The sequence below is a fragment of the Aegilops tauschii genome, chromosome 3, assembly GCF_002575655.3.
Source record: "Aegilops tauschii subsp. strangulata cultivar AL8/78 chromosome 3, Aet v6.0, whole genome shotgun sequence".
NCBI lineage: Eukaryota > Viridiplantae > Streptophyta > Magnoliopsida > Poales > Poaceae > Aegilops > Aegilops tauschii.
The window spans coordinates 520626140-520698228 of record NC_053037.3 but is presented as its reverse complement, the minus strand read 5'-3'; the positions used below and the strand labels follow the sequence as shown (position 1 = coordinate 520698228).

Below are 72089 nucleotides of genomic sequence, written 5' to 3'. Positions count from 1 at the left end.
GAAAAGGGAAAGCTAAAGGGAGTCGTGTCGTGCTGGTGCCGGTTGCCTGATCCCACTGGATGCCGTCTCCGTTGCTCCACTTGGCCTTAAGAAGGGTTCACCCACTCTGGGCCCACGAACCTGCGGCTTGGGTGCCTGATCCTAGGTGGACGCCTGATGACGCGGTCTTGGCCCTGATTGGTTCCTTCTTCCCTTCCCGAATCCACGCTGGCTGCCTTGTCGATGCCCGAGCCGTTGCCGCTTCTCCCTGAATCAGGGACGCTGACGGATCTTGTCGTCGTGCCATGCCCATCAGGTCCACAGATGTAGGTGTTCTTGGCCGTTCTACCATCGTCCTTGGCGAAACCTCCAGCATCGCTTATGGCATGAAGCTTATCACATGTGCAATCCACCCTGTGGGGTCACATACAGTGTCAACGAGATCCTCGAAATTCAGGCTTAATTTTGAGACATCAGTGAAGAAGTCATGTATGTTCTTTTAGATGAACAGGAGACTAAAGCCCCCTCCTCCCCGCGTTACATTATCATTAATGAAACCGGATACCACATCCAAGTTTACAGTAGTTCATGCTCCGAAAACCCAACTCCAAAAACAAAATACCAAGTCCTGCAAATTGATTCCAAAACTTCAATTGCTTGCCACTGAAAGATATGCTTACCTTATGAATCAGGAAAGGAAACATCAAAATCTAAACAAAGAAAGTTGCAGCAACTGTACCCATGTGGCACCACCACAATCTGATGGACCCTTATTTTATGATTATGTAGAAATTGGTGTTATATCATTCACACATGTTATTATCCTTTCTATTTGACATGTACCAAGTGTGACTCTAAACAATAGAACAAGCACTCCCAAATCACTGGAATTTATGATCCTATACACATTGCTGGATTCTATAAGGCCCCTAACCACAAAGGAGATTAAAAAAGACGAAGCGTGCCCCTGATATTGCAAATACATTGTTTACTATCAGTACGACGCACACCTCTCTTTGTCAGAGCCTTGTATACAGATTTATCTGTCATATCATATCTTTAGTAAGGGATGACGGCCAGGTGGTGGGTACTTGTGGCGGCGCCGGTGGCGGCGGATCTTGGGATCCAGCTCCCGAGGACGTTGCAGGACGCGGCGGCCCATGCACGAGAGATGGAGTTTCTTCGAACAGATCTGGGTGAAAACTTGCTTTCGGCTATTGCCAAGGCCGGCGGTGGCGGCGCTCTCTGTGCCGTTCCCTTCTTGAAGACATCGCTGTGGAGAAGTTCAAGGCCACTCTCTGCTACCTCCGGGGGAACCCCTAAATCAGTAGATCGGATGACGACGGAGCTCTAGTCTCGTTTCCCCCTTGGGGACGTCATTCATGGAGGTACACACAGGCTCGAGGGAACAGAGGACGGCTTCTTTGGTGGAGCGGTGCTTCATCTTGCACATTGATGGCGGCGGATCTCGGCGGCTTGGTGCTGTGGAGAATCGGAGTCCGATGCGCGGACATGCACTCGCGCAGGAGGAGGATGCTGTCTGACGTCATGGTGGCGTCGATGGCAGAGAGGCCTGGCAAGGTCGGTGCATTAGTTTCTGCTCTAAAGAGGATTGGTGGAAGATGGCGGAGATGACACAGAGAGTGCGTCGGACCAGTTTGTGCCCCAAACCCGGTATGTGGCTTGGTTGGGGCCTCTGTCTTTAGATGTTAAGCATTTGTGCGATGTCTGTTTGGTATTAGGCTCGGACTATCGGCACCCCTTCATCAGGTGGATAGGAGTAGCGACAGTTGTTGCTAAGATGGTGGCTTCAGACTACCTAATGTACTACTTTATAAGGTTTTTGTGAATAATTTATAAAATGGCTGCATGCATCGTCCAGATGCAGAGGCCGGGGGTCCTCCTCCATTTCTAAAAAAAATCCTTCCAAGTCAATAAGACTTCAGGGTTTGGCAGAAGAAAAGTCCATGCTCGCATGGAGGCATTCTCTGTTTTAAAGGGGCTGCACCCGTTCATCTACTGCAGATGTGGCTTCTGATTTGCCTGGATCAACTGGTGAGTTTTCTGAAGCACCTCATATTGCCAGAATTACATGAAATTAACAAAACAAGTGTTTCCAGACTTTTTTTATTAGCGCTCTTGGTCTTGGAGTCTACTTTGTGGTGTCATCATATCTGGGCAAATTATTTCTTATTTTTTCAAGTAGCGTGTTCAAGTGTTCTTACACAAGCTTTGATCAGGTGACGCCGGAATTTACAAGCTGCAGATTTTGGCCGAGCAGAGCTGCTGTTTGTTTCACTCCATCCTTGCGATGACTGATGATACCAAGTTCCTCCTTTTGGTTTTACTCTTGAGCTGCTCATCGTTGTGTTTTGGTTCTGAAGCTGATATCCAGTGCATGAAGTATGTGCAACAATCAGTGAATGATCCCAACGGTGTACTCAAATCCTCATGGATCTTTAAAAATGCCAAAAAATGCCACCGAAGGTTACATCTGCCTCTTTACTGGTGTGGAATGTTGGCACCCTGACGAGAATATGATTTTCTCTCTGCGTCTCGGCAACCTTGGACTTCAAGCTGCATTTCCTCGTGGTCTACAGTACTGTTCAAGCGTGACCGACCTGGACCTGTCAAATAACAATTTTTCATGACCAATCCCTCAGGACATTTCACGGGAGATGTCGTATTTGACATATCTGGACCTTTCGTACAATAGTTTTTCAGGTCCGATCCTACAGAATATCTCAAACATGACATATCTGAATGTCCTCAACCTCCAGCATAACCAACTCGGCAGTGAAATTCCACCGCAATTCGATTTGCTTGATCGGTTAGTCATATTCAATGTTGCGGACTCATCCTTATTTGCTAGAGAAGAAGTTTGGGGCTTCGAACTTTGTTGGTAACCAAGGGCTTTGTGGTTCACCCTTGGATGATCCCCCCCCCCCCGCCCCCCTCAAGGAGAAGATGGAGACCAGTACGAATCAGGCTGCACAGGCTCAACGACCAGTCCAGCATTGGAGCGGCCATCGGATTCATCGTGGGGTTCGTGGTGGCCTTCTACTTCCCACACTGCTTCGTCTGCTCCGAGAAGTTCCATGCCTACGTCGTTCGGATATGATTCACTTGTTGTTCTGGAAATTCTTCTGCCATAGCTTCGGGAGGCCAACTGAGCACTTCTGACAATAATCTTAGTATGTTCCTTGCAGCAACGGTTGTCTTAATTCACATGATATGTATGCCCGGCAACTAGCCACACTGCCGGTGTTTGTAAATACATACAGTATGTCAAGTTCAACTCTTCTAGAAAGATGCGAGGCATCAACTGGCCGTGATTAGTTATGTACCCTGCCGGCATTTCTAACGGAACACAAACAAGGCAGCTCCGGCTAGCCTATAGTATAACTCTGCGCTTCAGCAGTGTTTTTCTCCCCATTTTCATGCTTTGCCCTTCTTGAACGCATGCATATTGCGTACCGATCGTCTTGTACTGGGAGGATGTCCCCAGGGAGTACCCTGAAAGGACGTGACGGGTCAGATCAAGCTCCTGACGTCAGCCGGCCAGTGGATCCTCGCAGCCCAAGGCGCAGCGTGCGTCGAGAACGCTGCAGCAGTGCACGCGCGGCGGCGGCGGCACCCAGAGCGTCGACGGTTTGTATGCCATGCCCAAGCCCAACGTGTGGCTCCCGAGCGACGTGCGGGGTGTCGTAGCCGCGGCGAGCGCTCGTGTCTCGGTGACTGCTTCTGCGCCGCGTACTCCTACAACGGTAGCTGCTGGCTCTGGCATGGAGGTCTCATCAACCTCCAAAGCACGAGCAGCACTGGCACCATTCTCGTCCGGCTGCGTCCGAGTTTACTAGCCCAGGGCGCACGGCGCACCTCCAGACCGGTTAATGCTAGAACTATATATAAATAATGGACCAAGATCTCAAGACACGCCGACCCCGCGGGGCTGCTCGCCGCGTCCGTGCGCGCTGCAGCTCGTCCGGCCGCGTCGGCTGCACGCCAGACTCTTCGCCGTCCGCGGTAGTACTGCGTCCGCCACGGCGGCCACCGGCCGGAATTCGCGTTCTTCGCTGCCAGAGACTGAAATCGTGCTTCTCCCGGACTGGTAGGTGCTCGTACTGCACTGCCCCGGCGATGCCACAGATAACACTCAGCGGTCGCGACCCGGACGGGATACTTGGGACACGGACCTGTTGGAGCACTTGTCAGCGGTCGCGCAGCGCAGGTCCCCGACGAGATGACCGCCGCCCCTCCGATCTCCTTGGCCAGGATTCAACTGCCGACGGCGACGGATGAATTGGATGGCATCTCCTTCTAGCCTGGCGGCTGGCGGACTGACGCTGCAACTGCCGACGGCGACGGAGACCCGCAGCGGCGCAGCCCTGGACGGACCACGGCCTTCTTTTCATCCAGAAGAGGAACTTGCGGCGGCGAGACGAGAAATTGAGAGTGGAAGGGGAACGGCCGAACGGGCCTTGGCGGCCTGAAACGGGCTAAGTTGGGCCATATTCGAGTTTTTCAGGGACGCCCGAAGGGAATCGTTACTTTAGGACCGTACCGGAAGTCTAACTGACACGCGACGGGTTTATTAGACGGACTCTGTCTATTACATCGCCAACACGGGGATCATGCACGGCTGTCAGCTGTGAAAGATGTCAAAGAGCACAAATAAAAGAGGCCTCTGAGCCCAACCCGTGACCCGGCACTAAAAAGTGCACACGGACGAAAAGAAGGCCTCCGAGCCCATTCGTGACCCAGCACCGATAAGTGCGCACGGACCAAAACAATGCAGCAAAAAGACCCCCTATGAGGGCACAGTCGTAAGAAAAATAACGCAATTGCATCCCCCGGGTTGGCACGTGCTATACATTAGCACTGGGCTTTTTGTACAAATTTCGTTTTATTTTTTACCAGCACAACACTCCTCTCATTACATACACGCATCGAGCACCGAGAGAAAGACGAACACGCTCACCAGCGAAGGTCATGAGCAAGATAGGCTAGCCTCTGACCTGTGTCGTCGTGCCATGCCCATCAGGTCAGAGATGTAGGTGTTCTCACTAATAGAAAAAGGGCCTAATGTTCAGCTCATTAGTTCCGGTTTGTATTTGAGCCGGCACAATGTGACCATTAGTGCCGATTCCAACGGCTAGGCGGGCTGCTCTCATTAGTACCGGCTCGTGCCGAACTTGTAGCACCGGTTCGTGCCACGAACCGGTGCTAAAGAGAGTGGTGGCAGGATGTTGTCAGTCTGGGGCCCCTCCAGCACCTTTAGTACCGGTTCGTGGCACGAACCGGTACTAAAGGTCGCCCTATATAAACCCTTCGTCCATCCGCAATCGAGCTCGCTCTGTTTTTCCCCTTTCCCCTCTCCTCTCTGTTCTTCCCCTCTACCTCGAGCTCATCACACATTTTGCCCAAATTTTGTCAAGATTTGAAGGCCCCCATCCATTCAAGTGATCACAAAGGTAAGCAATTTTGTCCTTTCATCTCTCATTGCTAGATTAACTCTTGCAATGCTTTATATAGTGATTAATTTATGGGTTTTAGTAATTTGGGAGGAATTATATGTGGTACTTTATTTGATTTATATGCAATTTGAGCTCAAAATAACTCTTAGTTTGCATATGTAGGTGTGGTTTACTTAGTGCCTTCCCGTCTCCGTCCTAACCACCGTCGATCGTCCGCACCGTCCTGTCGCCGGCACCACCTTGTGGGGTGAGCCTCTTGTTCTTATCTTTTATATATAAAAAAAATCATGTTTGTGTGATTTAGATATATAGTTACTTGTATAATTATCTTACCCGTACGTTGTTTGTTATTCATAGTGCCATGGTTTTGATATCCATCCCCGTCGGCCCTCGTCCGGGTTATGATTTACCCGTATGTTGTTTGTTATTCATAGTGCCATGGTTTTGACTAATTTTTTTATTGATTTTGTCTTATAGAGCTCATCGAATGTTATTTGACCACAAAACTTTGCAAGCGCCCATAAATATTTGTTGATAATCAGGCTCACTAAGTTTCAGATTTTTTTGAAATATTTTGCTATGTTTTCTTGCGTGGGTGCACCGAGCTAAGGTGTAGAAAAACCACTCTCCGTGTCTTATTATTTGCCTTTCTGAAGGTTGCTTTGGCTGCATCAACTGGTCTTGTTTATTTGAATCCGAGTTTATAAGTTTTCTTACAGATGTTTTGGTCAGGTATGGTGGCGCAGGCGTTGGAATTGACAAGTTGCTGCTTTTGGCCCGGTAGAGCGATGGCTGATGATACCAAGTTCCTCCGTTTGTTTCTCTTCTTGAGCAGCTCATCGTTGTGTTTTGGTTCTGAACAAGATATCCAGTGCCTCAAGTCTGTGCAACAATCAGTGATTGATCCCAACATTGTGCTCAAATCCTCTTGGAACTTTGAAAATGAAACCGACAGTTTCTTATGCCGCTTTACTGGTGTGGATCCAACCCCCTTATCCACCCGACCACGGTGTCGGTGCTAAATCTGCAGCCATTGACCACCCTCCGTGTTCGTTCCTATGCCTGCAATGCCTAGCAGTTCTTTGGCGGCGGCGACCGGATGGGGTCTATGGGTGCAGGCACATCGGCTTTGGCCGGGGTGGGGATTCTCACTCCTCTACGAGGGTCTCGCTCGGGTCCAATCCTCTGGTACCCCAGATGTTGCGGCCGGTATGGCAAATGCGACGACGGCGATGACAACCACCGGGCAATGGTGTTGTGCAAGTTCGAGAGGAGGATCATGAAGAAATCATATGCTTGAAGGTTTCCGTCTATTCTTGTGACAATGGACTTGTGAAAATGTGCCGAAGAGAGGCTCACCCATAGTGGACTATGGGGAGCAATATACTAGTCTTCATCGAGCCAGCTCAATCAAGAAATGTGGTCCAATTTGATAGGACAAGATCATCTTCTTCTAGCTCAAGTGGACTACGTGCAAGTTAAAGGTTTGACCTTAATAGGGTTTCTATTTTACCGGTCTCATGGTGTTAGTTTGGAGGCCGGGTTATAGATTTGATTACCGTACTATCAAGGGGGGCCCTCGAGTGAGTAGCTTGATCATATCGTTCATAGAGAGCTCAAACCATTGCATCGTTGGTATCATCTTTCTAGCTTCTTGTTTGGCTTTTCTCCCTGTGAGTTTTGGAGCTTGTGGTCATCCTCTATTGTGTTTTTGATGTTGGTGTTTTTGACGGTTCTTCACTCATGGAGGTTTGATTACCGTACAACCCAACATAATCCCACGAACACGTCGGAGAAGAGCCGACTAACTCAACCATTGCCATGCCTCCGACTTCCCCGCCTCCACCATCGTTGCCACAGAAGCCTCGACGCCAACACCGACACCTTTCACTAGTCCCACTTGCTGATGCCCAGCTCCAAAGACGAAGCCCTCGAGAGGGGAAACGACGCCATGGCGCCGACAACATCCGATCACACAAGAGTTAGGGTTTTCCCCGGAGCCGGATCCATGCGATAGGGGTGTGGCAGCAAAGCAGCGATGCCTCCAAGAAGGTCTACAACGCCTGCAGCCGCCACCATCGCCGGTCACAGGCCCAAGGCCGAGACAAGGTCTTCATCCAAGCTCCCGACACACCCAATCCGCATCCGTCTCGGCAAGTCCACTGCTACCTCTTGAGCACTGCGTTGGTTTTCCCTTGAAGAGGAAAGGGTGATGCAGCAAAGTAGCGTAAGTATTTCCCTCAGTTTTTGAGAACCAAGGTATCAATCCAGTAGGAGGCCACGCACGAGTCCCTCGCACCTACACAAACAAATAAATCCTCGCAACCAACGCACTAAAGGGGTTGTCAATCCCTTCACGGTCACTTACGAGAGTGAGATCTGATAGATATGATAAGATAATATTTTTGGTATTTTTTATGATAAAGATGCAAAGTAAAGAAAGTAAAATAAAAACGGCGCCTGAAATAGCTTGTTGTCGGGAGATTAATATGATGGAAAATAGACCCGGGGGCCATAGGTTTCACTAGTGGCTTCTCTCAAGAGCATAAGTATTACGGTGGGTGAACAAATTATTGTTGAGCAATTGACAGAATTGAGCATAGTTATGAGGTATGATCATGTATATAGGCATCACGTCCGAGACAAGTAGACCGACTCCTGCCTGCATCTACTACTATTACTCCACACATCGACCGCTATCCAGCATGCATCTAGAGTATTAAGTTCATAATAACAGAGTAACGCTTTAAGCAAGATGACATGATGTAGAGGGATAAACTCATGCAATATGATATAAACCCCATCTTGTTATCCTCGATGGCAACAATACAATACGTGCCTTGCTGCCCCTACTGTCACTAGGAAAGGACACCGCAAGATTGAACCCAAAGCTAAGCACTTCTCCCATTGCAAGAAAGATCAATCTAGTAGGCCAAACCAAACTGATAATTCGAAGAGACTTGCAAAGATAACCAATCATACATAAAAGAATTCAGAGAAGAATCAAATATTGTTCATAGATAAACTTGATCATAAACCCACAATTCATCGGTCTCAACAAACACACTGCAAAAGAAGATTACATCGAATAGATCTCCACGAGAGAGGGGGAGAACATTGTATTGAGATCCAAAAAGGGAGAAGAAGCCATCTAGCTAATAACTATGGACCCGAAGGTCTGAAGTAAACTACTCACACATCATCGGAGAGGCTATGGTGTTGATGTAGAAGCCCTCCGTGATCGATGCCCCCTCCGGCGGAGCTCCGGAACAGGCCCCAAGATGGGATCTCACGAGTACAGAAGGTTGCGGCGGTGGAATTAGGTTTTTGGCTCCGTATCTGGTAGTTTGGGGGTACGTAGGTATATATAGGAGGAAGAAGTACGTCGGTGGAGCAACATGGGGCCCACGAGGGTGGAGGGCGTGCCCTGGGGGGGTAGGCGCGCCCCCTACCTCGTGCCTTCCTGATTGCTTTCTTGACGTAGGGTCCAAGTCCTCTGGATCACGTTCATTCCGAAAATCACGTTCGCGAAGGTTTCATTCCGTTTGGACTCCGTTTGATAATATTTTTCTGCGAAACTCTGAAATAGGCAAAAAACAGCAATTCTGGGCTGGGCCTTCGGTTAATAGGTTAGTCCCAAAAATAATATAAAAGTGTATAATAAAGCCCAATAATGTCCAAAACAGAATATAATATAGCATGGAACACTAAAAAATTATAGATACGTTGGAGACGTATCAAGCATCCCCAAGCTTAATTCCTGCTCGTCCTCGAGCAGGTAAATGATAAAAAACAAATTTTTTGATGTGGAATGCTACTTGGCATAATTTCAATATAATTCTTCTTATTGTGGCATGAATGTTCAGATTTGATATGATTGAAGATAAAAGTTTAATGTTGATATAAAAACAATAATACTTCAAGCATACTAACTAAGCAATTATGTCTTATCAAAATAACATAGCCAAAGCAAGTTATCCCTACAAAATCATATAGTCTGGCTATGCTCCATCTTCCCCACACAAAATATTCATATCATGTACGACCCTCGTTTTAGCCAAGCAATTGGTTCATACTTTTAACGCGCTTCAGCCTTTTCAACTCTTACGCAATACATGAGCGCAAGCCATGGATATAGCACTATGGTGGAATAAGGTATAATGGTAGGGGTTATGTGGGAAGACAAAAAAAGGAGAAAGTCTCACATCAACGAGGCTAATCAACGGGCTATGGAGATGCCCATCAATTGATGTTAATGCGAGGAGTAGGGATTGCCATGCAACGGATGCACTAGAGCTATAAGTGTATGAAAGCTCAAAAAGAAGCTAAGTGGGTGTGCATCCAACTTGCTTGCTCACGAAGACCTCATGCATTTGAGGAAGCCCATCATTGGAATATACAAGCCAAGTTCTATAATGAAATTTCCCACTAGTATATGAAAGTGACAGAATGAGAGACTCTCTATTATGAAGATCACGGTGCTACTTTGAAGCACAAGTGTGGTAAAAGGATAGTAACATTGTCCCTTCTCTCTTTTTCTCTCATTTTTTTTATTTGGGCCTTTTTTTATGGCCTCTTTTTTCTCTTTTTTTATTTAGTCAGGAGTCTCATCCCGACTTGTGGGGGAATCATAGTCTCCATCATCCTTTCCTCACTTGGGACAATGCTCTAATAATGATGATCATCACACTTTTATTTACTTACAACTCAATACTTAGAACAAAATATGACTCTATATGAATGCCTCCGGCGGTGTACCGGGATATGCAATGAATCAAGAGCGACATGTATGAAAGAATTATGAACGGTGGCTTTGCCACAAATACAATGTCAACTACATGATCATGCAAAGCAATATGACAATAATGGAGTGTGTCATGATAAATGAAACGGTGGAAAGTTGCATGGCAATATATCTCGGAGTGGCTATGGAAATGCCATGATAGGTAGGTATGGTGGCTATTTTGAGGAAGATATAAGGAGGTTTATGTGTGATAGAGCGCATCATATCACGGGGTTTGGATGCACCGGCGAAGTTTGCACCAACTCTCAAGGTGAGAAAGGGCAATGCGCGGTACCGAAGAGGCTAGAAAATTGTAGAAAGGTAAGTGTGTGTATAATCCATGGACTCACATTAGTCATAAAGAACTCATATACTTATTGCAAAAATTTATTAGCCCTCGAAGCAAAGTACTACTACGCGTGCTCCTAGGGGAAGGGTTGGTAGGAGTTAACCATCGCGCGATCCCGACCGCCACACAAAGGAAGACAATCAGCAAATACTTCATGCTCCGACTTCGTTACATAACGGTTCACCATACGTGCATGCTACGGGAATCACAAACTCCAACACATGTATTTTTCAATTCACAATTACACAACTAGCACAACTATGATATTACCACATTTATATCTCAAGACAATTATCAAGCATCAAATTTCTCATGATATTATGATTAAAGAAAATTGCCATGCTATTTTAAGACTCTCAAAATAATATAAGTGAAGCATGAGAGACCAATAGTTTCTATAAAACAAATCCACCACCGTGATCTAAAAGATATAAGTGAAGCACTAGAGCAAAACTATATAGCTCAAAAAATATATGTGAAGCACATAGAGTATTCTAATAAATTCCGAATCAAGTGTGACTCTCTCAAAAGGTGTGTACAGCAAGGATGATTGTGGTAAACTAAAAAATAAAGACTCAAATAATACAAGACTCTCCAAGCAAAACACATATCATGTGGTGAATAAAAATATAGTTCCAAGTAAAGTTACCGATGGAAGTAGACGAAAGAGGGGATGCCTTCCGGGGCATCCCCAAACTTTGGCTTTTAGGTGTCCTTAGATTATCTTGGGGTGCCATGGGCATCCCTAAGCTTAGGCTCTTTCCACTCCTTGTTCCATAATCCATCAAATCTTTCACCCAAAACTTGAAAACTTCACAACACAAAACTCAGCAGAAAATCTCGTGAGCTCCGTTAGCGAAAGAAAACAAAAGACCACTTCAAGGTACTGTAATGAACTCATTCTTTATTTATATTGTTGTTAAACCTACTGTATTCCAACTTCTCTATGGTTTATAAACTATTTTACTAGCCATAGATTCATCAAAATAAGCAAGCAACACACGAAAAACAGAATCTGTCAAAAACAGAACAGTCTGTAATAATCTGTAACTAACGCAAACTTCTGGAACTCCAAAAATTCAGCCAAAATAGGAAGACCTAGACAATTTGTTTATTGATCAGAAGCAATTGGAATCAATATTTTATCACGTTCTGGTGATTTTTAACAATTATTTTCGTGAACAGAAAGTTTCTGGAATTTACAGCAAGATCAAATAACTATCATCCAAGAAGATCCTATAGGTTAAACTTGGCACAAACACTAATTAAAACATAAAAAGACATCTAACCAGAGACTAGATCAAATATTTATTCCTAAACAGAAGCAAAAAGCAAAAAACTAAAAATAAAATTGGGTTGCCTCCCAACAAGCGCTATCGTTTAACGCCCCTAGCTAGGCATAAAAGCAAGGATAGATCTAGGTATTGCCATCTTTGGTAGGCAATTCTTCAATGAGACATCTATAATCCTTAGGAGTTTCTTTCTTTTTATTAAATATCAAACTTCTAGGCACATAACCGAAAAATTCATTTGTACCAAATGGTTCCTTAATGATAGCAAAAAGATTGGGATGAATACTTATAGATTTGAGATCCGCAGTTTCCTTACTAGAGGATTCACCCTTATTTTTAGGAACATACATAAGATTGGCAATTTTAGTTGGAGGACTTGGAGTATTCTTTACAGAAGAAAAAACGGTTCCCAAGTTGGTAATGATACCCTCAAGTTTATCGATTCTAGTCGAATCCTGATTTATTCTTTCATTAACTATGGGTTCCTTCTCCTTAATATTTTTCAAAGTGACTCCTACTTTAGATCCATATTGGGTAATTTGGTTGTGGATCTTTTTATCCAAATTTTCAATTAACTCTACGGTAGCAACTTTATTTTCAATAATTTCAAGTCTTTGCATTACATGCTCCAAAGTTAATAAACTTAATATAGTTCCATTAACCAAAAGAGGTGGTGAGCCAAACAAATCTATCATAGCATTATAAGAATCAAAAGTATGGCTACCCAAGAAATTCCCTCCGGTAATGGTATCAAGGATATATCTGTACCAAGGAGTAGTGCCTACATAAAAATTGCGGAGAAGAACGGAAGTAGATTGCTTCCTGGTAGATCTATTTTGAGCATTGCAAATTCTATACCAAGCGTCTTTTAGATTTTCTCCCTCCCTTTGCTTAAAATTAAGAACTTCATTCTCGGGAGACAATGGAGAAGATAAGGGACTAGCCACAATGACAAGCAAGCAATCCAACACATGAGCAAACAAGAAGCGAGCGAAAAAGGCGAACGGAAAAGAGAGGGCGAATAAAACGGCAAGGGTGAAGTGGGGGAGAGGAAAACGAGAGGTAAATGGCAAATAATGTAATGCGGGAGATAAGGGTTTGTGATGGGTACTTGGTATGTTGACTTTTGCGTAGACTCCCCGGCAACGGCGCCAGAAATCCTTCTTGCTACGTCTTGAGCACTGCGTTGGTTTTCCCTTGAAGAGGAAAGGGTGATGCAGCAAAGTAGCGTAAGTATTTCCCTCGGTTTTTGAGAACCAAGGTATCAATCCAGTAGGAGGCCACGCACGAGTCCCTCGCACCTACACAAACAAATAAATCCTCGCAACCAACGCAATAAAGGGGTTGTCAATCCCATCACGGTCACTTACGAGAGTGAGATCTGATAGATATGATAAGATAATAATTTTAGTATTTTTTATGATAAAGATGCAAAGTAAAGAAAGTAAAATAAAAACGGCGCCTGAAATAGCTTGTTGTCGGGAGATTAATATGATGGAAAATAGACCCGGGGGCCATAGGTTTCACTAGTGGCTTCTCTCAAGAGCATAAGTATTACGGTGGGTGAACAAATTACTGTTGAGCAATTGACAGAATTGAGCATAGTTATGAGGTATGATCATGTATATAGGCATCACGTCCGAGACAAGTAGACCGACTCCTGCCTGCATCTACTACTATTACTCCACACATCGACCGCTATCCAGCATGAATCTAGAGTATTAAGTTCATAATAACAGAGTAACGCTTTAAGCAAGATGACATGATGTAGAGGGATAAACTCATGCAATATGATATAAACCCCATCTTATTATCCTCGATGGCAACAATACAATACGTGCCTTGCCGCCCCTACTGTCACTGGGAAAGGACACCGCAAGATTGAACCCAAAGCTAAGCACTTCTCCCATTGCAAGAAAGATCAATCTAGTAGGCCAAACCAAACTGATAATTCGAAGAGACTTGCAAAGATAACCAATCATACATAAAAGAATTCAGAGAAGAATCAAATATTGTTCATAGATAAACTTGATCATAAACCCACAATTCATCGGTCTCAACAAACACACCGCAAAAGAAGATAACATCGAATAGATCTCCATGAGAGAGGGGGAGAACATTGTATTGAGATCCAAAAAGAGAGAAGAAGCCATCTAGCTAATAACTATGGACCCGAAGGTCTGAAGTAAACTACTCACACATCATCGGAGAGGCTATGGTGTTGATGTAGAAGCCCTCCGTGATCGATGCCCCCTCCGGCGGAGCTCCGGAATAGGCCCCAAGATGGGATCTCACGGGTACAGAAGGTTGCGGCGGTGGAATTAGGTTTTTGGCTCCGTATCTGGTAGTTTGGGGGTACGTAGGTATATATAGGAGGAAGAAGTACGTCAGTGGAGCAACATGGGCCCCACGAGGGTGGAGGGCGCGCCCTGGGGGGTAGGCGCGCCCCCTACCTCGTGCCTTCCTGATTGCTTTCTTGACGTAGGGTCCAAGTCCTCTGGATCACGTTCGTTCCGAAAATCGCGTTCGCGAAGGTTTCATTCCGTTTGGACTCCGTTTGATATTCTTTTTCTGCGAAACTCTGAAATAGGCAAAAAACAGAAATTCTGGGCTGGGCCTTCGGTTAATAGGTTAGTCCCAAAAATAATATAAAAGTGTATAATAAAGCCCAATAATGTCCAAAACAGAATATAATATAGCATGGAACAATCAAAAATTATAGATACGTTGGAGACGTATCATCCACCAAGCACTCCACCACCACCACCAACGAACCTACCCGCTGACGAACAGATCATTGATGTCGCCGCCACAGCCAACCGCACCTCGCAGGGACCACCAACGGCCAATCACCAGCACGAACTGCCGGATCCATTGACGACCAAGAGCAGAGACACTGGCCGCAGCACGATCACCACATCCTGTCGAGCACCATGTCGACAAGGAACGGAGGTGCGCCGCCCGAGGCCGCGAACCGCCATGGTTCCCGGTCATAGCTTTACACCAGACGTGGTGCTACCGCGTCCGTCAAAGATCAGATCCAACAGCCCCGCACGACAAGGACGCACTTCAGCAACACACCAGGACTCGACGCGATGCCAGATCGACGCCACGTCCATTGGAGACGTCCTTGCCAGGCCAGCTCCGCGCAACGTCCACACACGCATCCGCATGCGCCCCTTGCGGCCAAGCCGCCGCCCTCGCCTCGCCGCCGCAACCGTAATTTTGGAGTTAATTGCATGTTGGTACCACACTTCCGCACCTACTCACGGATTGGTACCACTACTCAAAAGTTTTGCAATTCAGTACCAACTCAGGCCTAAGTGGTGCATAACGGGCTAAGGAGCGTATAAACGCGTATTGACTGCGTATCCGATAGGCCGGGCCCACATGTCAGGCGACACGCTGGCCGAATCGGCGCATGGACGGGTCGCTGACTCGGACGAGTCTGACCTAACGGGCTAGGTCGAACCGAGACGCCGTTTCGAACCCTAACTCTCATTCCCCTCTTCCTCTCCTCCCCGTGCTCCTCTCTGGCAATGCCGACGGCTGCTACCTCTTGAGCACTGCGTTGGTTTCCCCTTGAAGAGGAAAGGGTGATGCAGCAAAGTAGCTTAAGTATTTCCCTCAGTTTTTGAGAACCAAGGTATCAATCCAGTAAGAGGCCATGCACGAGTCCCTCCCACCTACACAAACAAATAAATCCTCGCAACCAACGCGATAAGGGGTTGTCAATCCCTACACGGTTACTTACAAGAGTGAGATCTGATAGATATGATAAGATAATACTTTTGGTATTTTTATGATAAAGATGTAAAGTAAAGAAAGTAAAATAAAAACGGCGCCAGAAATAGCTTGTTGTCGGGAAATTAATATGATGGAAAATAGACCCGGGGGCCATAGGTATCACTAGTGGCTTCTCTCAAGAGCATAAGTATTTAAGGTGGGTGAACAAATTACTGTTGAGCAATTGACAGAACTGAGCATAGTTATGAGAATATCTAGGTATGATCATGTATATAGGCATCACGTCCAAGACAAGTAGACCGACTCCTGCCTGCATCTACTACTATTACTCCACACATCGACCGCTATCCAGCATGCATCTAGAGTATTAAGTTCATAAGAACAAAGTAACGCTTTAAGCAAGATGACATGATGTAGAGGGAAAAATTCATGCAATATGATATAAACCCCATCTTGTTATCCTCGATGGCAACAATACAATACGTGCCTTGCTGCCCCTACTGTCACTGGGAAAGGACACCGCAAGATTGTACCCAAAGCTAAGCACTTCTCCCATTGCAAGAAAGATCAATCTAGTAGGCCAAACCAAACTCATAATTTGAAGAGACTTGCAAAGATAACCAATCATACATAAAAGAATTCAGAAGATTCAAATATTGTTCATAGATAAACTTGATCATAAACCCACAATTCATCGGTCTCAACAAACACACCGCAAAAGAAGATTACATCGAATAGATCTCCACAAGAGAGGGGGAGAACATTGTATTGAGATCCAAAAAGAGAGAGGAAGCCATCTAGCTAATAACTATGGACCCAAAGGTCTGAGGTAAACTACTCACACATCATCGGAGAGGCTATGGTGTTGATGTAGAAGCCCTCCGTGATCGATGCCCCCTCCGGCGGAGCTCCGAAACAGGCCCCAAGATGGGATCTCACGGGTACAGAAGGTTGCAGCGGTGGAATTAGGTTTTTGGCTCCGTTTCTGGTAGTTTGGGGGTACGTAGGTATATATAGGTGGAAGGAGTACGTCGGTGGAGCAATGTGGGGCCCACGAGGGTGGAGGGCGCGCCCAGGGGGGTAGGCGCGCCCCCTACCTCGTGGCTTCCTGGTAGCTTTCTTGACGTAGGGTCCAAGTCCTCTGGATCATGTTCGTTCCGAAAATCACATTCCCGAAGGTTTCATTCCGTTTGGACTCCGTTTGATATTCTTTTTCCGCGAAACTCTGAAATAGGCAAAAAACAGCAATTCTGGGCTGGGCCTCCGGTTAATAGGTTAGTCCCAAAAATAATATAAAAGTGTATAATAAAGCCCAATAATGTCCAAAACAGAAGATGATATAGCATGGAGCAATCAAAAATTATAGATACGTTGGAGACGTATCAAGCATCCCCAAGCTTAATTCCTGCTCATCCTCGAGTAGGTAAATGATAAAAATAGAATTTTTTATGTGGAATGCTACTTGGCATAATTTCAATGTAATTCTTCTTAATTGTGGTATGAATATTCAGATCCAAAAGATTCAAGATAAAAGTTCAATATTGACATAGAAATAATAATACTTCAAGCATACTAACTAAGCAATTATGTCCTCTCAAAATAACATGGCCAAAGAAAGTTCATCCCTACAAAATCATATAGTTTAGTCATGTTCCATTTTCGTCACACAAGAATGCTCTCATCATGCACAACCCCGATGACAAGCCAAGCAATTGTTTCATACTTTAGTAATCTCAAACTTTTTCAACCTTCACGCAATACATGAGCGTGAGCCATGGATATAGCACTATGGGTGGAATAGAATATGATTATGGGGGTTATGTGGATAAGACAAAAAAGGAGAAAGTCTCACATCAACGAGGCTAATCAATGAGCTATGGAGATGCCCATCGATTGATGTTAATGCAAGGAGTAGGGATTGCCATGCAACGGATGCACTAGAGCTATAAATATATGAAAGCTCAACAAAAGAAACTAAGTGGGTGTGCATCCAACTTTCTTGGTCACGAAGACCTAGGGCACTTGAGGAGGCCCATTGTTGGAATATACAAGCCAAGTTCTATAATGAAAAATTCCCACTAGTATATGAAAGTGACAAAACAAGAGACTCTCTATCATGAAGATTATGGTGCTACTTTGAAGCACAAGTGTGGTAAAAGGATAGTAACATTGCCCCTTATCTCTTTTTCTCTCATTTTTTTGGGCCTTCTCTTTTTTATGGCCTTTCTCTTTTTTTTATTCTTCACCTGGGACAATGCTCTAGAAAATGATGATCATCACACTTCTATTTATTTACAACTCAATGATTACAACTCGATACTAGAACAGAGTATGACTCTATATGAATGCCTCCGGCGGTGTACCGAGATATGCAATGAAACAAGAGTGACATGTATGAAAGAATTATGAATGGTGGCTTTGCCACAAATACTATGTCAACTGCATGATCATGCAAAGAAATATGACAATGATGAACGTGTCATGATAAACGGAACGGTGGAAAGTTGCATGGCAATATATCTCGGAATGGCTATGGAAATGCCATAATAGGTAGGCATGGTGGCTGTTTTGAGGAAGATATAAGGAGGTTTATGTGTGAAAGAGCGTATCATATCACGGGGTTTGGATGCACCGGCGAAGTTTGCACCAAGTCTCAATGTGAGAAAGGGCAATGCACGGTACCGAAGAGGCTAGCAATGATGGAACGGTGAGAGTGCGTATAATCCATGGACTCAACATTAGTCATAAAGAACTCACATACTTATTGCAAAAATCTACAAGTCATCAAAAACCAAGCACTACGCGCATGCTCCTAGGGGGATAGATTGGTAGGAAAAGACCATCGCTCGTCCCCGACCGCCACTCATAAGGAGGACAATCAAAGAACACCTCATGTTTCAAATTTGTTACATAATGTTTACCATACGTGCATGCTACGGGACTTGCAAACTTCAACACAAGTATTTCTCAAATTCACAACTACTCAACTAGCACAACTTTAATATCACTACCTCCATGTCTCAAAACAATCATCAAGCATCAAACTTCTCTTAGTATTCAAAACACTCATAAGAAAGTTTTTACTAATCTTGAATACCTAGCATATTAGGATTATTTATTTTTAAGAAAATTACCATGCTATTTAAGACTCTCAAAATAATCTAAGTGAAGCATGAGAGATCAATAGTTTCTATAAAACAAATCCACCACTGTGCTCTAAAAGATATAAGTGAAGTACTAGAGCAAATACTACATAACTCAAAAGATATAAGTGAAGCACATAAAGTATTCTAATAATTTCCGAATCATGTGTCTCTCTCTCAAAAGGTGTGTACAGCAAATATGATTGTGGTAAACTAAAAAGAAAAGACTCAAATCATACAAGACGCTCCAAGCAAAACACATATCATGTGGTGAATAAAAATATAGCTCCAAGTAAAGTTACCGATGGAAGTAGACGAAAGAGGGGATGCCTTCCGGGGCATCCCCAAGCTTTGGCTTTTTGGTGTCCTTAGATTATCTTCGGGGTGCCATGTTAATCCCCAAGCTTAGGTTCTTTCCACTCCTTGTTCCATAATCCATCAAATCTTTCACCCAAAACTTGAAAACTTCATAACACAAAACTCAGCAGAAAATCTCGTGAGCTCCGTTAGCGAAAGAAAACAAAAGACCACTTCAAGGTACTGTAATGAATTCATTATTTATTTATATTGGTGTTAAACCTACTGCATTCCAACTTCTCTATGGTTTATAAACTATTTTACTAGCCATAGATTCATCAAAATAAGCAAACAACACACGAAAAACAGAATCTGTCAAAAACAGAACAGTCTGTAGTAATCTGTAACTAACGCAAACTTCTGGAACTCCAAAAAATCAGCCAAAATATGAAGACCTAGACAATTTGTTTATTGATCAGCAGCAATTGGAATCAATATTTTATCACGTTCTGGTAGTTTTTAACAATTATTTTCGTGAACAGAAAGTTTCTGGAATTTTCAGCAAGATCAAATAACTATCATCCAAGAATATCCTATAGGTTTAACTTGGCACAAACACTAATTAAAACATAAAAACACATCTAACCAGAGGCTAGAACAAATATTTATTCCTAAACAGAATTAAAAAGCAAAAAAAACTAAAAAATAAAATTGGGTTGCCTCCCAACAAGCGCTATTGTTTAACGCACCTAGCTAGGCATAGAAGCAAGGATAGATCTAGGTATTGCCATCTTTGGTAGGCAATCCATAAGTGGCTCTCATAATAAATTCATATGTTAATTTTATTTTCTTCCTAGGGAAGTGTTCCATGCCTTTCTTTAATGGAAATTGAAATCTTATATTCCCTTCCTTCATATCAATAATTGCACCAATCGTTCTAAGGAAAGGTCTACCAAGAATAATAGGACATGAAGGATTGGAATCTATGTCAAGAACGATAAAATCTACGGGCACATAGTTCCTATTTTCTACAATAAGAACATCATTAATTTTTCCCATAGGTTTCTTAATAGTGGAATCCGCAAGGTACAAGTTTAAAGAGCAATCATCAAAATCACGAAAACCTAGCAAATCACACAAAGTTTTTGGAATCGTGGAAACACTAGCACCCAAATCACACAAAGCATAGAATTCATGATCTTTAATCTTAATTTTAATAGTAGTTTCCCACTCATCATAAAGTTTTCTGGGGATAGAAACTTCCAACTCAAGTTTTTCTTCATAAGATTGCATCAAAGCATCAACGATATGTTTGGTAAAGGCTTTATTTTGACTATAAGCATGAGGAGAATTTAGCACGGATTGCAACAAGGAAATACAATCTATCAAAGAGAAATTATCATAATTAAATTCCTTGAAATCCAAAATAGTGGGTTCATTAATATCTAACGTTTTGATCTCTTCAATCCCACTTTTATCAATTTTAGCATCAAGATCTAAAAACTCCGAATTTTTGGAACACCTTCTAGGTAAAGGTGGTTCATATTCAGTCCCCTCATTATCAAGATTCATATTGCAAAACAAAGATTTAATAGGGGACACATCAATAACTTTTAGATCTTCATCTTTATTTTCAAAGTTTTCCGGCTTGGCGCCCATCTTATTAACTAAGGTAGCCTACTTATCCGATATTTCAGCTATTAACTTCTCAAGATGAGCAATTTGGGATCTCAAACCATCAAATTCTTTAGACATATCATCGAGCTCTTTGTACATATAACTCATAAAGCTTTTTTGTTCCTTAAGCTCGTTTCTAAAGAAATTATTATGCTCAAATTGTAAGACCATAAAACTCCTGACATTGCCTTCGATCTCTTCCAACCTTTTAAGGTGAAGATCACCAAATTTAGGCAGAGCCATCATGACAAGCAAGCAATCCAACACACGAGCAAACAAGAAGCAAGCGAAAAAGAGGCGAACGGAAAAGAGAGGGCGAATAAAGCGGCAAGGGTGAAGTGGGGGAGAGGAAAACGAGAGGCAAATGGCAAATAATGTAATGCGGGAGATAAGGGTTTGTGATGGGTACTTGGTATGTTGACTTTTGCGTAGACCTCCCCGGCAACGGCGCCAGAAATCCTTCTTGCTACCTCTTGAGCACTGCGTTGGTTTTCCCTTGAAGAGGAAAGGGTGATGCAGCAAAGTAGCATAAGTATTTCCCTCAGTTTTTGAGAACCAATGTATCAATCGAGTAGAAGGCCACGCACGAGTCCCTCGCACCTACACAAACAAATAAATCCTCGCAACCAAGGTGATAAGGGGTTGTAAATCCCTACACGGTCACTTACGAGAGTGAGATCTGATAGATATGATAAGATAATATTTTTGGTATTTTTATGATAAAGATGTAAAGTAAAGAAAGTAAAATAAAAATGGCGCCTGAAATAGCTTGTTGTCGGGAAATTAATATGATGGAAAATAGACCCGGGGGCCATAGGTTTCACTAGTGGCTTCTCTCAAGAGCATAATTATTTACGGTGGGTGAACAAACTACTGTTGAGCAATTGACAGAATTGAGCATAGTTATGAGAATATCTAGGTATGATCATGTATATAGGCATCACGTCCGAGACAAGTAGACCGACTCCTGCCTGCATCTACTACTATTACTCCACACATCGACCGCTATCCAGCATGCATCTAGAGTATTAAGTTCATAGGAATAGAGTAACGCTTTAAGTAAGATGACATGATGTAGAGGGATAAATTCATGCAATATGATATAAACCCCATCTTGTTATCCTCGATGGCAACAATACAATACGTGCCTTGCTGCCCCTACTGCCACTGGGAAAGGACACCGCAAGATTGAACCCAAAGCTAAGCACTTTTACCATTGCAAGAAAGATCAATCTAGTAGGCCAAACCAAACTGATAATTTGAAGAGACTTGCAAAGATAACCAATCATACATAAAAGAATTCAGAAGATTCAAATATTGTTCATAGATAAACTTGATCATAAACCCACAATTCATCGGTCTCAACAAACACACCGCAAAAGAAGATTACATCGAATAGATCTCCACAAGAGAGGGGGAGAACATTGTATTGAGATCCAAAAAGAGAGAGGAAGCCATCTAGCTAATAACTATGGACCCAAAGGTCTGAGGTAAACTACTCACACATCATCGGAGAGGCTATGGTGTTGATGTAGAAGCCCTCCGTGATCGATGCCCCCTCCGGTGGAGCTCCGGAACAGGCCCCAAGATGGGATCTCATGGGTACAGAAGGTTGCGGCGGTGGAATTAGGTTTTTGGCTCCGTTTCTGGTAGTTTGGGGGTATGTAGGTATATATAGGAGGAAGGAGTACGTCGGTGGAGCAACGGGAGGCCCACGAGGGTGGAGGGCGCGCCAAGGGGTGGGGGGTAGGCGCGCCCCCTACCTCGTGGCTTCCTGGTAGCTTTCTTGATGTAGGGTCCAAGTCCTCTGGATCATGTTCGTTCCGAAAATCACGTTCCCGAAGGTTTCATTCCGTTTGGACTCCGTTTGATATTCTTTTTCTCCGAAACTCTGAAATAGGCAAAAAACAGCAATTCTGGGCGGGGCCTCCGGTTAATAGGTTAGTCCCAAAAATAATGTAAAAGTGTATAATAAAGCCCAATAATGTCCAAAACAGAAGATAATATAGCATGGAGCAATCAAAAATTATAGATATGTTGGAGACGTATCAACGGCGAATCCGGGCGGCGGCGGTGTAGGCGGCGGCACGAGCTACGGTGGCGGTGTGGGCGGGTACGAAGATCTTCCTAGCCTCGGGGCTGATGCGTACCCAGGATTGTCCGAGGGTGACGGTGACAGTTCGTCGTACTACTCGAGCGGCGAGGAAGAAATGGAGGAGGCCCCGCTGACCATGGAGCAGCGCCTGCGGATGGCAGAGATTTGGGTCGCCAACCCTTTCACGAGCCATCACTGGACCCATGGATGTGGTGGAGTGCTGTAAGTCCTCCTCCCTCTCCTCTCTTCTTTCTTCCAATTTGGGGGCTAGGGTTAGTGTTACTGAAAATGTCCAAATTTGCCGCCACTTGTAGCGTGGATGATGTTATCTGGGATGTTAGGATTCACTTTGATGCCCTACATAATTTGGATAGGAAGATATTTATTTTTGATGTCACTTTTTTGAATCTGTATGCACTATTGCATACACAAGGATTTACATTCTCTGATGAATTGTATCACATGGAGAACACATGCATATGAGAGCAGAGAGAGCATGGCCTAGACTTGATTGAAACAAACATTAAATTGCAGCAACTTAAGAAGCAGCATGGGCATACTTTAGATCTGAACCTGTTAGTTAGAGCAACAACCACTGACAATGCTGCAAGTCAGAGAAATGCTGAACTACAAACCATTATTTATGCACCACCAGTTGTGTATGATCTCAGTGAGCCAGATGTGCTTGCTGTTGATGACCAAGGGGTTGTTTTTCATAGTCAGTGCAGCAGCAGTACCAATGTTGAAGCTAATGGATTTTGCACACAAGAGAGAAAAAACCTAGGTAAACAAAAGCTGAAAGCTGTGATGGAGGATGAAGTTTTGTTGGAGGAGGGATATTACAGTAGTGATAATTCAGAAGGGGCATATGACAGTGACAACTACATGGATAAGTACAGGATTTCATAGGACACATAGATAATAGATGGAAAGAGACAAGCAAATGAGGAACAACTAACAGGATTTCTTAGGACACTGAGGTTGAGGATCTGTTTGAGATGGATGAGAGGGAGGAGGAAGAGAGGGGGGATGAAGAGAGGGAGGAGAGTGTGAATGTGGAGGTAGCTCAACAGTTGCAGGTAGAACCTCCAAAGAAGAGGCAGAAGCTACCAATTAGGAGGTGCCCCACCACTAGAACACATTCTAGTGTTTTATCGGAGGTGAAGCCAGATTTCACTCCTTCATTAGATGAAGAAGAAACTGGTTGGCTGCTGGATAGTGAAGATGATGGGCATGAGCAACTGCAATTTGTCCTAAAGAAATGCAAGAAGTGTAGGGCACAGAAAAGAAAACCTAGGATATGGTTCAATGACAAAATGGAGCACCCACACCAGCAATTATGTAAGTACATGTGCTTCACAAATCAGCAGCAATTCAGAGATGCTCTATTGAGCTTGCACATTTCACAGTCAAGAGATTTCAGATATCATAGAAACTCTGACCAAAGGATCATTGCATGTTGCAAAAATGAGCACTGTCAGTTCTACATTGTTGCTGCTGTGATCAAAGGTGAAAAGACTTTTGCTATAAAAAATGAACCTGGAGCACACTTGCCCTACCACTATAGAGTCATCAAGGGTTAGTGCAAAGTGGCTTGCAAAGACATATGGGTCATTGTTTAGGTCTGATCCAACAACTAGCATACAAACTCCGATTGATGCCTGCCAGGAGAAGTATGGTGTTGAGGTTCCTATGTAGTCAGTAGCTTAGTTTGCTGTGTAATTTCAACAGGGGCTACTAAATGCAGTGAATAGAGTATTTCCAAACTGCAACCAGAGATATTGTCTTAGACACTTGTATGCAAATTTCCAGAATGCTGGTTTTAGGGGGGATGATCTAAAGAAATGCATGGATAATGGCAATTATGCTTACAATGAACAGAAGTTTAATATTGCTATGAATGATTTGAGAAATGAGTGTGAGGATGCTTGGATCTGGCTTAATGGAATTCCTAAGAAAACATGGGCTAGACATGCTTTTGACACTAACTGCAAGACAGATTTGGTTGTTAATAACCTATCTGAGGTGTTCAACAAGTATATCCTTGATTTTAGGAAAAAGCCTATTAGGACTATGGTTGATGGTATTAAGGACAAGCAAATGGTGAGGTGGCATAGGAATAGAGAGAGAGGAAAGGCAACTTTCTGGGAGATCACACCACATTATGCTGAGAAGCTAGAGCTGGAAAAGGAGAGGGCCAGATACTGCAAACCCATTCAAGCTGGTGTTAATTTATGGCAAGTGACCAGTGGGTAGCAAACACACCCTGTGAACTTTGATAATTATACATGTGGTTGCAGAAAATGGGACCTGAGTGGCATACCATGCAACCATGCAATTTCAGCAATTAACAAGGCCAAAAGGTTTCCAGAGGACTTTGTTTGTAAATTCTTCAAAAAACCATTTTATCTGGCAGCATATGAAGCTATGATCTTTCCTGTTCCTGGTGAACATGACTGGATAAGGACACCTGGACCAGACATAGAGCCACCAGAATTTCATGTTAGGAGAGGAAGAAAGAAAGAGAAGAGGATCAAGGGCAAGTTTGAAGTGCCAAAGCCAAAGGACAGAAGTATAATGGCCATAATAACATGCTCTAACTGTGGTCTCCAAGGCCATAGATACACCAACTGCCTGAAACAATTGAAACCAGATTTGGCTATGAGGAAAAACAAGCATGTGGTAATACCAATCTAACTTCTTTTGTACTAGTTGACTAGTGCATTTGTTAATAATTTTTTATGTTGAGTACTAATACCAATCTCACTTATTTTTGCAAGACACCTGCAAGATCACAACAGAAACCTACACCTGCAAGATCACAGCCCCCACCTACAAGATCACAGCAACAGCCTCCACCTGCAAGATCACAGCCTCCACCAGCTAGATCACAGCCTCCACCTGCAAGATCTGGTGCAAGATCACAACCATCAACTAGTGGTGCAAGGCCATTCACTGCCCCAAGATATGCAACTCCTTCTACATCTTCTGAACCAACAAGTCACACTGGTTGGATTGGCTGGTTTTCTGCCAGTGTGGTAACAAATGAGTGTCATGAGTTGTTGTTTCTCAAAACAATGTACTGATCAATGTTTTGTGTCCTGGACAATGGTTGGATGCTTAGGTTTGACTGTACTGAACCAACAAGTCAAACTGGTTGGATGATTATGTTTGAGTGTACTGAACTGCTATCAACTATCTTACCTGAGTTAATGTTTAATGTTATTGGCAATGTTATGCTATCAATTTGGCAACGTTAATGTTTGATAATGAGATTTGATGATTAGTTTTGTTGGCAATGTTAATGTTTGATGATGAGATTTGATGATTAGTGTTATTGGCAATGTTAATGTTTAATGATGAGATTTGATGATTAGTGTTCTTGGCAATGTTAATGTTTGATGATGAGATTTGATGATTAGTGTTATTGGCAATGTTAATGTTTCATGATGAGATTTGGTGATTAGTTTTATTGGCAATGTTAATGTTTGATGATTAGATTTATTGGCTATGTTAATGTTTGATGATTAGGTTTGATGATTAATGTTGTAGGGTTAGGTTCTAGGGGTTCTCAGCATCGACAGAGCCAATTGTAGCCTAGGGTTAGGTTCTAGGGGTTCTCGGCATCGACGGAGCCAATTCGAGCCTAGGTTAGGTTCTAGGGGTTCTCAGCGTTGACGGAGCCAATTTTAGCCTAGGGTTAGGTTCTAGGGGTTCTTGGCGTCGATAGAGCTAATTTTAGCCTAGGTTAGGTGCTAGGGGTTCTCGGCGTCGATGGAGCCAATTTTAGCCTAGGGTTAGGTTCTAGGTGTTCTCGGCGTCGACAAAGCCAATTTTAGCCTAGGGTTAGGTTCTAGGGGTTCTCAGCGTCAACAGAGCCAATTTTAGCCTAGGTTAGGTTCTAGGGGTTCTCGGCATCGACAGAGCCAATTTTAGCCTAGGGTAGGTTCTAGGGGTTCTCGGCATCGACAGAGCCAATTTTAGCCTAGGGTTAGGTTCTAGGGGTTCTTGGCGTCGACGGAGCCAATTTGAGCCTAGGGGTTCTCGGCGTCGACAGAGCCAATATATCTTATAACACATATCACTCACTGGTGCGCGTCGGTCATAAACAAACGGTTTTTACCCCTTTCCGCGATGACATTTGGAACCGTCGCCAAGTGAGTGTGTGCGATAGGGTGTCCTTCCCACACGACCCAGAAATCGTCGGGGATAGGCCCTCCCGGGACCCAGGATGGGGCCGTGTGCAATCGGGCGAGGCATCGAAACCCAATCAGTTCCGTAGGTATGTACATCCCACATGGTGAAAATCGCAGAAATAATTTCCGTAGGTATGTACATCCCACATGGTGAATCCCAGAAATCATTTCCGTAGGTATGTACATCCCACACGGTAATCCGAGAAAATCATTTCCGTAGGTATGTACATCCCACATGGTGAATCCAGAAAAACATTCCGTTCGTATGTATATCACACACAGTCAAGTCAAGGAAAATGTTTCCGTTCTTATGTACATCCCACACACACAATCCAGGGAAAACGTTTCCGTTTGGACGTACATCCCACACAGTTTTATGTGTAGGCTCGTGTGTGTAAGGTGTAACTATCACACACGGTCTTCCTTGGTTAACTGCTTGCTTTTATCAACTATATCACACACGATTTGATGAAGAAAACTGTGTGGCATTGGGCTATCCATCGCAACCGCTTTTACTGCTAGAACCGTTTGCAAAGGTCCATGACACATTTAGCAGGTTTATTAGTTTACAATTAATAATTCCAGTATTACGCAAATTCACATTTCATATCGGACAACTGTTTGCCAATTTCATATCAGGCACATAAATATATTATAACATCGCAGTACGGTAGCTACATGAAAATAGCACAATATAACACATAGCTAGTTCAACTTCATAAGAACAATATATTCATTTCCCTAATCGAGATCATCCAGGCTCGTCTTATCCACCTCTGCTTTCAATTCAGTAAGAACCCATTTTGCATGGGCCAACTCGAAAGTGCCTCCTCCTTCGCCAACACCATCTTAGCAAAGTCTTCTTTTTAAAATCTGAGCTCATTCTCCACCTTCAACTTTTTATCCCGCATCTTGAAATATGCTTCAGCGTTGACAAGACTTTCTCTAAGCCTACCCGTGTTCACTTCCTCATACATGCTCTAGAGCTTCGTTAGGCACATCTTCAAAGACGGTGGCCACTCTTGATCAACCCACTCCATGTAAGAACGCTTCCGTTCATCCTATAATATTTAAAACTAGATCAGTAACAATTGGAGGGGAAATGGGTTTATATCAACATAGAAAATCACCAATGCTTATTTTGAAAAACTGAAGAAACATGTTAATTATGACATGTATTCTCAAAAAGATCAATGTGCAAATGAAATAATTGGTACTGAGACAACAACCAAATTCTGAAACATCAGAAGCTATAATTAACTACAACGACGCTACAAGTTCTTACTCATGTACAATAAATACAAATTGAACATTTTATGAGGAAGGTAAATATAACTGCAACAACATAGCGACAGTGTTTGGATGATAGCAAATTGATACTAACAGGTGTGTACATGCACAAATTTAGTAACATAGAACTAATAGCACTAAGGCCGTCCACTATGTATGCCAAAACTGGTGTAAAGACAACTGTTGCTACATCTCGCACCGGTGCCCTGAACTGGCGAGCCGATGCAGCGAAAAAAAAGTAGGGACCCGGACTCCGGAGCACGTAGTTTCTCCGATGCCCAGTTCCTTCGTGCCATAAAGATTTAGTATTTTACTGCTTGGCTGCTCGGATGTGTGGACCAAAGTTGGCTGCACAAACTGCTGAAGCGATGCCAAATAATTTTCTAATGGCACCGTTGATGAGATGGCAACAATTTAAGATACTAGGTACAAACTGTGACACTGTCTTAGGATGCGTTTGGTTGAAGGTGTGGTATGAATGGGTTTGGACCGTGACAGTGTCTGAATCACATCTAACAAATGATTTGTAACAACGGAAGATGGTCTAACCTTCTCTGCACATGCCAGAAACTTCCTCCCAGTGTCCACAGAATCAAACGCAAGTAGCTTCACGCATGGAGATTGATGGTGACAACGAGCAGATAGATCTTCAGCCACCCCACTCCATTCGTTGCCACTGATGGTCTTAGGGAGCTACAAGAGGAAGAAACGACTCAAATCGACCTCCGGGTAAAAATCCTTCATTCCAAGTCATAGCCCGAGAGAGAGAAGAGAGGCATACCCGGGTGGTGATGTAGTAGTTGCCGGAGGAGGAACCGCTGGAGATGTCTTTGAAGAAGACCATGGCGACCCCGACAGTAGGATGCGAGATGGCGAGAGCGAGTAAGCGGCTATAGCTTAGCAAGGAAGGAAGGAAGGAGGAAACAGGGAAAATGTAACTTGTGGTCGGGGACAAAAGGGGGTGGGGAAGGGGGGCGGGGGTAGATATTTTGGCGGTAGACCAAAATTTTGGAAATGTGGAGGGAAACTTTGCGTGCGGTGCCGCCGGACCATTCACTTTGAACAATTGTGTGCATCGCAAACGATTCTTCTGCTTTACGCGCATGGGATGAGTTTGATAATTCAAATTTTGGTCTCAAGGCATGGGCACATTCACTTTGAACGCACGTGGTGCCGCCGGACCATTCACTTTGAAAGATTGTGTGCATGGCAAACAATTCTTCTACTTTACGCGCATGGGATGAGTTTGATAATTCAAATTTTGGTGGAAATTTCCCCGGGTACGTCATTGCATAATTTAACATCGCTTGCTAATTTGGGCACACAAAAGAGCGTACAGCAGGCAGACCACACTTACTGAATCGAGCATTTTTAGTAATTACACAGAGCTAGTTGACCTAAGCATTGCTCTAACAAAAGACTAGCATTAAAAACAAAGCCTAAGTACGCATAATTAAAAATCCACCACCGCGCCGGCCTATGCATCGCCGGTGTGAGATGAGACGTTGATGACTTGTCCTGGCGACATGCCGCCGTTGGGGGATTCCGTGTCCCCCTGCTGAAGTCTACCGCTTCCTCGTCCTCGTCCTCGGCGCCGCCCTCAAGGTTGTAGTACTCGTAGTAGTGGTTGCGCGACAGCTCGCGTTGGTACGCCACCGCCGATTCCTCGACGAACAGACTCTTCTCTACCTCGACCTCGGCCACGCGCAACTCCTCCTCCCGGCGCTCCTCGATCTCCGCCGCCTCCTGCATCTCTAGCTCTCGCTCGGCGACCTCATGAGGAAGCAGGTGCTCCATGGCCACCGCCACCTTTTCAGACGTGGGTTGCATGCTGGAGTCCGAGGTGCCTTGGAATATCTTGGCGTGTGCATCCTCGATCTTGGCGTGGATGGCCTCGACCCGGGCCAGGGCGACATCAGCGGCACGGATGGCAGCTCGAGCGCTCTCAGCGTTTGCAGCCGCCATCGCAGCAGCAGCTGCAGCTGCCCTGTCGGCTGTCGTAGATGCCCTCTCGGCGGAAGCGGCCGCGCTCAATGCGGATGCGGAGGCACTCTCGGCGTAGGCGGCCGCGCTCTCGGCACAGGCGGCGGTGCTCGGGGGGGAGGGGAGGGGGACGCGGCCATCGTACGGGCCTTCACGAAGTGTTTCCACGGACTCATCTTTGCAAGAAGGGGTGCAGGAATGGGGATCGAGATTCGTGGATTCGGGGGTTGCCGGCACTAGAGCAGACGAGCCGACGAAGCTTAAGGAGGGAGACTTAAATAGACCCAAATATTTTCATCGCAAATGGTTCCTAGAAAACAATTGTGTGTGATGTTGTAGATATTTTTATTAGCTGTGAAAGACGAATTTGGAATAAAGTGCCAACGGATGGTGTTTTAAATGAACGAGAAATTTTGTAGTACTAATACAATTGTCATGTCAAATTTTGGAAAATTTCAGGGGTCATTTGACCTTCTAAGACGTTTAAGTGATTTTCTAGCCATTTAATGACCGTAATTGAATTTTGAACTACATGTACATGCAACAGCTAACCATAACGGTTTGAAAACTCATATTTTGTGTACTTGTGTGCGATTTAATTCCATGTGCAGTAAATCGGAAGGAATTTTCAAACATATTGGTCTAACGGCTATGACACAATTAAGCATGGAGTGACATGGCATTTTTCCAAAAAAAATCAGAAACACATGAAACCTTGGTTGATGTAATGTCATGCCACCAAGATGATGTGGTAAATAAATTGGCATGTTTGACAAAAGTTTGGACACACACCCCTCACAAACCGGAGCAACTCACTATAAGGCTCATGGTTTCGAGAGGGAACAATGCATGTTTGATGACGAACGGGAGATAGCTTCGTCATATGGCCTTCAAATTTTTTTCTACGTCTAACGTGCACTACTACAACTGTAATGTGAATTTTTTGACAATTCTAGGGGTCATTTGACCTTTTGAAGACATTTAAGTGATTTTCTAGCCATTTAATGACCGTAATTCAAATTTGAACTACATCTACATGCAACGCATAACCGAAACGGTTTGAAAATCATATTTGTGTACTTGTGTGCGAGTTAATTCCATGTGCAGTAAACTAGAAGGAATTTTCAAGCATATTTGTATCACGACATGGACACATATGCATGAATACGTATGCATGGAGTGGCATGGCATTTTAATTCCAAAAAAAAATCAGAAACACATGAAACCTTGGTTGATGTAATGTCATGCCACCAAGATGATGTGGTAAAGAAATTGGCATGTTTGACGAAAGTTTGGACACACATCCCTCACAACCGGAGCAACTCGCTAGAAGGTTCGTGGTTCCGAGAGGAACAATGCATGTTTGATGACGAATAGGAGATAGTTTCCTCTTACGGCCTTCTAATTTTTTCAACGTCTAACGTGCACTACTACAACTGTAATGTGAAATTTTGGAAAATTCTAGGGGTCATTTGACCTTTTAAATACATTTAAGTGATTTTCTAACCATTTAATGACCATAATTCAAATTTGAACTACATCTACATGCAACGCCTAACCAAAACGTTTTGAAAAATCATATATGTGTACTTGTGTGCGAGTTAATTCCATGTGCAGTAAATTAGAAGAAATTTTCAAACATATTGGTTCTCGACATGGACACATGCATACGTATGCATGGAGTGACATGGCATTTTAATTCAAAAAATAGAAAAATGATGAGAAACACATGAAACCTTGGTTGATGTAATGTCATGCCACCAAGATGATGTGGTAAATAAATTGGCATGTTTGACAAACGTTTGGACACGCACCCCTCACAAACCGGAGCAACTCGCTAGAAGGTTCGTGGTTCCGACAGGGAACAATGCATGCTTGATGACGAACGGGAGATAACTTCCTCTTACGGCCTTCAAATTTTTTCCTATACGTTTAACATGCACTAATACAACTGTCATGTGAAAATTTGGTAAATTTCAGGGGTAATTTGACCTTTTAAAGACATTTAAGTGATTTTCTAACTATTTAATGACCGTAATTCAAATTTGAATTACATCTACATGCAACACCTAACCATAACGGTTTGAAAAATCATATCTTTGTGTACTTATGTGCGAGTTAATTCCATGTGCAGTAAATTCGAAGGAATTTTCAAACATATTGGTGTCAAGGCATGGGCACATGCATGGAGTGCATGCCATGACATTTTAATTCCAAAAAATTAAAAAATGATCAGAAAAACATGAACCTTGCTTAATTTAATGTCATGCCACCAGATGATGTGGTAAAGAAATTGGCATGTTTGACTAAAGTTTGGACACACACCCCTCACAAACCGGAGCAACTCGCTAGAAGGTTCATGGTTTTGAGAGGGAACAATGCTTGTTTGATGACGAACGGGAGATAGCTTCCTCTTACGGCCTTGAAATTTTTTCAACGTCTAACGTGCACTACTACAACTGTAATGTAAAATTTTGGAAAATTCTAGGGGTCATTTGACCTTTTAAAGACATTTAAGTGATTTTTTAACCATTTAATGACCGTAATTCAAATTTGAACTACATCTACATGCAACACCTAACCAAAACAGTTTGAAAAATCATATCTGTGTACTTGTGTGCGAGTAATTCCATGTGCAGTAAACTAGAAGGAATTTTCGAACATATTGGTCTCACGACATGGACACATGCATACGTATGCATGGAGTGACATGGCATTTTAATTCAAAAAAATAGGAAAATGACCAGAAACACATGAAACCTTGGTTGATGTAATGTCATGCCACCAAGATGATGTGGTATAGAAATTGGCATGTTTGACGAACGTTTGGACACACGCCCCTCACAAACCGGAGCAACTCGCTAGAAGGTTCGTGGTTCCGAGAGGGAACAATGCATGTTTGATGACGAATGGGAGATAGCTTCCTCTTACGGCCTTCAAGTTTTTTCCTACGTGTAACGTGCACTAATACAACTGTCATGTGAAAATTTGGTAAATTTCAGGGGTTATTTGACCTTCTAAAGATATTTAAGTGATTTTCTAACCATTTAATGACCATAATTCAAATTAGAACTACATCTACATGCAACGCCTAACCAAAACGGTTTGAAAAATCATATTTTTGTGTACTTGTGTGCGAGTTAATTCCATGTGCAGTAAATTCGAATGAATTTTCAAACATATTGGTGTCAAGGCATGGGCACATGCATGGAGTGCATGCCATGGCATTTTAATACCAAAAAATTAAAAAAATGATCAGAAAAACATGAAACCTTGCTTGATTTAATGTCATGCCACCAAGATGATGTGGTAAAAAAATTGGCCAGTTTGACGAAAGTTTGGACACACACCCCTCACAAACCGGAGCAACTCACTAGAAGGTTCGTGGTTCCGAGAGGGAACAATGCATGTTTGCTGACGGACGGGAGATAGCTTCCTCTTACGGCCTTCAAATTTTTTCCTACGTTTAACGTGCACTAATACAACTGTCATGTGAAAATTTGGAAATTTTCAGGGGTGATTTGACCTTTTAAAGACATTTAAGTGATTTTCTAACCATTTAATGAACGTTATTCAAATTTGAACTACATCTACATGCAATGCCTAACCAAAACGGTTTGAAAAATCATATTTTTGTGCACTTGTGTGCGAGTTAAAAAATCATCAGACGATGTAAATATCTGGTGTTCAAAAAATAAAATGTAAAGATCTGGCAAGACAACCGGCCCCCACATGATTGGCACTCTATCTCGCGGCTCGAGGTTTGGTAGGTGATTGGCAGGGGTCATTAATCAGACACGGTTCTGTATTGGAAACCGTCAGCTATTATGTTCACAAACGGATTTGCTGCGGGAATTGTGTGTAATTCAAATACACTACTCGTAAATTCCGGCGACCGGCGTGTGTACTGATACGTCTCCAACGTATCTATAATTTTTTATTGTTCCATGCTATTATATTATCTGTTTTGGATGTTTAATGGGCTTTACTAAGCACTTTTATATTATTTTTGGGACTAACCTACTAACCAAAGGCCCAATGCAAATTGCTGTTTTTTTGCCTATTTCAGTGTTTCGCAGAAAAGGAATATCAAACGGAGTCCAAACGGAATGAAACCTTCAGGAGAGTTACTTTTCGAACAAACATGATCTAGGGGACTTGGAGTGGACATCAAGAAAGAAGCGAGGAGGCCACGAGGCAGGGAGGCGCGCCTGCCCCCTGGGCGCGCCCCCACCCTCGTGGGCCCCTCGCAGCTCCACCGACCTACTTCTTCCTCCTATATATATCCATATACCCCGAAAACATCCAGGAGCACCACGAAACCCTATTTCCACCGGTGCAACCTTCTATACCCGTGAGATCCCATCTTGGGGCCTTTTTCGGTGCTCCGCCGGAGGGGGAATCGATCATGGAGGGCTTCTACATCAACACCATGGCCTCTCCGATGATGTGTTAGTAGTTTACCACAGACCTTCGGGTCCATAGTTATTATCTAGATGGCTTCTTCTCTCTCTTTGAACCTCAATACAAAGTTCTCCTCGATCTTCTTAGAGATCTATTCGATGTAATTCTTTTTGCGGTGTGTTTGTCGAGATCCGATGAATTGTGGGTTTATGATCAAGATTATCTATGAACAATATTTGAATCTCCTCTGAATTCTTTTATGTATGATTTAATACCTTTGCAAGTCTCTTCGAATTATCAGTTTGGTTTGGCCTACTAGATTGATCTTTCTTGCAATGGGAGAAGTGCTTAGCTTTGGGTTCAATCTTGCGTTGCTCGATCCTAGTGACAGAAAGGCAAACGACACGTATTGTATTGTTGCCATTGAGGATAAAAAGATGGGGTTTATATCATATTGCTTGAGTTTATCCCTCTACATCATGTCATCTTGCCTAATGCGTTACTCTGTTCTTATGAACTTAATACTCTAGATGCATGCTGGATAGCGGTCGATGTGTGGAGTAATAGTAGTAGATGCAGAATCGTTTCGGTCTACTTGTCGCGGACGTGATGCCTATATACATGATCATGCCTAGATATTCTCATAACTATGCACTTTTCTAACAATTGCTCGACAGTAATTTGTTCACCCACCGTAATACTTATGCTATCTTGAGAGAAGCCACTAGTGAAACCTATGGCCCCCGGGTCTATTTTCCATCATATTAATCTCCCGTCAACTAGCTATTTCTGGCGCCGTTTATTTTGCAATCTTTACTTTCAATCTATATAACAAAAATACCAAAAATATTTATCTTATTATCTCTATCAGATCTCACTTTTGCAAGTGGCCGTGAAGGGATTGACAACCCCTTTATCGCGTTGGTTGCAAGGTTCTTTTTTGTTTGTGCAGGTACGAGGGATTTGCGTGTAGTCTCCTACTGGATTGATACCTTGGTTCTCAAAAACTGAGGGAAATACTTATGCTACTTTGCTGCATCACCCTTTCCTCTTCAAGGGAAAACCAACGCATGCTCAAGAGGTAGCAAGAAGGATTTCTGGCGCCGTTGCCGGGGAGTCTACGCACAAGTCAAGACACACCAAGTACCCATCACAAACTCTTATCCCCCGCATTACATTATTTGCCATTTGCCTCTCGTTTTCCTCTCCCCCACTTCACCCTTGCTGTTTTATTCGCCTCTTTCCCGTTGTTTTTTTTGCGCCATGGCTGAATCAAAAAGGTCTAAGGGTTCTCTCCAGGGTTTTAATACTTTGGATAGCCCCTCTGTCCTCTCTAAACTCATAAATAATGTTGCTATGGAAAGACCTACCGGGGTTATCAATGAGAGTTTGAATAATTTCGATGAAGATGATCCCGAATTTTTTTGTTATTTACTTGATGAGTCTTTGAAAGATGCTTGGGATAGGCTATTAAGGATCCGAGCTAGCTATGTGCCCCAATATCAAATTGAGATATACCTAAAAAGCTTTTATGTTGGCTTGCCCTCTTCGTTCAAGCAAGTTTTAGATTCTATTTTTGAAGAAGGTTTTGTTGAAGGGGATCCCATAGATACCTATGAAAAGATGAAAACTATATTTGGGCACCCCATGAGTGAGAGGGTTGAATCCACCTCTCTTTTGTGCTTTTACCAAAATGAAATTATCAAAGAGATGAAGGCTAGCTTAGATGCAAATTTCCGCAGCGTGCTTAATCTTTATTCCTCCATTAATGGCCACGTGCTTTCTCAAAATAGAAAGATAAATGATATAGATAAGAAATTTTCTCTTTTCTTTCCCAACACCAAAGAGGGCAATACCTAGATCTATTCTTGCCTTTATGCCTAGCTAGGGGCGTTAAACGATAGTGCTTGTTGGGAGGCAACCCAATTTTATTTTTGTTTCTTGCTTTTTGGTTATTTTTAGAAATAAATATTTGATCTAGCCTCTGGTTAGATGTGGTTTTATGTTTTAATTAGTGTTTGTGCCAAGTAAAACCTATAGGATCTTCTTGGATGATAGTTATTTGATCTTGCTGAAAAAGTCAGAAACTTTCTGCTCACGAAAACAATTGTTAAAAATCACCAGAACGTGATAAAATACTGATTCCAATTGCAGTAGATAAATAAACAAATTATCTAGGCCTTACTATTTTGGTAGATTTTGCTGAGTTACAGAAGTTTGCGTTAGATACAGATTACTACAGACTGTTCTGTTTTTGACAGATTCTGTTTTTCGTGGGTTGTTTGCTTATTTTGATGAATCTATGGCTAGTATCGGAGGGTATGAACCATAGAAAAGTTGGAATACAGTAGGTTTAACACCAATATAAATAAAGAATGAGTTAATTACAGTACCTTTAAGTGGTGTTTTGTTTTCTTTCGCTAACGGAGCTCATGAGATTTTCTGTTGAGTTTTGTGTTGTAAAGTTTTCAAGTTTTGGGTAAAGATTTGATGGATTATGGAATAAGGAGTGGCAAGAGCCTAAGCTTGGGGATGCCCAAGGCACCCCAAGGTAAAATTCAAGGACAACCAAAATCCTAAGCTTGGGGATGCCCCGGAAGGCATCCCCTCTTTCGTCTTCGTCCATCGGTAACTTTACTTGATGCTATTTTTTTATTCACCACATGATATGTGTTTTGCTTGGAGCATCTTGTATGATTTGAGTCTTTGCTTTTTAGTTTACCACAATCATCCTTGCTGTACACACCTTTTGGGAGAGACACACATGAATCGGAATTTATTAGAATACTCTATGTGCTTCACTTATATCTTTTGAGCTAGATAATTTTGCTCTAGTGCTTCACTTATATCTTTTAGAGCACAGTGGTGGTTTATTTTATAGAAATTATTGATCTCTCATGCTTCACTTATATCATTTTGAGAGTCTTTTAGAACAGCATGGTAGTTTGCTTTGGCTATAAAGATAGTCCTAATATGATGAACAAACAGCATGGTAGTTTGCTTTGGCTATAAAATTAGTCCTAATATGATGAACATCCAAGATAGGTATAATTAAACTATCATATAAAGTGCATCGAATACTATGAGAAGTTTGATACTTGATAATTGTTTTGAGATATGAAGATGGTGATATTAGAGTCATGCTAGTTGAGTAGTTGTGGATTTGAGAAATACTTGTTCTAAAGTTTGTGACTCCCGTAGCATGCACGTATGGTGAACCGTTATGTGATGAAGTCAGAGCATGATTTATTTATTGATTGTCTTCCTTATGAGTGGCGGTCGGGGACGAGTGATGGTCTTTTCCTACCAATCTATCCCTCTAGGAGCATGCGCGTAATACTTCGTTTCGATAACTAATAGAGTTTTGCAATAAGTATGTGAGTTCTTTATGACTAATGTCGAGTCCATGGATTATACGCACTCTCACCCTTCCACCATTGCTAGCCTCTCTAATACCGCGCACCTTTCGCCGGTATCATACACCCACCATATACCTTCCTCAAAACAGCCACCATACCTACCTATTATGGCATTTCCATAGCCATTCCGAGATATATTGCCATGCAACTTACCACCGTTCCGTTTATTGTGATACTTTCCATCATTGTCATATTGCTTTGCATGATCATGTAGTTGACATCGTATTTGTGGCAAAGCCACCTTTATAATTCTTTCATACATGTCACTCTTGATTCATTGCATATCCCGGTACACCGCCGGAGGCTCACATAGAGTCATATTTTGTTCCAAGTATTGAGTTGTAATTCTTGAGTTGTAAGTAAATAAAAGTGTGATGATCATCATTATTAGAGCATTGTCCCAAGTGAGGAAAGGATGATGGAGGCTATGATTCCCCCACAAGTCGGGATGAGACTTCGCATGAAAAGAAAAAAAGTAAAAAAAAAGAGGCCATAAAAAGAGAGAGAAAAAGGCCCAAGTAAAAAAATGAGAGAAAAAGAGAGAAGGGAAAATGTTACTATCCTTTTTCCACACTTGTGCTTCAAAGTAGCACCATGATCTTCATGATAGAGAGTCTCCTATGTTGTCACTTTCATATACTAGTGGGAATTTTACATTATAGAATTTGGCTTGTATATTCCAACGATGGGCTTCCTTAAAATGCGCTAGGTCTTCGTGAGCAAGCGAGTTGGATGCACACCCACTTAGTTTCTTTTGTTGAGCTTTCATACACTTATAGCTCTAGTGCATCTGTTGCATGGCAATCCCTACTCACTCACATTGATATCTATTGATGGGCATCTCCATAACCCGTTAATACGCCTAGTTGATGTGAGACTATCTTCTCCTTTTTTGTCTTTTCCACAACCACCATTCTATTCCACATATAATGCTATGTCCATGGCTCACGCTCATATATTGCGTGAAGATTGAAAAAGTGTGAGAACATCAAAAGTATGAAACAATTGCTTGGCTTGTCATCGGGGTTGTGCATGATTAAATACTCCGTGTGATGAAGATAGAGCATAGCCAGACTATATGATTTTGTAGGGATAACTTTCTTTGGCCATGTTATTTTGAGAAGACGTGATTGCTTTGTTAGTATGCTTGAAGTATTATTATTTTTATGTCAATATTAAACTTTTGTCTTGAATCTTTCGGATCTGAACATTCATGCCACAATAAAGAAAATTACATTGAGAAGTATGCTAGGTAGCATTCCACATCAAAAATTCCTTTTTTATCATTTACCTACTCGAGGACGAGCAGGAATTAAGCTTGGGGATGCTTGATACGTCTCCAATGTATCTATAATTTTTGATTGTTCCATGCTATTATATTATCTGTTTTGGATGTTTAATGGGCTTTACTAAGCACTTCTATATTATTTTTGGGACTAACCTACTAACCAAAGGCCCAGTGCAAATTGCTGTTTTTTTGCCTATTTCAGTGTTTTGCTGAAAAGGAATATCAAACGGAGTCCAAACGGAATGAAACCTTCGGGAGAGTTATTTTTGGAACAAACGTGATCTAGGGGACTTGGAGTGGACGTCAAGAAAGAAGCGAGGAGGCCACAAGGCAAGGAGGCGCGCCTACGCCCTGCGCGCGCCCCCACCCTCGTGGGCCCCTCACAGCTCCACCGACCTACTTCTTCCTCCTATATATACCGAAAACATCCAGGAGCACCACGAAACCCTATTTCCACCGGCGCAACCTTCTGTACCCGTGAGATCCCATCTTGGGGCCTTTTCCGTCGCTCCGCCGGGTGGGGAATCGATCACGGAGGGCTTCTACATCAACACCATGGCCTCTTCGATGATGTGTGAGTAGTTTACCACACACCTTCGGGGCCATAGTTATTAGCTAGATGGCTTCTTCTCTCTCTTTGGATCTCAATACAAAGTTCTCCTCGATCTTCTTGGAGATCTATTCGATGTAATTCTTTTTGCGGTGTGTTTGTCGAGATCCGATGAATTGTGGGTTTATGATCAAGATTATCTATGAACAATATTTGAATCTCCTTTGAATTCATTTATGTATGATTTAATATCTTTGCAAGTCTCTTCGAATTATCAGTTTGGTTTGGCCTACTAGATTGATCTTTCTTGCAATGGGAGAAGTGCTTAGCTTTGGGTTCAATCTTGCGTTGCTCGATCCCAGTGACAGAAAGGGAAACGACACGTATTGTATTGTTGCCATCGAGGATAAAAAGATGGGGTTTATATCATACTGCTTGAGTTTATCCCTCTACATCATGTCATCTTGCCTAATGCGTTACTCTGTTCTTATGAACTGAATACTCTAGATGCATGCTGGATAGCGGTTGATGTGTGGAGTAATAGTAGTAGATGCAGGATCGTTTCGGTCTACTTGTCGCGGACGTGATGCCTATATACATGATCATGCCTAGATATTCTCATAACTATGCACTTTTCTATCAATTGCTCGACAGTAATTTGTTCACCCACCGTAATACTTATGCTATCTTGAGAGAAGCCACTAGTGAAACCTATGGCCCCCGGGTCTATTTTCCATCATATTAATCTCCCGTCAACTAGCTATTTCTGGCGCCGTTTATTTTGCAATCTTTACTTTCAATCTATATAACAAAAATACCAAAAATATTTATCTTATTATCTCTATCAGATCTCACTTTTGCAAGTGGCCGTGAAGGGATTGACAACCCCTTTATCGCGTTGGTTGCAAGGTTCTTTTTTGTTTGTGCAGGTACGAGGGATTTGCGTGTAGTCTCCTACTGGATTGATACCTTGGTTCTCAAAAACTGAGGGAAATACTTACGCTACTTTGGTGCATCACCCTTTCCTTTCAAGGGAAAACCAACGCATGCTCAAGAGGTAGCATGTACTGTCCCCGTCGATCTAGATTCCGGCTGCCAATAAATACTACCTTGCTCACGTCATCCCGCCTGCATTCTCATCTACATCCTCTCCTCGCTCGCCCTCTCTCTCTCTCTCTCTCTCTCTCAAATCTCTGCCATGGCGCCGCCGGTCTACCCACGAGCCGACGAGGAGTCACCGCCCCCCGAGGACGCTCACTCGATTAGCAGCGACGAGGAGCCCTACGCGCCGCCTGACGAAGTTGCGCCGGACCCCCCAACTTTGGATTGGTTTTTGGGCCAGTACAATCTTTGTCTGTGGAAGTCGCTGCCGCCGACTGAGAAAGCCAGGCAAGTGGCGTTCAAGAAGGAGATGGCGGAGGAGGAAGCCAGGTACCAGGCGGCCTGTGAAGCCCATGATGCCGCCTGGAAAAAGGAGGCGGCGGAGCTTTGGGGGCGGGCGAGTCGTCGTGCCAAGGAGGTGTACGAAGACGGGTACTTCGCGAGGAAGGTCATAGGTGCTGGGTGCCTCGTCGCTGCATGGAGGTGGGCCGATAAGCTCCAGCGTGCCACCGACGAGGAGCTCTGGTGGGCGCCCAACAAAATGGCAAGATCGGCCACGCGCGTTCGCCAGCAAGAGGGAAATCGGTACGTCAAGCGCTGCGAGGCGGGGGAGTCGAAGTACTGCCTCCGCACTGGGAAGACGCCGCGCACCAGGGAGCTGCTGGCGAGGGGCTGTTGGAATACTGGCCTCAGGAGGGATTATTAGTTTTAGTATTGTTCGTTTTCAATTTTATGCATTGTACCTAGTAGTTAAGTATCATCACGTATATGTGATGATATATATATATATATGTATATATATATATTCTGTGATGATCTAATGAACAATTAATATATATATATATATTATGAATTCTATTTTCTATCTGTTTTTGTATACTAATTTGAATCTAGCTGTTATCATCCACATATACAGAATGGAAAGCGTATATACACACATTGAAACAGAACATATAAGAATGGAAAACAGAGTACACACATTGAAACAGAGCAATAAACAGAGCAATACTATGATTGCTGTGAATACAAAGCTATCCAAGTTGAAACAACTTTTCAAAATAAAACACGTCCATGAGACCATGACAAGCAGCCCTTGCCTAGGGTAGCTCTTGGCTCTGCCTGAACTCGTGCAGGCATTCGTCCAAGCGGTCGTCACTCTCACGGTACATCTGGAGCGCGATCTCGAGCTCCAAGTTGGCTATTTCATCGGAGATCACTAGCTTGAGGATGCGACGGCCATGTTCCTCTATTGCGCCTAGGTGGACACTTGGGCCAAGGAGGCGGTCGAGCCTACGGACCAGCGCGTTGGCATCCAGCGGGCCGCGGACAAGGCGAACAGCGGCACCCATGCGAACGGCGCGGCGGGCGTCCGGTGCAAGTACGGCGTGGCCGACATCTGGTGCAAGTAGGGCGCTGAGGGCCTCTGCCCACTCCTAGCGAGGAATGGGGGTACTGACGGGACGTGTACCCAGCTGCGACGCCGTGTCGACAGCAGGCAAGCGCCGATGGATCCGCTCTCGCTCTGCGACGCTCCAACGGTCTCGCCGTGCGGCGAGCCGCAGCCTATCGGCGCGGACGCACCTAGCTTGCTCTGCGGTGTGCCATCGATCATGTTGTGCGGCGAGCTGCAGCCTGTTGGCACTGCCATGCCTATTTTGATCTGCGGCGCTCAAGCGCCATGCACCAAAGGTCTGCTCACCCCTGGCGATGACGCGCATCACAGTGTCGTCCATCGCATTGGACGGGCCGTGGCGCCTGCTCGTTTTCCTCGTCGACGAGGTTGATGGCAGAGGCGATGCTTTGGTGGGTTGGCATGCTTCAAAAAGGTGGATGTGCTACAGGCTACGCTTGTCGCCTCCGTGCATCGCGCGCCCCCTATGCGCAATATAGTAGGGTGGCGGGAAACAGGTGAGGAAATGGCGGGAAACGGTGGCGTGTTCATAAAACGCCATCAATTAATGGAAACTTAGCATCGAGCTAGCACAAGAAGTAGATGATGATCAGATGAACACGGACCACACTAGGGATCCCGTCAGTGATGAATTCATCAATCCCGAACGGTTGAATGCTAGCAAGCGTTTGCCCACAACACACACGGCCTATTCCATCACAAATAGGTCGGATGGATCAACAGTATGCCACGTATCGCACATTGTCAAAAAGTAATGCGGTAGATCTTCTTTAACATGTGTTAAAAAATAAAAAAATAAAAAACAAGGACCTCGAAGTTAAATTAGCTGAGGAAATGGGGCATTTCGGCCATTTGACCGAAATGACCCATCCCATCACCTAATTTAACATCGACACAATTTCCCATCCAGTCACCCATCCGATGGTTGCTCCAGCCTGAGCACACTTAACTTGATAGTTTTCTTGCATAAGCTACTGATGGAACAGCTAGTCCTTGCTGATAGGAATGCCTCTTCACATCCTTATGGCGTATCCGGATGACCGCCCGTCCCACAATGGCCAATAGATGTTGTGTAGACAGAGCATATAACATACGTCTTATCAGAGCGTTATTATCGGTCTTCACACACATTTCTGATTACAGACCTGTTTGCCGCGTATCACACACATCTTGTTATATTGAACCGTTTTTGTTCTCTTGCCTAATCACAAACAGTTCATCCGAGTGAACCGTATGCTGTACATCGCACACACCTTTGATCTGGCTGACCGTTTCTTTTGTGTTGCCTAATCACAAACAGTTCATCCAAGTGAACCGTATGCTGTGTATTGCACACGCCTCCATTTGGCTGCCCGTTTCTTTTGTTCCTCATCATCGCAAACAGTTCATTGAACTGAACCGTATGCCCTTCATCGCACACGCAACTAAAACCTGAACCGTGTTTGATGCATCCGTCATCGCAAACGTTTTACACATTTCTGACGGTTTTCATACAACACCGTTTGCGATTATGGCATCGCACACAGTTTCTCGAAGGGTCTCTAATCGTAGTGTCGCGTTAGCAGCATCCTGCAGTAGTGACTTATCATATAACTTATAACACATATCACTTATAATATAACTTGATGTACCAAATACCATCATAGATCATCATATAACTTATAAAAATCAACTATGAAAGCATCATAGATCATCATAAACAGCTTGATGCACCAAATCATAGAGAGCTTGAAGCACCATAGATCATCATAGAGAGCTTGAAGCACCATAATTAAAAGATTCTTACATAACATAGTGGAGTTCAACCTAGTTCACAACTAAACATAATAACTATGTTCTTACACAACATACTAGAGTTCAACTTAGTTAACTAAACAACACCATACATCACAAAAGGTGAACTACTTATGCCCTTCTTCATCTTCATCTAGATCTTGATCTTCATATTGTTCAGTCAGCCAAGATGGCCTGGATCCCCTTCAGCTTCTGCTTATTCTTCTCCTCTGCCTTGAGCAAATTAGCAATCTGAAGTTTGAGCTGATCTCTGCCTGCAAAGAGCTTCTGATGACCCTTCTTGAGATCACCCATGTGAAGCTCAATCTGGTGATTCTCTTGGATTAGCTTCACAAAAGGTGAACTACTTATGCCCTTCTTCATCTTCATCTAGATCTTGATCTTCATATTGTTGAGTCAGCCAAGATGGCTTGGATCCCCTTCAGCTTCTGCTTATTCTTCTCCTCTGCCTTGAGCAAATCAGCAATCTGAAGTTTGAGCTGATCTCTGCCTGCAAAGAGCTTCTGATGACCCTTATTGAGATCACCCATGTGAAGCTCAATCTGGTGATTCTCTTGGATTAGCTTCTCATTAGACTTAGTGAGTTCATCAACCCTAAGCTGCAACATCTTCATGGCATCATTGTGATGCTCCTGGATTAGCGTTTCCTTCTCTTTCAAATGGTTGAGCTTCAGGTTCTGGATGACAGTGCCTTGAGCCTTTGTGATGTTCATAAGCACTTCATTCTTCTCTTGCAGCTTGAAGATCTCTGCATCTTTCTTCTCAATCTCTGTCCTCATATCAGAGACAACTGAGCTGCTAACCTCAGTCTTCATCTTGGACCGCAAGTAGCTGAAATCCATCATCCTATCCTCTTGAGCATTGAAAAGTTGATGCGCATCTTCAACCAATTTGTCATAGTTGGCCTCCAGGTTGTTTTTCTCTTCTGCCAGATGGTGAATAGTCAGTGAATATTATCCAGGTTATCCTTCCTCCTATCATTCCTGCTGTCTGAATACAACTCCCATAGCTTCAACAGAGCATTCTGCATTGTAGGAGGCCAATCTGGGTCAACCCATTGAACAAAACCACAGTTCTCATTTCCCTACAACATCAACAACATCATTTGTCACTTTCTTTCTCATAATATACCATTTATACCACTTATACAACAGAATTTGACCTACTGGGAGCCTCCACTCACACTATATATACTAAAGAACAGCATACCAGATGCACTGCAAATCCCTAGGCATTTAAAAACAGTATAAACAATGCACAATTAAATCTATCAAGTTAAACTTTGATCAACTGACATTGCCCAATTAAAGAAAGACCAGACTAAACAATGCACTCCTGACAAAGCTCTCTGTCAATTAAGTACTGATGATACACAGAAAGGAGTGATCAGACTAAACAATGCACAACTAAACAATTAAGTACTGACAGCCTACTGCAATGATTGTAACAAGCACTAATTACTAGCTTGCTAATGAGCATCAGAAACAATAAACAATGACTGCAGCGACTACTGCAATTAGACTACTGTAATAACAACTGCAATCCTCCTCTCAGCAATAACTATCTGCACTAATAACTATTTCAACAATTAGACTACTGCAATGACTACTGCAATCATTGTTACCTTCTTTGAACAGGCTAAGAACCTCCTGCCAGTGTGAAATGCCTCGAATGCAACCCTTCTCTCAGCTGGCAGACGGTGGTGCTCGCACAGGACTGGGGGTGCTGTCTCAATGCCCATGTAGTCTAGGTCTTCAATGCTAGCAGGGATCTAAGGAGCAAGATGAACAAAGATAACCTAGTCAAATCCACAATCCCCCAACAATCACAGAACAAACCCTAACCCTAACCATAACCATAACTCGAACAACGCACCTGGTACTACATTCCATCAGAGGAGGAGGAGTCGATGTACACAAGGCTGGACTGAGAGTCACTGCTTTCGTCCTCGAAGACCATGGCGATGCGGCAGCGGAGTAGAAACGCGCGGCAGCCGACGACGGAGACAGAGGGGGGGGGGGTGAGGCAAAACGAGCTGGTGAGAGTGAGCGGGCGAGAGAGAGCGGCTCGGTCGGGTTCATCCTAGTTAGCGGGCGGCGCGGGCCGATTCGGCCAGCATGTCGCCTGACATGTGGGCCCAGCCTGTCGGAATTACTGTCAATACGCGTTTATACGCACCCCTGACCGTATTGCACCACTTAGGCCCTGAGTTGGTACTGAATTGCAAAACTTTTGAGTAGTGGTACCAATCCGTGAGTAGGTGCGCAAGTGTGGTACTAACATGCAATTAACTCGTATTTTTGAAACAAGAGACATATGGCCGTATTTTTGCCCAATTTAGGTAGTGTTATAATAAGGGTATCTATTCGTGAAACAGTAAAAATGGTATATTTTTTATTTGATAATAATAAGTAAAAATTTGTTACATGTTTGTGTTTTCAGAGGACCAATAATATTTCCGATCCAAAGGCCAAAGCCAATCTTTATTAAGATAGGGAAAGAGATTTTACATGTACAAGGAGGCATAGCTAGTACAAGGCCTCAGATTACCTGAGAAGTGCAAGCACGGCTCCGGCCAAGGCAACAACCTGCCTGGCCTAGGCAGGTTTCGCCTGCAGGCTAACTAAAAGGCCATGGTGGTGGCTGGTGGCGGTGGGGAAGCAACCAGCCGCCCGCCAGGCTCTCAGGTCCTCAATGAGGCATTGGATTTCCAGATAGCAGACGCGCGACCATATATTTTGGAGGAAAAAGATACTGCAAATTCACCCGGTGAGACCGTGAGATCAGAGTTCTGGCAAGAGGGCTCAAAATTCTATTCTGCCAGGCAACCATGTGAACTCCCAACACACGTTCCTCCGTGACAACTAATTATACCGAGACTGGAGACCCGCGGACGCCGGGTCGGTCTTTCTGACATGTGCCTGCCGGAGCCGTCATATAGGGCTAGAGCAATCATGATTCAGACTGGGACTCGTCGGGTGCTTTACAAACTTCTGTACAAGATACACCCTGGAGTAGTGTTTTTGCCCAATGTCAAGTGAAAAAGTAATTTATAAGCACCAAGACATGCTTTATCATAAATTAATCCAAACGCGTACTAGTTATGACTGGGAGAAGCACCACCTTTACTCTTGACGAAGTTTTACATCTTCGTAAATACAGTAGATCTGTAGATGATTTGATGGCATCAGTTCCACAAGTTATACACCTATTTTTTTCTCTCAGTGGGGACTGATAGCTGGCGAGTCTTTGGAGATTCCTTGGAATGGGGACTATTGGCAGTAGGCACATGGAATGTCTTTCTTCCTTACATACTTGTGGCAAATACTGCCAAGTCAGTAAGACTTCAGGATTTGGCAGAAGAGGAGTCTATGCCCCAGTGGAGGGATTCCCTGTTTTTAAAGGGTTGCACCCGCTCATGTATTGCACAGATGGTGGCTTTAGATTTGGCTTGATCAACCGGTGAGTTTTCTAAGCACCTCATATTCTGTAGGAAGTATCACATGAAATCAACAAAAGAAGAGTTATTTGACTTGTTGTTTGTACTTCTGGAGGCTGTTCTGTGGTGTCTTCATGTCTGAGAAAATTATCTCTTCTTTTTTCAAGTAGTGCGTTCAAGTATTCTTACACACGTTTTGGTCAGGTGACGCTGGAATTCACAAGCCGCAGCTTCTGGCCGAGCAGCCGTTTGTTTCACACCATGCTTGCGATGGCTGATGATACCAAGTTCCTCCTTCTATTTCTCCTCTTGAGCAGCTCATCGCTGTGTTTTGGTTCTGAATCTGATATCCTGTGCCTGAAGTCTGTACAAAAATCAATTATTGATCCCTATGGTGTACTCAAATCCTCATGGATCTTTGAAAATCCCAGAGAGGGTTACATATGCCACTTTACTGGTGTGGAATGCTGGCACCCCTACGAGAACGGGATTCTTTCTCTGCGTCTCGGCAACCTAGGAATTCAAGGCACATTCCCTCAGGGTCTACAGAATTGTTCCAGCATGACCGGACTGGACCTGTCAAATAACAATTTTTCAGGACCAATTCCCGATATTTCACGGTTGAATCCATACCTGACAAATCTGGATCTTTCATACAACAGTTTTTGGGGATCAATCCCAGAGAGTATTTCAAATATGACATATCTGAATCTCCTCAACCTTCAGCATAACAAACTCAGCGGTCATATTCCACCACAATTTAATTTCCTTACTCGGTTAACGACGTTCAATGTTGCGGAGAACTTGTTATCAGGGCCTGTTCCTACTTTGCTACAGAAGTTTTCAGCTTCGAACTTTGCTGGTAACCAAGGGCTTTGTGATGCACCTTTAGATGAGTGCTCCACTTCACGGGGGGGGGGGGGGGGGGGGGCTCCAGAGGATCAATGACCAGTTGAGCATCGGAGCGGCTGTTGGATTCGCCATGGGTTTCATGGTGGCCTTCTACTTCCCGCATATTGCTTCATCTGCTCCGAAAGGCTCCGTCCTACATAGTCCGCATATGATCCACTTGTTCCGAAACTGTGTCTGTCATAGCTTACGGACGTCAAATGAGCACTTCCGGCAGTATAATCTTTTTTTAGAGAGAAAGTTATGTTTTTGGCCCCTCAAGTTCCCCCAAAGTATGGTCCCTTAAGATTTTTTGGTATTTCAAGTCTCAAAACCGGATAAGCTTCGTCCAAAATCAGATTTTAAGCATGTTGACCAGGGTTTGACCATGTTTACCGGTTTTGACCGCGTTGACCAGGTGTGACCGATAAAAAGTAAATTAAAAAAATAGCAAACAAATTCAAAAACTTCTGAAATTTTGTGACAACCAACATGCTTGGATGCGCTAGGTGTATGTAAACTTTTGTTATCAAATAACATCCGAGGAGCTCTAGAAAAAAACAAATTTTGGCTTTGTTTTTATGAGCCAAAATTTGTTTTCTTTTTTGCCACGAGCTCCTCGAATGTCGAAACACCACACAAATTTTCACGCACCTAGCGCACCCAAGCATCTTGGTTGCCACAAAATTTCAGATTTTTTTTGATTTTTTTTGCTTTTTTTAATTTATTGTTCATCGGTCAAACATGATCTTACCTGGTCAACATGCTTAAAATCTAGTTTTGGACCAAACTTATCTGATTTTGAGCCTTGAAGGACCAAATGTATACCAAAATATTTTGAAGGACCAAATTTTTATTTTTAGGGAACTTGGGGGACCAATAACATACTTTTCTCTTTTTCTGTAAGAGTCCGGCAATATAATCTAGTATGGTCACTAAAATAGTGATCTAAACGCTCTTATATTTGTTTACAAAGAAGTAGTGATCTAAACGCTTTTATATTTGTCTACAAAGGGAGTACGGCAACTTGCAAGTGCCGGTGCTTTTGGTTTGCTTGTAATGCATATTTCAACTCTTGTGGAAAGATGCACTGGCCATGGTTATCTATACACGCTGACCCAACGCAACATTTCTAAGAGGAGCACAAAGAAGACGGTAGCTCATTCCAAATAGAGCACTTTTTGCCCGTCTTGAAACCATGCATACCAATCATCTTTTTTTTTAACACAGTAGACGTAAGCGCTCATATGTACACACATACACTTATCCATATAAACGCATACACGCACACGCTACCCCAATGAGCACCTTCGGGATACTGAGTCGACAAATCATCTTGAGATTTACGGAGTCATCGTAGGCGTCTCGTCATCAACGGGAATGTCTCCTCCCAATGAAAGTGCATCGCCGAAAATCCTGAAATAAATCCAGAAATAATACGAGCACCAGGTTTTGAACCCTGATGGGCCGGAGATACCACTGTTCCTCTAAACATCATCTTGCTACTAGCAGGACGTGTCGACCCCTGAAGCTGAATACCCTCACCATCTGAGCTCTATTTTATCTCGAGAACCTTGCAGCTGCACGAGGGAATCTGGACCATGTGTATTATTGTTGGGCTGTGAGGCTGTATCTATACTAGTAGGATGCCCGCGCGTTGCTACGGACCATGAATATATTTTTCCACTTGCATATATGGATATAATGCATGCCAAATTTTGCATGTATAGAAATGTTAACTCGTAAAAATCAAAAAGTAACTGAAATACAACTTGCGATGTAACTTAATAAGAAATCTAATAGAAATTTGGGTATATAGAGAACAGTAATCCAACTAATTATCTGTTACAAACTTAAATCTACTTGATATGTTTAAGATATTTCCATGCAATGTGAGTATTGTTGTCTTTAACTTCATTTCCATGATACAATGTGAGTCGCATCCCAATTTTGATGACCAATAAATTCTAGGCTACCTATAAATGACTTGTTAAGCTATGTGACATTTATGTCACCACATAACAGCTGCTTATTTCTCTTTTTCTTGAAGAAGAAAATAAAGCAACCACTCGCCCACCGCACAGCCGCCTCCTACTCACCCCGGAGAGCTACCCAGCCATCGGGTGTCGCCACATCTCATCTCCCCGCCATGCATCGCCACCGCCATCTCTCCCTAGCACCTCCCCTCCACGCGATGGCGAAGCACGCCCTTCCTCTCCCCACCGCCTCCCCTCCCACCCATGGCATCCCCCGCCCCATCCTCTCTCAGCCACGGTGTGGACCACCTCCTTCTCTCCCCGCTAACCTCCTAGGCCGTCACCTTGGCACCGAGCCAGCGCGCCCATCAGTCCCGTCTGGCATCCTGGGCAGCCGAATCTGAACGGGAGGTGCAGAAGGGCTCGCAACTCCCCATTAGTTCTAGCCACATAGCTGACTTGTTTGTGTGTGGGTAGGATGACCTCGGGAATAGATGTGTGGTGTGGTGTGGCGAGGAGGTGCGACAATACCCTCATCCTCGGGCTCGGTCTTCTACCGCAACCGAGTCTTGCAAAGCATAGTCTCATTGTCACGACATCGATCTGCATGACAAGGCCATCCCAGGCCGATTCACAGTGCCAAGGAGTGCACACCGTCACGTAGAGGACGACTGACACAGCGATGCGACCTACTACTACCATAACACCGCCATCTTCTCCGAGTGCTTCTACCACCAGAATATTAACACCACTGACTATTAGGTTCGCCCTGCCCATCCCACCCACCCTGCTCGTTCGCTGCTGCCATCATGGCTGCCCTTCCTCTCGATTACCTTTCTAGATTATATTTCAGTCCTAATGTCCTAACAATTATAAGCAAGTGAACAAATATATTTTTAGTGGAACATAGGCAAGTTTTTTGTTTTAGAAAATGATTTATATTAGTAGAAAAAAGTTGTTTCTAGTCATAATTTTAATTTTATCGGCAACAATATTGAGGTGGTCAAGAATTGTTATATTAGAAAAAAAGTGAGTGTGTGGCCATTTACTAAACCAAATAAAATTCTTTTAGATATGTGCCAGTACAAAATCACGTGCCTTTGCAAACACATCAAGCACAAACATACTCTGGGTAACAATGAAATGAACCAGTTGCCTAGTTTACAAAGGTTAGACGGTCTGATTTGATCAATTTTCCACTTAAACTAAATATCATTAAACTTCAGCTCAACTAAGCGGGGTGACACTCTGGGAGGCATGGTGAACTTTTCTTCAGAGTTGGTTTTACGTTTCTTGCTTTTCACCTCTGCATTTTGAGCACCACCCAAATATATTTAATAAGAAAATAGTTACAGTACTAAACCTGACCATTCCTTGAGAATACACAACGGGAATCATCATTATTTTCAACAACGATCTGGTTGCCTCTAGGTAAGGTGCCTTCAAAATAAATCCCAAACTAAGATACATTACGGAAATAAAATATCCAAAATCATATGAAATAATTAAAACCATTCAGCTACGCATCAAAGGCGATAGCTCGCGATAGCCACGTCGTCAAGAGGACTGTTCAGGTCGTTCGCTTTTGTTTCGTTGGTAGGCTTTCCTCCCCATACACGCCTCTTCCTCTCCTGTCTCTCTCTTTCGTTTTTCCTCCTCCTCTCGTCTTTTCTCTCCCCCCGCGACTCCTCACCGCCGCCACCACCCATGCCGTCCGATTCCGGTGAGTCCCGGCGGCGGGTGACACACCAACGACCTCCCCTGGCCCCACTCCTTCCTCCCATCCGTCCAGATCTGTCGCTATAGGCCTTCTGCCCTCGCTCTTGACCCTTGGCCATGGCTAGGGTTTCGCGCGCGGCGTCACCTTCGTCATCGGCGAGGCTCTGGCGGGTTCTGGCGGCTCGTCTCCGTCGCCTTCCCCGCCCCCCCCCCTCCCCCAACGCGTGGCTCCGCCTCATGGAGCGCTGCACTTCAGATGGGAATGTGGAGGGCCGCGGTCGCCGTGGCGGAGGAGGGGCGGCGCTGCCACAGAGGAGAGCGACGAGGGTTGCAGCGTTGCTGCAGATGAGGAGGAGGAGGAGGAGAGCCACTGCACCGCGCGATTCCCCATGAACCTCTCATCTTCAAGTTGAACATCCTCTGTAGCATCCACTGAAATTTTCTATAGTGAGTCCCCTGTTGTTCATCTTCAGAACATCCTCTGAAATTTTACTTTGGCTGATGATGTTCTTAATCCCTCATGAGATCAACTGTACAATTGCTCTAAAATACTACTTGATTGCTTGTTTTTATCTTAATAAAAGTGTAGATTCTATTCTGGCAAACTATCCACTGTATTTTTTTGATAGTTAAACTTCTGTATTCATTGGACAAGAGGGCTACATCATTTACAAGTAAGGAGATGAACCTTGCCATTTCTTGATTCTTCCCTCTTTCCAGTGCCCTGCTCCCAGCGCGGCCGGATGGCGCTCACTCCAGTGCTGAGTGGACTTCTTGAGCTCCTGCTTCACTTGCAAGAAGAAGCTGTAAGGAAACTGCATTTACATCTATCACTACGCTCAGTCTTTCAGAGTTTCAGTCTGAAGATACTCTGATGATTAAACGTGAATGAAAACAGTTTATCCAACCAATAATTGCGGCGTTGTTTGCCTGGGAACATCCCATATACATTTGGGGAAGAAATCTTGTGAAAACTTGAAACATTTGTATGCCAATCCAAACAAAAGGCATGCTGAATTACCATCAGATTCCATTGTTTCTTTGTACAGCAACTGAACGTACTGCTTCGGTAAAATCATTCATCCAATTGCATTATTTGATACACCAACTGTTCCTTTCTATGCATCTCCAAACAGAAAGGCATACTGATTTGTTGTGTGCCATTGCATCGGTGAGAAGGCATTCTGCAGTGCCGAGTGCCGGGACCAAGAGATCATGATCGAAGAGGAAGCAAAGAACAAGATCGCCATCACATGCTCCTCTCACTCGTCTTGCTCGTCCCTGCACGCCGGTGGATGGAACGGACAATAGCGGAGGACATGGACATTGCTTGTCCTGCTCGTCCTGAACAACGTCAAGGTATTGATATGACCAAGAATAAATAGTTCGTTTGATAATTTTGCTGACCAGTTCAACTGATCGGATGTGTTTGCCTTACTATGGGCAGTGCCAATGCGAACTACTAGAGTCATATGAGGCTTACAGCAAGCGGCAACATCAGTGGCATTCCGGTCCAATGCAGTTGTTCAAGCTTTTCATATCCGACATCATCAAGCCCAAGGTATTGTTATGCTCTTTTTGTTGTAATATCTAAGCAGAATGTACAACAAACTAGAAAATCTGACAATGGACTTGTGAAGATGTGACGAAGAGAGGCTCACCATAGTGGACTATGGGGAGCAATATACTAGTCTTCATCGAGCCAGCTCAATCAAGAAATGTGGTCCAATTTGAGTAGGACAAGATCATCATCTTCTAGCTCAAGTGGACTACGTGCAAGTTAAAGGTTTGACCTTAATAGGTTTTCTATTTTACCGGTCTCATGGTGTTAGTTTGGAGGCCGGGTTATAGATTTGATTACCGTATTATCAAGGGGGGCCCTCGAGTGAGTAGCTTGATCATATCATTCATAGAGAGCTCAAACCATTGCATCGTTGGTATGATCTTTCTAGCTTTTGTTTGGCTTTTCTCCTTGTGAGTTTTGGAGCCTGTGGTCATCCTCATGACAAGCTCAAGTTCATCGATAACGGATTTCGTATGCATCATCTATTGTGTTTTTTATGTTGGTGTTTTGACGGTTCTTCACTCATGGAGGTTTGATTACCATACAGCCCAATGTAATCCCACGAACACGTCGGAGAAGAGCCGACTACCTCAACTGTTGCCATGACTCCGACTTCCCCGCCTCCACCATCGTTGCCATAGAAGCCTCAACGCCAACACCGACGCCTTTCACTAGTCCCACTTGCCGATGCCCAGCTCCAAAGACGAAGCCCTCGAGAGGGGAAACGACGCCATGGCGCCGACAACATCCGATCACACAAGAGTTAGGGTTTTCCCCCGAGCCGGATCCATGCGGTAGGGATGTGGCAGCAAAGCAGCGATGCCTCCAAGAAGGTCTACAACGCCTGCAGCCGCCACCATCGCCGGTCACAGGCCCAAGGCCGAGACAAGGTCTTCATCCAAGCTCCCGACACACCCAATCCGCATCCGTGTCGGCAAGTCCACCAAGCACGCCACCACCACCACCACCAACGAACCTACCCACTGACGAACATATCGTTGATGTCACCGCCACAGCCAACTACACCTCGCAGGGACCACCAACGGCCAATCACGAGCACGAACTGCCAGATCCATTGACGACCAAGAGCAGAGACACCGGCCGCAACACGACCACCACATCCTGTCGAACACCATGTCGACAAGGAACAGAGGTGCGCCGCCCGAGGCCGCGAACCGCCATGGTTCCCGGTCATGGCTCTACACCAGACGTGGTGCTACGGCGTCAATCGAAGATCAGATCCAATAGCCCCGCACGACAAGGCCGCAGTTCAGCAACACACCAGGACTCGACGCGATGCCAGATCGGCGCCACGTCCATTGGAGACGTCCTCGCCAGGCCAGCTCCGCGCAACATCCGCACACACATCCGCATGCGCCCCTTGCGGCCAAGCCGCCGCCCTCGCCTCGCCGCCACAATCGTATTTTTGGAGTTAATTGCATGTTGGTACCACACTTTCGCACCTACTCACGGATTGGTACCACTACTCAAAAGTTTTGCAATTCAGTACCAACTCAGGGCCTAAGTGGTGCATAACGGGCTAAGGAGTGTATAAATGCGTATTGACCACATATCCGATAGGTCGGGCCCACATGTCAGGCGACACGCTGGCCGAATCGGCGCGTGGACGGGTCGCTGACTCGGACGAGTCCGACCTAACGGGCTAGGTCGAACCGAGATGCCGGTTTGAACCCTAATTCTCGTTCCCCTCTCCCTCTCCTCCCCGTGCTCCTCTCTGGCAATGCCGACGGTGATTCCGGGCGGCGGCGGTGTAGGCGGTGGCTCGAGCAGCGGTGGCGGTGTGGGCGGGTACGGAGATCTTCCTGGCCTCGGGGCCGATGCGTACCCAAGATTGGCCGAGGGCGACGATGATAGTTCGTCGTACTACTCGAGTGGCGAGGAAGAAATGGAGGAGGCCCCGCTGACCATGGAGCAGCGCCTGTGGATGGCAGAGATTTGGGTCGCCAACCCTTTCACGAGCCATCACTGGACCCATGGATGTGGTGGAGTGCTGTAAGTCATCCTCCCTCTCCTCTCTTCTTTCTTCCAATTTGGGGGCTAGGGTTAGTGTTACTGAAAATGTCCAAATTTGCTGCCACTTGTAGTGTGGATGATGCTATCTGGGATGTTAGGATTCACTTTGATGCCCTACATAATTTGGATAGGAAGATATGCAGTTCTGATGTCACTTTTCTGAATCTGTATGCACTATTGCATACACAAGGATTTACATTCTCTGATGAATTGTATCACATGGAGAACACATGCATAGGAGAGCAGAGAGAGCATGGCCTAGACTTGATTGAAACAAACATTAAATTGCAGCAACTTAAGAAGCAGCATGAGCATACTTTAGTTATGAACCTGTTAGTTAGAGCAACAACCACTGACATTGCAGCAAGTCAGAGAAATGCTGAACTACAAACCATTATTTATGCACCACCAGTTGTGTATGATCTTAGTGAGCCAGATGTGCTTGTTGTTGATGACCAAGGGGTTGTTTTTCATAGTCAGTGAAGCAGCAGTACCAATGTTGAAGCTAGTGGTTTTTGCACACAAGAGAGCAAAAACCTAGGTAAACAAAAGCTGAAAGCTGTGATGTTGGATGAAGTTTTGTTGGAGGAGGGATATTACAGTAGTGATAATTCAGAAGGGGCATATGACAGTGACAACTACATGGAGAAGTACATGATTTCTCAAGACACAAAGATAATAGATGGAAAGAGACAAGCAGATGAGGAACAACTAGGAGATGATGAAGATGGATATTCAGATGATGAGTTAGAAGAGGAGGAACAACTGCATTATGAGGGTGACACTGAGGTTGAGGATCTGTTTGAGATGGATGAGAGGGAGGAGGAAGAGAGGGGGGATGAAGAGAGGGAGGAGAGTGTGAATGTGGAGGTAGCTCAACAGTTGCAGGTAGAACCTCTGAAGAAGAGGCAGAAGCTGCCAATTAGGAGGTGCCCCACCACTAGAACACATTCTAGTGTTTTATAGGAGGTGAAGCCAGATTTCACTCCATCAAATGAAGAAGAAACTGGTTGGCTGCTGGATAGTGAAGATGATAGGCATGAGCCACTGCAATTTGTCCTAAAGAAATGCAAGAAGAGTAGGGCACAGAAAAGAAAACCTAGGGTATGGTTCAATGACAAAATGGAGTACCCACGCCAGCAATTATGTAAGTACATGTGCTTCACAAATCAGCAGCAATTTAGAGATGCTCTATTGAGCTTGCACATTTCACAGTCAAGAGATTTCAAATATCATAAAAACTCTGACCAAAGGATCATTGCATGTTGCAAAAATGAGCACTGTCAGTTCTACATTGTTTCTGCTGTGATCAAAGGTGAAAAGACTTTTGCTATAAAAAAATGAACCTGGAGCACACTTGCCCTACCACTATAGAGTCATCAAGGGTTAGTGCAAAGTGGCTTGCAAAGACATATGGTTCATTGTTCAGGTCTGATCCAACCACTAGCATACAAACTCTGATTGATGCCTGCCAGGAGAAGTATGGTGTTGAGGTTCCTATGTAGTCAGTAGCTTAGTTTGCTGTGTAATTTCAACAGGGGCTACTAAATGTAGTGAATAGAGTATTTCCAAACTACAACCAGAGATATTGTCTTAGACACTTGTATGCAAATTTCCAGAATGCTGGTTTTAGGGGGGGAGATCTAAAGAAATGCATGGATAATGCCAGTTATGCTTACAATGAACATAAGTTTAATATTGCTATGAATGATTTGAGAAATGAGTGTGAGGATGCTTGGATCTGGCTTAATGGAATTCCTAAGAAAACATGGGCTAGGCATGCTTTTGACACTAACTGCAAGACAGATTTGGTTGTTAACAACCTATCTGAGGTGTTCAACAAGTATATCCTTGATTTTAGAAAAAAAGCCTATTAGGACTATGGTTGATGGTATTAAGGACAAGCAAATGGTGAGGTGGCATAGGAATAGAGAGAGAGGAAAGGCAGCTTTCTGGGAGATAACACCACATTATGCTGAGAAGCTAGAGCTGGAAAAGGAGAGGGCCAGATACTGCAAACCCATTCGAGCTGGTGTTAATTTATGGCAAGTGACCAGTGGGCAGCAAACACACCCTGTGAACTTGGATAATTATACATGTGGTTGCAGAAAATGGGACCTGAGTGGCATACCATGCAACCATGCAATTTCAGCAATTAACAAGGCCAAAAGGTTTCCAGGGGACTTTGTTTGTAAATTCTTCAAAAAACCATTTTATCTGGCAGCATATGAACCTATGATCTTTCCTATTCCTGGTGAACATGACTGGATAACGACACCTGGACCAGACATAGAGCCAGCAGAATTTCATGTTAGGAGAGGAAGAAAGAAAGAGAAGAGGATCAAGGGCATGTTTGAAGTGCCAAAGCCAAAGGACAGAAGTAGAATGGCGGAGAGTGTCGTCCACGTACCCTCGTAGACCATAAGCGGAAGCGTTATGAGAACGTGGTTGTTGTAGTCGTACGTCTTCACGATCCAACCGATTCAAGTACCGAACGCACGACACCTCCGAGTTCAGCACACGTTCAGCTCGATGACGTCCCACGAACTTCGATCCAGCAGAGCTTCGCGGGAGAGTTCCGTCAACACGACGGCGTGATGACGGTGATGATGTTGCTACCGACGCAGGACTTCGCCTAAGCACCGCTATGATATTATCGAGGCGGATTATGGCGGAGGGGGGCACCGCACACGGCTTGGAACAATAAACTTGTGTGTCTATGGGGTGCCCCTGGCCACGTATATAAAGGAGTGGAGGAGGGGAGGGCCGGCCCTCTACTATGGCGCGCCCTGGGGAGTCCTACTCCCACCGGGAGTAGGATTCCCTCCCTTCCAAGTAGTAGGAGTAGGAGAGAAGGAAGGGGAAGAGAGAAGAGAAGGAAGGAGGGGGCGCCGCCCCTCCCCTACTCCAATTCGGACTAGGCCTTGGCGGGCGCGCGGCCTGCCCTAGGCAGCCCCTCTCTCTCTCTCCCCCCTAAAGCCCAATAAGGCCCATATACTCCCCGACGAATTCCCGTAACTCTCCGGTACTCCGATAAATACCCGAACCACTCAGAACCTTTCCGATGTCCGAATATAGCCTTCCAATATATCGATCTTTACGTCTCAAACATTTCGAGACTCCTCGTCATGTCCTTGATCTCATCCGGGACTCCGAACAACCTTCGGTACATCAAAACACATAAACTCATAATACCGATCATCACCGAACGTTAAGCGTGAGGACCCTACGGGTTCGAGAACTATTTAGACATGCCTGAGACTCATTGATACGTCTCCAACGTATCTATAATTTTCGATTGTTCCATGCTATGTTATATTCTGTTTTGGATGTTTAATGGGCTTTATCATGCACTTCTATATTATTTTTGGGACTAACCTATTAACCGGAGGCCCAGCCCAGAATTGCTGTTTTTTTCCTATTTCAGAGTTTCGCAGAAAAAAGAATATCAAATGGAGTCGAAACGGAATGAAACCTTCGGGAACGTGATTTTTGGAACAAACGTGATCCAGAGGACTTGGACCCTACGTCAAGAAAGCAACCAGGAGGGCACAAGGTAGGGGGCGCGCCCTCCACCCTCGTGGGGCCCACGTTGCTCCACCGACGTACTTCTTCGTCCTATATATACCTACGTACCCCCAAACTACCAGATACGGAGCCAAAAACCTAACTCCACTGCCGCAACCTTCTGTACCCGTGAGATCCCATCTTGGGGCCTTTTCCGGCGCTCCACCGGAGGGGGCATTAATCACGGAGGGCTTCTACATCAACACCATAGCCTCTCCGATGATGTGTGAGTAGTTTACTTCAGACCTTCGGGTCCATAGTTATTAGCTAGATGGCTTCTTCTCTCTCTTTGGATCTCAATACAATGTTCTCCCCCTCTCTTGTGGAGATCTATTCGATGTAATCTTCTTTTGCGGTGCGTTTGTTGAGACCGATGAATTGTGGGTTTATGATCAAGTTTATCTATGAACAATATTTGAACTCCTCTGAATTCTTTTATGTATGACTGGTTATCTTTGCAAGTCTCTTCGAATTATCAGTTTGGTTTGGACTACTAGATTGATCTTTCTTGCAATGGGAGAAGTGCTTAGCTTTGGGTTCAATCTTGCGGTGTCCTTTCCCAGTGACAGTAGGGGCAGCAAAGCACGTATTGTATTGTTGCCATCGAGGATAACAAGATGGGGTTTATATCATATTGTATGAGTTTATCCCTCTACATCATGTCATCTTACTTAAAGCGTTACTCTGTTCTTTTGAACTTAATGCTCTAGATGCATGCTCGATAGCGGTCGATGTGTAGAGTAATAGTAGTAGATGCAGGCAGGAGTCGGTCTACTTGTCGCGGACGTGATGCCTATATACATGATCATACCTAGATATTCTCATAACTATGCTCAATTCTATCAATTGCTCAACAGTAATTTGTTCACCCACTGTAATACTTATGCTCTTGAGAGAAGCCACTAGTGAAACCTATGGCCCCGGGTCTATTTTCCATCATATTAATCTTCCAACACTTAGCTATTTTTATTGCCATTTATTTTACTTTGCATCTTTATCATAAAAATACCAAAAATATTATCTTATTATATCTATCAGATCTCACTTTCGTAAGTGACCGTGAAGGGATTGACAACCCCTTTATTGCGTTGGTTGCGAGGCTTTTATTTGTTTGTGTAGGTGCGAGGGACTCGTGCGTGGCCTCCTACTGGATTGATACCTTGGTACTAAAAAATTGAGGGAAATACTTATGCTACTTTGCTGCATCACCCTTTCCTCTTCAAGGGAAAACCAACGCAGTGCTCAAGAGGTGGCAAGAAGGATTTCTGGCGCCGTTGCCGGGGAGTCTACGCAAAAGTCAACATACGAAGTACCCATCACAAACTCTTATCTCCCGCATTACATTATTTGCCATTTGCCTCTCGTTTTCCTCTCCCCCACTTCACCCTTGCAGTTTTATTCGCCCTCTCTTTCCGTTCGCCTCTTTTTCGCTCGCCTCTTGTTTGCTCGTGTGTTGGATTGCTTGCATGTCACGATGGCTCAAGATAATACTAAATTGTGTGACTTCACCAATACCAACAACAATGATTTTCTTAGCACTCCGATTGCTCCTCTTACCGATACTGAATCTTGTGAAATTAATGCTGCTTTGTTGAATCTTGTTATGAAAGATCAATTCGCCGACCTTCCTAGTGAAGATGCCGCTACCCATCTAGATAGCTTCGTTGATTTGTGTGATATGCAAAAGAGAAAAGATGTGGACAATGATATTGTTAAGTTGAAACTATTTCCGTTTTCGCTTAGAGATCATGCTAAAACTTGGTTTTCGTCTTTGCCTAAAAATAGTATTGATTCTTGGAATAAATACAAAGATGCTTTTATCTCTAATTATTTTCCTCCCGCTAAGATCATCTCTCTTAGAAACGGTATTATGAATTTTAAGCAACTTGATCATGAACATGTTGCACAAGCTTGGGAGAGAATGAAATTAATGATACGTAATTGTCCTACTCATGGTTAGAATTTATGGATGATTATACAAAAATTTTATGCCGGAATGAATTTTGATTCTAGAAATCTTTTAGATTCGGCCGCGGGAGGCACTTTTATGAAAATCACTTTAGGAGAAGCTACTAAACTCCTAGATAATATTATGGTTAATTATTCTCAATGGCACACCGAAAGATGTACTAATAAAAAAGTGCATGCGATAGAAGAAATTGATGTTTTAAGTGGAAAGATGGATGAACTTATGAAACTAATTACTAATAAAAGTGTTTCTTCTGATCCTAATGATATGCCTTTGTCTACTTTGATTGAGAATAATAATGAATCTATGGATGTGAATTTTGTTGGTAGGAATAATTTTGGTAACAACTCGTATAGAGGAAACTTTAATCCTAGTCCGTTTCCTAGTAATTCCTGCAATAATTATGGTAATTCCTACAACAACTCTTATGGAAATTTCAATAAGATGCCCTCTGAATTTGAGATAGTGTTAAAGAATTTATGAATTCACAAAAGAATTTCAATGCTTTGCTTGAAGAAAAAATTGCTCAAGGTTGATGAATTGGCTAGGAACGTTGATAGAATTTCTCTTGATGTTGATTCTTTGAAACTTAGATCTATTCCACCTAAGCATGATATCAATGAGTCTCTCAAAGCCATGAGAATTTCCATTGATGAGTGCAAAGAAAGAACCGCTAGGATGCGTGCTAAGAAAGATTGCTTTATGAAAGCGTGTTCTTCTAGTTTCTATGAAAATAAAGATGAAGATCTGAAAGTTATTGATGTGTCCCCTATTAAATATTTTTTTTGCAATATGAATCTTGATAATCATGGGACTGAACATGATCCACATTTACCTAGAAGGCGTTCAAAAAATTCGGAGTTGTTAGATCTTGATGCTAAAAATTATAGAAGTGGTCTTGAGGAAGTCAAAACTTTAGATAACAATGAACCCACTATTTTGGATTTCAAGTAATTTAATTATGATAATTGCTCTTTGATAGATTGTATTTCCTTGTTGCAATCCGTGCTAAATTCTCCACATGCTTATAGTCAAAATAAAGCCTTTACCAAACACATCGTTGATGCTTTGATGCAATCTTATGAAGAAAAACTTGAGTTGGAAGTGTCTATCCCCAGAAAACTTTATGATGAGTGGGAACCCACTATTAAAACTAAAATTAAAGACCATGAATGCTATGCTTTGTGTGATTTGGGTGTTAGTGTTTCCACGATTCCAAAAACTTTGTGTGATTTGTTGGGTTTCCGCGAATTTGATGATTGCTCTTTAAACTTGCACCTTGGGGATTCCACTATTAAGAAACCTATGGGAAGAATTAATGATGTTCTTATTATTGCAAATAGGAACTATGTGCCCATAGATTTTATTGTTCTTGATATAGATTGCAATCCTTCATGTCCTATTATTCTTGGTAGACCTTTCCTTAGAACGATTGGTGCAATTATTGATATGAAGGAAGGAAATATTAGATTCCCATTTCCGTTAAAAAAAGGCATGAAACACTTTTCTAGAAAGAAAATTAAACTAACATATGAATCTATTATGAGAGCCACTTATGGATTTCCTACCAAAGATGGCAATACCTAGATCTATCCTTGATTTTATGCCTGGCTAGGGGCGTTAAACAATAGCGCTTGTTGGGAGGCAACCCAATTTTATTTTTAGTTTTTTGCTTTTTGCTTCTGTTTAGGAATAAATATTTGATCTAGCCTCTGGTTAGATTTGTTTTTATGTTTTAATTAGTGTTTGTGCCAAGTTAAACCTATAGGATCTTCTTGGATGATAGTTATTTGATCTTGCTGAAAATTCCAGAAACTTTCTGTTCACGAAAACAATTGTTAAAAATCACCAGAACGTGATAAAATATTGATTCTAGTTGCTGATGATCAATAAACAAATTTTCTAGGTCTTCCTATTTTGGTAGATTTTTTGGAGTTCCAGAAGTTTGCGTTAGTTACAGATCACTACAGACTGTTCTGTTTTTGACAGATTCTGTTTTTCGTGTGTTGTTTGCTTATTTTGATGAATCTATGGCTAGTAAAATAGTTTATAAACCATAGAGAAGTTGGAATACAGTAGGTTTAACACCAATATAAATAAAGAATGAGTTCATTACAGTACCTTGAAGTGGTGTTTTGTTTTCTTTCGCTAACGGAGCTTACGAGATTTTCTGTTAAGTTTTGTGTTGTGAAGTTTTCAAGTTTTGGGTAAAAGATTTGATGGATTATGGAACAAGGAGTGGCAAGAGCCTAAGCTTGGGGATGCCCATGGAACCCCAAGATAATCTAAGGACACCAAAATGACCAAGCTTGGGGATGCCCCGGAAGGCATCCCCTCTTTCGTCTACTTCCATCGGTAACTTTACTTGGAGCTATATTTTTATTCACCATATGATATGTGTTTTGCTTGGAGCGTCTTGTATGATTTGAGTCTTTGGTTTTTAGTTTACCACAATCATCCTTGCTGTACACACCTTTTGAGAGAGACACACTTGATTCGGAATTTATTAGAATACTTTATGTGCTTCACTTATATTTTTTGAGCTATATAGTTTTGCTCTAGTGCTTCACTTATATCTTTTAGAGCACGATGGTGGATTTGTTTTATAGAAACTATTGATCTCTCATGCTTCACTTATATTATTTTGAGAGTCTTAAAATAGCATGGCAATTTGCTTTAATCATAATATCATGAGAAATTTGATGCTTGATAATTGTTTTGAGATATAAAGGTGGTAATATCATAGTTGTGCTAGTTGAGTAATTGTGAATTGAAAAATACATGTGTTGGAGTTTGTGATTACCGTAGCATGCACATATGGTGAACCGTTATGTAACGAAGTCGGAGAATGAAGTATTTGTTGATTGTGTTCCTTTGTGTGGCGGTCGGGATCGCGCGATGGTTAACTCCTACCAACCCTTCCCCTAGGAGCATGCGTAGTAGTACTTTGCTTCGAGGGCTAATAATTTTTTGCAATAAGTATATGAGTTCTTTATGACTAATGTGAGTCCATGGATTATACGCACACTTACCTTTCCGCAATTTTCTAGCCTGTTCGGTACCGTGCATTGCCCTTTCTCACCTTGAGAGTTGGTGCAAACTTCGCCGGTGCATCCAAACCTCGTGATAAGATACGCTCTATCACACATAAACCTCCTTATATATTCCTCAAAACAGCCACCATACCTACCTATTATGTCATTTTCATAGCCATTCCGAGATATATTGCCATGCAACTTTCCACCGTTTCGTTTATCATGACACGCTCCATCATTGTCATATATCATGTAGTTGACATTGTGTTTGTGGCAAAGCCACCGTTCATAATTCTTTCATACATGTCGCTCTTGATTCATTGCATATCCCGGTACACCGCCGGAGGCATCCACATAGAGTCATATTTTGTTCTAAGTATTGAGTTGTAATTCATGAGTTGTAAGTAAATAAAATTGTGATGATCATCATTATTAGAGCATTGTCCCAAGTGAGGAAAGGATGATGGAGACTATGATTCCCCCACAAGTCGGGATGAGACTCTGGACTAAAAAAAAGAGGCCATAAAAAATAGAAAAGGCCCAAATAAAAAAAATAAAAAATGAGAGAAAAAGAGAGAAGGGACAATGTTACTATCCTTTTACCACACTTGTGCTTCAAAGTAGCACCGTGATCTTCATAATAGAGAGTCTCTCATTTTGTCACTTCCATATACTAAGTTGGAAATTTCATTATAGAACTTGGCTTGTATATTCCAATGATGGGCTTCCTCAAATGCCCGAGGTCTTCGTGAGCAAGCAAGTTGGATGCACACCCACTTAGTTTCTTTCGTTTGAGCTTTCATACACTTATAGCTCTAAGTGCATCCGTTACATGGCAATCCCTACTCCTTGCATTGACATCAATTGATGGGCATCTCCATAGCCCGTTGATTAGCCTCATTGATGTGAGACTTTCTCCTTTTTTTGTCTTCCACATAACCCCTATCATTATACCTTATTCCAACATAGTGCTATATCCATGGCTTGCGCTCATGTATTGCGTAAAAGTTCAAAAGGCTGAAGCGCGTTAAAAAGTATGAACCAATTGCTTGGCTAAAACTGGGGTTGTACATGATATGAATATTTTGTGTGGGGAAGATGGAGCATAGCCAGACTATATGATTTTGTAGGGATAACTTGCTTTGGCTATGTTATTTTGGTAAGACATAATTGCTTGGTTAGCATGCTTGAAGTATTATTGTTTTTATGTCAACATTAAACTTTTATCTCCAATCATATCAAATCTGAACATTCGTGCCACAATAAGAAGAATTACATTGAAATTATGCTAAGTAGCATTCCACATCAAAAATTATGTTTTTATCATTTACCTACTCGAGGACGAGCAGGAATTAAGCTTGGGATGCTTGACACGTCTCCAACGTATCTATAATTTTTTATTGTTCCATGCTATGTTATATTCTGTTTTGAATGTTTAATGGGCTTTATCATACACTTCTAAATTATTTTTGGGACAAACCTATTAACCGGAGGCCCAACCCAGAATTGCTGTTTTTTTTTCCTATTTCAGAGTTTCGCAGGAAAAGAATATCAAACGGAGTCCAAACGGAATGAAACCTTCGGGAACATGATTTTTGGAATAAACGTGATCTAGAGGACTTGGACCCTACATCAAGAAAGCAACCAGGAGGGCACGAGGTAGGGGGCGCGCCTACCCCCTGGGCGCGCCCTCCACCCTCGTGGGGCCCACGTTGCTCCACCAACGTACTTCTTCCTCTTATATATACCTACGTACCCCCAAACTACTAGATACAGAGCCAAAAACCTAATTCCACCGCCGCAACCTTCTGTACCCATGAGATCCCATCTTGGGGCCTTTTCCGGCGCTCTGCTGGGGGGGGGGCATTGATCACGGAGGGCTTCTACATCAACACCATAGCCTCTCCGATGATGTGTGAGTAGTTTACCTCAGACCTTCGGGTCCATAGTTATTAGCTAGATGGCTTCTTCTCTCTCTTTGGATCTCAATACAAAGTTCTCCACGATTCTCGTGGAGATCTATTCGATGTAATCTTCTTTTGCGGTGTGTTTGTTGAGACCGATGAATTGTGGGTTTATGATCAAGTTTATCTATGAACTATATTTGAATCTTCTCTGAATTCTTTTATGTATGATTGGTTATCTTTGCAAGTCTCTTCGAATTACCAGTTTGGTTTGGCCTACTAGATTGATCTTTCTTGCAATGGGAGAAGTGCTTAGCTTTGGGTTCAATCTTACGGTGTCCTTTCCCAGTGACAGCAGGGGCAGCAAGGCACGTATTGTATTGTTGCCATCGAGGATAACAAGATGGGGTTTATATCATATTGCATGAGTTTATCCCTCTACATCATGTCATCTTACTTAAAGCGTTACTCTGTTCTTTTGAACTTAGTGCTCTAGATGCATGCTGGATAGCGGTCGATGTGTAGAGTAATAGTAGTAGATGCAGGCAGGAGTCGGTCTACTTGTCGCGGACGTGATGCCTATATACATGATCATACCTAGATATTCTCATAACTATGCTCAATTCTATCAATTGCTCAACAGTAATTTGTTCACCCAACGTAATACTTATGCTCTTGAGAGAAGCCACTAGTGAAACCTATGGCCCCCGGGTCTATTTTCCATCATATTAATCTTCCAACACTTAGCAATTTTTATTGCCTTTTATTTTACTTTGCATCTTTATCATAAAAATACCAAAAATATTATCTTATCATATCTATCAGATCTCACTTTCGTAAGTGACCGTGAAGAGATTGACAACCCCTTTATTGCGTTGGTTGTGAGGCTTTTATTTGTTTGTGTAGGTGCGAGGGACTCGTGCGTGGCCTCCTACTAGATTGATACCTTGGTTCTCAAAAACTGAGGGAAATACTTACGCTACTTTGCTGCATTACCCTTTCCTCTTCAAGGGAAAACCAACGAAGTGCTCAAGAGGTAGCACTCATCTTCGGTCAATAACCAACAACGGAACCTGGATGCTCATATTGGCTTCTACATATTCTACGAAGATCTTTATCGGTCAAACTGCATAACAACATACGTTGTTCCCTTTGTCATCGGTATGTTACTTGCCCGAGATTCGCTCGTCGGTATCTCAATACCTACTTCAATCTCGTTACTGGCAAGTCTCTTTACTCATTCCGTAATGCATCATCTCGCAACTAACTCATTAGTCACAATGCTTGCAAGGCTTATATTGATGTGCACTACCGAGAGGGCCCAGAGATACCTCTCCGCTACTCGGAGTGACAAATCCTAATCTCGATCTATGCTAACCGAACAAACACCTTCGGAGACACCTGTAGAGCATCTTTATAATCACCCAGTTATGTTGTGACGTTTGATAGCACACAAGGTGATCCTCCGGTATTCGGGAGTTGCATAATCTCATAGTCATAGGAACATGTATAAGTCATGAAGATAGCAATAGCAACATACTAAACGATCAAGCGCTAAGCTAACGGAATTGGTCAAGTCAATCACATCATTCTCTAATGATGTGATCCCATTAATCAAATGACAACTCATGTCTATGGCTAGGAAACTTAACCATCTTTGATTCAACGAGCTAGTCAAGTAGAGGCATACTAGTGACACTCTGTTTGTCTATGTATTCAAACATGTACTAAGTTTCCGGTTAATACAATTCTAGCATGAATAATAAACATTTATCATGATATAAGGAAATATAAATAACAACTTTATTATTGCCTCTAGGGCATATTTCCTCACTACAAGAAATATGTCAACTAGTGACCTTCTGTCAGTGACCCTGGAAGAATTGGTCATAGATCTATGACCATTTGAGACCAATTGGTGAAAAGCTGTTCGGGGGGCTCCAAACCCTAAACCATCGCGACCATTTTGGTCAGAAAGGTCGTAATTTCCTTACACGAAATGGTCATAAAGCAAACAGCGCTAGTCCGCTGCCTTATTTCTAGTTGTTAACGACCAATATAGATGGTCATAGCCTTGTAAATTGTGGTGGGTTGCGATGACTAGGCGCCATCTCATCAGTTTTGCCTATGTGTCATGTCCATGTGTCAATTTTTGCCCTAGGTTGTGAAGCAACCTATATTTCTGTTATTCCAAAAATTCCCAAAAAATTCTCATAAATTGTTTGGATCATATCTTCATCAAATATGTCAAAAACCTTCCTTGCGTAGTTCAAAAATAATTCAACAATATTCATTTTCCTATTCTGTTCAGAGCAGCACTTTGTGAAGGAAGTACCACTTTGGCATGTCCAAATAGTATCCATTTTCTACAGCGCTTTCCTATGCCCAAATAACCATCCTCCACCAAATGCCAGCTCAATCCATTCATTATTTTGAGCCCAGCTTCAACATTCGTATTTATGTCCACTATGGTACTTTGCAAAGCAAGTACCACCTAGGCTCCTCCTTTTGAGCTGAAAATTTGTGAAGACGGTCTTCTTAGTAACTGATCATCCTCAGCAAAACTCACGCCCATTAGCCATGTACATTTCCCTTACCGCAATCAAACACTAGGCTGCTAATTCATGTTTGAGCATTTATCGGTCTCCTTGTGAGAATCTTATGTTGTAATTTTCTTCCTAGCACCTACCTGGGGAGTTCCCAACCCACTAGACATGCCTAGGCCGCCCAGAACACATGGCAACGCCACGGTCACGCGGTGACCATGCGGCGGGCATGCCAGTTTACGCGCTCTAGAGTTGGGGCCCTCGGCCACCACCCAAACCTCGACGTATCGCCACCAAACCATGTATTTATGATTAAATAGGTACTTATGTAACTAGAAATGATTTTTGGAAAAAATAAATAGCAAACTATGAGGCAGCTGCAGTTCAAATTTGACCCGCTTCCAGCTAAATCGGCGTAAATTTGTCTTTTTCACGAGAGGTGGCTCAAACTTTTTACACCCAACCATTTTGTCAATTGTGCATTAAATATGTCCTAGTATTTTAGAAAATTGATTTGGTCCAATTTTTCAACAATTATTTGGGAGGTCCTTCACAAAAAAACCTCCTTTTGGGCACCCGAAAAATGGAAAATGGTTTTTTCTTCCAAAGAAAATGAAAACTTCCTTAGGCAACATTGTTTGCCATTCCAATATGCACCCTTGTGCACAATATGAGATCATTTGAAGAAACTATGCCATGAATGTGGCCATAAGATTGATCATTTGGCTTGAAAGCCATTGATCTCCACACGTGATAGCTCGTTTCTGAGAACACTTTTTTAAAATAATTGCCGTATTACAAGTTTGTTATTTTTCCTGGGAACTTGGCCACATATAATGACACAATGCGAAGGTTTCCCAATTTTTTGATTTTTTTTGAATTTTTTATGCCCGTTTCAAAATGCGGTCAAAACGGCGGGAATGACTATTCCTAGCTAGTGGTTGAATCTTGGAATTTTTTTGGTGTTTCTCTGATTAAATAGATACTTATGTACCTATAAATGATTTTTGGAAAATAAATAGCAAACTATGAGGCAGCTGCAGTTCAAATTTGACCCGCTTCCAGCTGAATCTCCAGAAATTTGTCTTTTTCACGAGAGGTGGATCAAAACTTTTTACACCCAACCATTTTGTCAATTGTGCATTAAATATGCCCTAGTATTTCAGAAAACTGATTTGGTCCAATTTTGCAACAATTATTTGGGAGGTCCTTCACAAAAAAACCTCCTTTTGGGCACTCGAATAATGGAAAATGGTTTTTTCGTTCAAAGGAAATGAAAACTTCCTTAGGCAACATTGTTTGCCATTCCAATATGCACCCTTGTGCACAATATGAGATCATTTGAACAATCTATGCCATGAATGTGGCCATAAGATTGATCATTTGGCTTGAAAGCCATTGATCTCCACACGTGATAGCTCATTTCTGAGAACACTTTCTTAAAATAATTGCCGTATTACAAGTTTGTTATTTTTCCTGGGAATTTGGCCACGACACAATGCGAAGGTTTCCCAATTTTGTTTAATTTTTTTGAATTTTTTATGCCCGTTTCAAAATGCGGTCAAAACGGCGGGAATGACCGTTCCTAGCTAGTGGTTGAATCTTGGAATTTTTTTGGTGTTTCTCTGATTAAATAGATACTTATGTACCTAGAAATGATTTTTGGAAAAAATAAAGAGCAAACTATAAGGCAGCTGCAGTTCAAATTTGACCCGTTTCCAACTGAATTGGTGGAAATTTGTCTTTTTCACCAGAGATGGATAAACACTTTTGACACCTAACCATTTGGTCAATTGTGCATTAAATATGTCCTAGTATTTTAGAAAATTTATTTGGTACAATTTTGCAACAAATATATTATAGGTCCTTCACAAAAAAACTTATTTTGGGCACTCGAAAAATGGAAAATTGATTTTTCGTCCAAAGAAAATGAAAACTCCCTTTGTCAATAGTGTTTGCAAATCCACGATGTAAACTTGTGCAAAATATGATATCATTTGAACAAATATTTCATAGGACTTTCACAAAAAAAACTCATTTTGAGCACTGAAAAATGGAATGAGATTTTTTATCTTGAATCGATCACGACCAATTTATATGGTCACAAGGTCATCAAATGGTTTGCTGCGTTCTGATTGGACCATGAGCATATCACGCGGATCACGCATCAACCACCGTCGGATGCTTCCGGATCCAACGGCCCAAACCCACCCGAGCCGAAACCCTAGGTCTGTCCACATGGACATTTCCTCCCACCCTCGCCTCCATTCTTTCTTTCTTTCTCTCCCTCCCCCCTCAGATCCTCTCCCCTCTCCCCCGATGCAGATCCTCCTCGTCCCCCTCGTCGCCGCCACCCACCCCTTTGAACCTCGCCGCCACCCACCTCCGCCGCCGCCCTCACTCTCCCCTCGTCTCCCTCGTCCTCGACCAACCTCGCCGCCGTGCAGGGGCTGGGTTGTCGCCGCGTGCTGTTCCTGCGGGTTGTCGCTGGGGGGGGGGGGCTCCCATGATTCGATCCAATCCTCTCCCCCGATCCCACCTGCCGGTGGCGACCTCCTCTCAACTAGCCCCGCCGCCGGCCTAGCAGCGAACCCTAGCCCCTCTCTCCCCCGCACACCACTCCTTCCTTCCAGATCACCGCCGCCACCTCCTCCCTTCCAGATCACCACCGCCAGCTCCCCGCCGTCCATGGCCTCCCCCATCACCTCCTTCTCTCTCCCATCCCCTACCCTCACCGCGACGCTCCTGGCCGCCCTCGCCCCGCTCGCACTCGCGCCCTCAGCGGCGTCCGAGATCCGGGCCGACCCGCGCACCATCATCCCGCTCGAGGAGTTCGGCTTCTCCAACCAGGTCGTGCTGGAGCTAGAGCTCAACGTCACCGGCATCGCCATCGACCCCGCCCCGCCCAGTTCGCCGCGCGTGTGCTCCAGCGCCACCCGCGACCATCTCCCGTCACTAGGGTTTCGCCCGGCGTGGTCCGGCGACTTAGGTGCGTCCCTCCACTCCATCTCCTTCTCCTCATAGCCCTCCCTCACTTTCTCACCTCGTGTTCTCTCCCTCCCAGATCCAGGATGCCGTCCTCGCTCAAGCACCGGGACACCATGGGCGCAGCACAGGGGACGAAAAGAGCTCCACCGCTGGTCGCTCCCCGCCCCCAAACGCCATGGCGGCCT

At 43.5% G+C, this 72089-nt stretch overlaps 1 protein-coding gene, 1 long non-coding RNA gene and 1 pseudogene across 3 annotated transcripts; all 3 read left to right on the top strand.

Annotated features, from left to right (window-relative positions):
- The first annotated feature begins 2200 nt into the window (after positions 1-2200).
- LOC109743024 (probably inactive leucine-rich repeat receptor-like protein kinase At5g48380) lies at positions 2201-3100 on the top strand (annotated as a pseudogene).
- A 44884-nt stretch (positions 3101-47984) lies between these two features.
- LOC109743031 (probable inactive receptor kinase At1g27190) lies at positions 47985-49105 on the top strand. The gene is made up of 2 exons (XM_073510958.1): positions 47985-48576; positions 49021-49105. Exons 1-2 carry the CDS (start codon positions 47985-47987, stop codon positions 49038-49040), a joined length of 612 nt encoding a protein of 203 aa, XP_073367059.1. The 3' UTR covers positions 49041-49105.
- Positions 49106-52209: 3104 nt separating this feature from the next.
- Positions 52210-55306, top strand: LOC120961934 (uncharacterized). Of its 2 annotated transcripts, none has more exons than XR_005771440.3 (5): positions 52210-52744; positions 53018-53103; positions 53434-53656; positions 53745-53858; positions 53938-55306. It is a non-coding gene; the product is annotated as an uncharacterized lncRNA (long non-coding RNA). The 2 variants fall into 2 exon arrangements; XR_005771439.3 differs by having other exon boundaries at positions 53477-53656; positions 53938-55305.
- Positions 55307-72089: the final 16783 nt, after the last annotated feature.

Coding starts and splice junctions, on each gene's coding strand:
- LOC109743031 (XM_073510958.1), top strand. CDS start 47,985: ATGGCTGATGATACCAAGTTCCTCCTTCTATTTCTCCTCTTGAGCAGC. Junction 48,577..49,020: donor TTCAGCTTCGAACTTTGCTG/GTAACCAAGGGC, acceptor CGCGTTGACCAG/GTGTGACCGATAAAAAGTAA.